Source organism: Mesoplodon bidens (genome assembly GCF_964165515.1).
Source record: "Mesoplodon bidens genome assembly, contig: HAP1_SCAFFOLD_579, whole genome shotgun sequence".
Lineage (NCBI taxonomy): Eukaryota > Metazoa > Chordata > Mammalia > Artiodactyla > Ziphiidae > Mesoplodon > Mesoplodon bidens.
In genome coordinates this window covers 147,447-219,535 of record NW_027671439.1, presented here as the reverse complement: position 1 = coordinate 219,535, position 72,089 = coordinate 147,447, and the positions used below count along the sequence as shown (strand labels likewise).

The 72,089-nt window shown below is 41.8% G+C and overlaps 2 protein-coding genes, 1 long non-coding RNA gene and 1 pseudogene across 5 annotated transcripts in view; 1 reads left to right on the top strand and 3 right to left on the bottom strand.

The window, feature by feature from the left end:
• LOC308611340 (NUT family member 2G-like) overlaps positions 1 to 512 on the bottom strand; it is a gene marked incomplete at its 5' end in the record, with an annotated part of 5,031 nt that extends 4,519 nt beyond the window's left edge. Inside the window, one exon of the mRNA XM_081260161.1 lies at positions 501 to 512. Within this exon, the coding sequence (XP_081116287.1) occupies positions 501 to 512 (12 nt within the window). The remainder of the gene's footprint in view (positions 1 to 500) is intronic.
• A 2,685-nt stretch (positions 513 to 3,197) lies between these two features.
• Positions 3,198 to 18,383, top strand: LOC308611346. Of its 2 annotated transcripts, none has more exons than XR_014014848.1 (3): positions 3,198 to 3,374; positions 14,611 to 14,712; positions 18,309 to 18,383. It is a non-coding gene; the product is annotated as an uncharacterized lncRNA (long non-coding RNA). The 2 variants fall into 2 exon arrangements; XR_014014849.1 differs by lacking the exon at positions 3,198 to 3,374 and adding an exon at positions 9,337 to 9,527 and having other exon boundaries at positions 14,574 to 14,712.
• Positions 18,384 to 50,714: 32,331 nt separating this feature from the next.
• Positions 50,715 to 57,529, bottom strand: LOC308611339 (centrosomal protein of 78 kDa-like; annotated as a pseudogene). The gene is made up of 2 exons: positions 57,523 to 57,529; positions 50,715 to 51,389 (listed from the first exon to the last, which is right to left on the bottom strand). The product of its transcript is annotated as a centrosomal protein of 78 kDa-like (transcript).
• Positions 55,085 to 67,956, bottom strand: LOC308611345 (uncharacterized protein). The gene is made up of 4 exons (XM_081260166.1): positions 67,828 to 67,956; positions 65,050 to 65,180; positions 59,886 to 60,018; positions 55,085 to 55,162 (listed from the first exon to the last, which is right to left on the bottom strand). Exons 1-3 carry the CDS (start codon positions 67,934 to 67,936, stop codon positions 59,941 to 59,943), a joined length of 318 nt encoding a protein of 105 aa, XP_081116292.1. The 5' UTR covers positions 67,937 to 67,956; the 3' UTR covers positions 55,085 to 55,162; positions 59,886 to 59,940.
• Between the last annotated feature and the right edge of the window lie 4,133 nt (positions 67,957 to 72,089).

The following is a 72,089-nucleotide window of genomic DNA, read 5'->3' as shown; positions in this document are numbered from 1 at the left end:
TTTACGAGGGACCGCAGGTTTAGGATGGAAATGCCTGCCAGGCTCACAACTCTAGTGGGAGAGAGCCCATGCCCTTAGGAGAGCTCTACCATCACCCTGTTCCTAGTGGAATTCTCCACATCAACAAAGTCGAGGCGTGCATGAAGCGCTCTCCTGGGCCCCGCGCTCCTCCCCCTTCTCCGAAGTGACCTCCCCCGGCCACGTACACTCAAGTGCTGTATGAAAGGAGACGTCAGCACAGGAGAGTGTGGCATCCACTCCTTGGCTCCTCAACTTACACCACGACCCTCTCTGACTGCAAGTCTTCAGGCCATATTACCAGGAGAATCATGGAAGAACAAGCTGGCTAGACTCACAGAGGGGTGGGGTCAGTTGAGATAAGGCACATTTCAGTCATGATGTCGTGGACTAGCAGGCTCGCCCGTATGACTGACAGTGTGCCTTTTCGTGGCGTGGACATCGCCTTCACACCTTGCTTCCAGTATCCCTAGAAACCTAACCTGCGAGTCCATCCCCAGTTCCTCTTTATCTAAGAGCTCCGATAAGCTCATGACCCCCTGAGCGTTCACTCACATGAGAAAGCAGGAAAGAGCTTCTGCATCAGGACTCTGGGGAAGGTGTCTCCGGGCCAGTGGCTTGAGGCGCTGCCACCGTCGGAAGTTACTGTACACGCTCTGGTGGTTAGAGCAGTCCTCCTGCGAGGCATAGGGCTGGTTGGTGTCCAGGCTGCCCTCCCTGGAAGTGCCACGTGGCCATGGCCCAGAGTTCACTGGGCGAATGTTAGGGGCCATCTGGGCAGCTGGTGGTGGAGCTTGAGGAGGAAAGCCTGGGGTCCAGCCTCCCTTGCCAGCCTGAGTAACTCCAACAGCTGGAGCAGTCACAATGGTCTCCATCGCAGGGGTTGCTAAGAATATGGGTGCAGGACATGCAGCACTCCCGCTGAGGGCCCCTGGAGCGCTCCAGTTGAGGGGGCCGTGAGGAACGATAAAGGTCTGAGTCTGGGGGGCCTGCACTGGCCTCCCTTGTGACCTGACTTGTACAGTGAAGTTGCAAGCCCCAGGGGCACTGGGGCCACAGCCACCATTAGCCACCAAAGGCATCCTGGGGAAAGCTGGCAGCCACAGGCTGCTGCCAGGAGGGAATGCGGGGGTGATGAGAGGTGGCAGGTGCTGCTCCCAGGGTGGCCAGTGCTGGGCGCCAGGAATGGGTGGAGGAAAGGACACTGCCATGAAAGTAGACAAGGAGGCACCGGGGTTCATGGTGACATCCGTTCCCAGCACTGCAGATGCTGTTGAGGCAAAGGAAAGGAGTGAATGGAGGAGGAGAATGGGCAAGTGGGACTGAGGCTTTCTGCGGCATCAGAGTGTAAATCTCCACAGATGAGAGACTCTTGGACAAGGGAAACTGCAGCGTGCAAATGTCTTCAAGTGATTTTCATGCCCTGACCTCCAGTTGAGAATTATTCCACTGGTGACCCCACGCCCATCCACCAAGCTCCCTGACCCCTGCCTGCCGAGAAGAAATTGCCTCAGCAAGCACTCACTTGGAGAGCCTCCCTAAGGCACACCCTGGCACCTAAGCCTCACAGGCTGTCTCCCAAGACCTGGAGCTGTGTGGACATCTGCTCTGTGAGAAATGCCCCTCAGCCGGCGTACTAGCAGGTGGGGCCTTCTGCAAGGTAAGTTCTAGGCCCCCAAAGGCCCTTTGTGGACAGGCACTGTGTAAAATATTAGGGCCCCACCTCCTCCTCAGTCCTCCTTTTCCTGATGCTCAGTATAAATCCCCTCTTTCTTTCCTAGCCTCACAAAACAAAACAAAATGCTGGAAAATATCTCTAATGGAATCCTGATACAAACCCATGACACTGGCCCAGAAAGCACCTGCATCTCCGAAGAACCCACAGCAGATACGTAACATGGGCCAGGTCCTGCCACCCCTTCCCCAGTGCCCAGAGTCACTGTCATCAGTCAGGAGTTCTGTTCCTAGGGGCTTGGCGTGGTCTGAGAAGTAGGCGCATGTCCCTTAGATTCTGTCATTTCACAGCCAGTGATGGCTGCAGAGGATTAAACAAGGGCCAGGGAATTGTCATGTTACATTGGTCGTGGGAGTATAGACTGCCTGTGGTCCTTCCCCTTCCAGCTCCCAATAACGGAGAGACAATCTGAGACGCAGGCATAAGCCAGATGCCATGGCGATCAAGTTGTCTGAAACACATCCCTGTTCAGGAGAACAAGGTACACACCACGGTGCACCTAACTCACCAGAACAGATGTCATAGGACGTTTAATAGTAACACAGAAGATCATCTTCCTGATCCTGGGCTACACTCCTTCCCCCTTTAAAAGAGGAAGCAGGCTTCATAGACATTCCACCCGAAACAACCCCACTCCACATCTGTTCCCTGTCCATGAAGGAGTGACCTGAGATAGGAACAAACTCTTCCTCTCAAGGCAGCCTGAGGGTCCACCATGAGATACTGGACAAGATGAAGTAGGTGTGAAGTACTGCCATTCCACAAAAGGAAGAACAATTCAGAGCAACTCAGGAACCTGAGCCCTCTCTTGGCTGAAGTTACTCGTAATGGTTGCCCATCCCCTGTTGAATCCAAGGCAACAGTTACCTGAACTGACAAGTGAGCTCTGGGCTGGGAGGAGTGGACGAGGTGTGGGCTGCGGCAGTTAGAGTAACCCCCTGCCTAGCTCTCGGAGAGGACACTTCACTGCAGGTGTGGCCACACACAGCCCCATTGAATAGTTTTCTCACCAAGACCATCTCTCCCCATGGCCCCCTGAGATACAGTATGCTCCTGTTCACACCCCTTTGAAAGATATGGTGAGGCAAGCTTCAGGTGCCTGAGGAACACAATACAGCTCTAGGCTTTCCTCATGACCCTCCCTGTGTCACCACCAGGATATCACACACATCCTTACACACACGTTTCAAAGTGGCTTGTCTCCCTTCTAGAAAGAATCAGACTGTCTGCTGCCATCCTTTCTCCATAGCCAGGGCAATTCCTCTGGATCCACCTCCAACGACCCCTCCTCCCCAGGGCAGTCTCAGGTTTCTTCAGGCTCCCCAGTCTCCCCAGGTGAAATGTCCTTGTGCGTCCAGTGCTCTCTTCTCCCTCTACTTCAGTCCAACTAGGTGCCCACAGTTAAGTGTAACATGTGAACCTGAAGGATGTGAGGATGGCAGGGTCTCTGAGAACACACCCCCAGCCTATAGGCTTACCTCCTATTGAAGCCATCCTGCAGGCTTGGGCACGGACTACTGCTGCCTGGTAGCCTCAATGAGAAAAGTCAAGACCAGGAGCCAGAGAGCGACCTGCTTCAGCAAACGCTCGGGATCCAAGTCAACGAGGGACACGTTTGAAAGTAAACTGGAAAATGCGGGCTGAACCGTTCTGCGGTGGGGGAGAGGCAGAGGGCACGTGGGTCGGGCTGGCGTGCGCTGGGGGGACATTCCACGAGGGCTCTGGCAGGTAGGCAAGAACCGGAAGTTCCTTCCACCTCCCACAGTGGCACACAATTGGCGTGTGCCTCTTTAGGCAGTTTATAAACTGTTGTTTTGATTCACGGCACCGAGGTTGAGCATGACAGTCCCTTCCTTTCACGTCTTTATCCATCAACCTAGGTGTTTTGTTTTTGTTTTTGTTTTTGTTTTGCGGTACGTGGGCCTCTCACTGTTGTGGCCTCTCCCGTTGCGGAGCACAGGCTCCGGGCGCGCAGGCTCAGCGGCCATGGCTCACGGTCCCAGCTGCTCCGCGGCATGGGGGATCTTCCCAGACCGGGGCACGAACCCGTGTCCCCTGCATCAGCAGGCGGACTCTCAACCACTGCGCCACCAGGGAAGCCCTGGAGCTTTTATAATGAAGGAAAACTTGTATGATTTGCAACCAATAACTTCATACTAGAGGAATGGTGAGGCAAAATATTGTACCCAGGCACTCGAGAAAGGCAGGCTTCCTTGTTGCTTCCTCCCTTTGTTCAGTCATTCAACCAATTATTTACAAGATTCTCACTCATAATTCTGATACAGTATTTGAAGGACTCTTCTCAAGGCCACTGATACAAAAATTGCACTGTGCAAAAATTAGCCAGTCCCAATACTGCAATCACTTTTGTAATACTTCAAAATCCTACACCCCACAGACAGAGATAATCAAATTAGCCCAAATGTAACTTGGGAAGACCAGTCACAGAAGGGAGTATCTAAAAGTCCTTTGGATCATGATCTCTGACTATTCCTGCACAGAAGGTGGGGGCGGGCATTGACTACTGAGAAAAAACATCTCTGGACATGGATCACAAGCCTCAGAAGACAGTTCATCTTCCACTCAATCACGAAACATTAAAGAAACGAAGAGATACCATGTTTGTGTCTTGTGGAGTTTTCAAGTCTGCACTTGGAGGCGCTTAGTGCTGTTACATGTGAGGGGTCTTCAGAGGCATCCTGTTGAGTGAGAAATGCTCTAATCTTGCATTTGACCAGAAAGCGGATCTGATGATTGAAGTTTCTTTGGGAAGTATTACAAAGTCAGGTCAGTAAGTTGATCCCGCTACTATTTTTGTTGTTGTTGTTTTACTGTCAACTGAAATTCTGCAAGATATTATAAAAAAGGAGGGAGGGAAAATAAAATTGTTCCCATACTACCTGTTGAAATTGGCCCAGATTGTCAACTCTTTCTCAAAATTATTTTTAAAAAAACCCCAAAACCGTACAAAGGAAACACCTGTGAACACGGAGAAAAAATATTCTAGTAGAGTAAATGCGTTGGAAAAACTCTAGGAACGGAGTCAGGAGACAGTATCTTAAGAGTGTTTCCCAGGTCTGAAATTCTTTGCTAGCATTGTTCTTTAACGGAAACTTCAGGTGTGCTAGGAAAAAGGACCTACTGTTTTTTGAAAGGCATTAACAAGAACCAAGGAACGGCAGTCCAAAGGGCATGAAAGTACTTGCCCCAATTTGAGGCTACTGTGCTTACAGCGGAGCTCTCCAGAACTCTTTGTAGCTAAGTGCATGGGTTTCACGAGTGCAATATAAAACTCACGAGTGCACATTTCACAAGAGCTGGTTTTAAGAAGAGACCGTCACGAAGGTTCCCAGCGAGGAGCGTCGCCAGAGAAGTTCCGCAGCTTGCCCGACCCTCCATTTCTGTCCTCTCCTGCAGAGACCTCCTAGGCCCGCGCACCCCGCGCCTGCACGCCCGCGCACGCCTGTGCACGCCCACTGGGGCGGGTCTCTCGGGCACGGCGGACCGCCGTCCTCCAACAGCTCCCGGCGTCTGCTGGGGCAGTTTGCTCCGGAAGACAGGAGCGCATGCGGGAGCGCGGAGGGTGGGGCCCCAATGGCTGTCCGGCGGGGGAGGGGCCTGCCATGGCGGCCTGTAGAGTCAATTCTAGGAATCCTGAGGTAAGGGGTACGGGGACTTTTCACCCCTCAGGTGTCACCGCTCTGCACTGTTGTTCACCCTGTGGGTTATTTGTGCCCTTGTCCATGTAAGGAGACTCCCCACAATGTGGATTCACGCCCCCATAGAGCTCGATTCCCTTGAGATGTTTACCCCAGGATTATCGGCACCACTGGGGAGCCGGCTGCATGAAGGGTTCAGTGATTGCGGGGCCTACAGTGGGGGCTAAATAGTGTGTGCGAGCTATTAAACAGGTGCCGTTCTAGTCTGCGCGTTGTGAAGAGTACAAAAGCTAGAGGGAAGTTCTTGCGAGTTGAAAACCCTCATCTGGTTCCGAAGGTGTAGCTCAGGTGATTGGAAAATGAGTGAAAATGGAAGGAACACACTCATCGTTTCACTAGTGTCTTCCTTCTTATAAAAACATCAGTCAACACTTAGGTTCAAACTGCATTCTTTTGTCGGTGATGCGAGCAACTTTGCTGAATGTGGTAATAAACATGTATTTGTAGTCTGGTGTCAAATCATGATTGATTTGCAAGCATAGATGGGGTCTGTACATACTTAATTGGTTGGTGGGAATCTGATAGGTAGTCAAATGTGTGGGTTGGTTTTGTCCGTGGATATTTGTGTTTGAAGGGAGGTCATGCCTGTGTTTTTGTGAGAGTGTGTAAGAGTGAGCGTTGTATTTGGAGGGTGTTGAGATGTGACGCAGGCATACTCAAGGAGTTGGTGGTTAGGTGTTTGTAATTTGGTGTTTGGGGAATATGTTTACATGTGTTTTTTTCACCCCTGAATTTGGGGATTTGTGTGTGTGTAATGGTGGATTTGGAAGGATTATCTGCATATGCGTAAGGGCAATGTCAGGAAAAGTAGTGGTGTATATTACTTTGGGTGTCCAGTCTGTTAATTTTGTATATTTGGGGAATGTAGGCTGATCATTTGTGTATTCAGGGCATGTTGTATGGTTATGGGGTGTTTGTGGGTGTGCATTTTCAGGAGCTGTGTATGTATATTTGGATGTGTAGAGGGCAAGTCTGTGACTATTTTATGGGGCTGGTGGATGTTGAATGTGTAGGTATGTTGTGTTTGTATGATCCTGTATTCTGCAAGATGGCAGAGTTCATTCTGTGTGAGAGGTTGGGAATATGGGGTTATGTATACGCCAGTAGCGTGGTACTGTATGTGTATTTGGAACAAAGGGCGTATAGGGTGACATTATTGTCTATTTGTAGTGTACTGGGTAATCGTGGTTCTATTTGGGACTTGTGGAGAGTTGTGTGTTAAATGAGTTTGTGTGTGTATTCAAGGGGCATGGCCACTTGGAGGAATATTTGCTGAGGCTGTGCATTTGTAATTTTCAGTAGGAGCCTCTTAGGCTTATGTATTTTGGGAAGTGAGTATATGTGTATCTGATAGAGAGGTGGGGTTCTATGTTTCTACAGGGAAGATGGACAATTGCATTTGTATGTATTAGAAATATGTGATACGGGTATTTGTTAGTACTTGCATATGTGTGAGCTGGCTCCTGATAGCTAGGGATAATTTGATATATGGAAGTTGTTTCATAAATGGTTTGCTGGAGATATTTCCATGTATCTTACTTGTGTATTCTAATCCGTGTGCGTGTCCATCATCAGGTGCATGCATTATCAGAGTTTGTTCATAAGGTATGGAGTTGTTAGGAGTATTCAAAGTGTATTTCTTTGGAGAACGCTAGGGTGTTTATACATGTGTTTGGTAGGAGTAAGAGGTGGTCTGTCTATATATTCAGGGTGAGGGTAGAAACATATATATATACACACACACACATATACAGTTTGTATGTTGGAGTAGTGGTAGCATAATGTATAGTGTTTGGGAGGGGATCCATATGTTCAGGGGTTAGGAATATTTGCATGTGTGTGTCCATAGGTGTGTGAGAATTGTGTATGTATCTTAGTAAGACTGCAGAGGTTGTCGGTGTTTTTCTGTTTTGAGTGTGTCTGAGCATTTGGGGTGTATACTCATGAGTAGTTTGTGGATGTGTGTATTTGTGATTTGTGAGTGTAGCAGGAGGCTTCGAGTCCTCTGTGTGTCTATTTCAAAATGTAATGCCTGAAGAATTTAGTGGTGTTGCTTGTATGTGTGTTCTCAGTATTAGTGAGGTGGACTTATATGGACAGTTGACCCTTGAACAACATGGGTTTGAACTACACGGGTCCACTTATACTGGATTTCTTTTTCAGTAACTACTACAGGACTACTACAGGATCCATGGATGCAGAGCCACTGCATGGAGGGTTGGCGCCCTAACCCCCAAGCTGTTCAAGGGTCAGCTGTATTTGATACGTATAGATTATTTGTGTCTGTGTGTGTGTTTGAGTTCCTGGGGCTTCTGGGGTATGTATTCTGTGGGATGTGGGAGTTTAGTTTGTGTGTTTGGAAACCAGTAGGCTGTGTGGGTTCTGTGTGTGTGCAGGAGTCCTGCAATCTATGTATTTTAGGGCTGTGGGATTGCATATGGGTCTTTTTTCGGGTTGCACATGAGACAGTTGTGTACTTGGTGACCCTGTGTGCTTAGGTACTCAGTGTGTACATCTGGATGGCATATTGGTTGCACATGTTTGTTTTCAGGCCCATGTTGTGTGTGTATATATAGTTGTGAGAGTGGAATGTGAATATTCAGGGTGAGTAAGGTTTCATCTGTAAAAATTTAGGTAGTAAGAGGTGGTCTGTTTGTGTATTTATTCAGGGTGAGGGTGTGTGTTCAGGGGATATATATATATATATATATATGTACAAACACAAATGTGTATGTGGTGTCCTTTTGGTTATATATCTGTGGTGGGAGTTGAGAGTTCTCCTTGGGGTGTAAGTGGATTCTGTGCACATATTCACAGGAAAAGTTATGGGATGTGCTGGAACTGGTTCATACTGTCTTGGGAGAGTCAATGGTGCATATCTCTTCCCAGCTGTGTGTTTAGTGATGTCAGGTGGGTAGCTTGAAATTGGTCCTGCTGGGAATATTTATACCATGTAGATACCATAAGTGAAGTCTTTCCCGCCTTTCTCGGAGAGCTTTTTATCAAGCACTTAGCAGTGTACCACTGATGTGCGTGTTTGGATTGTGTATGTGTGAAGCAAGAATATTTGGGCATCGGTGGGTACGTATGGGACCCTCATGTGAATTGTGAGTGGGGCATCTGGGGCTATGGGCCCTTGTATATGTGCATTGACCCTGGTAATTGTGAATCATTGCATTGCTCCTATCAGGTTGGTCTGTTCTTTAGGGCCAGAGAATCCCCATAAATGTTGTTGATTCCCAGTAGAAATCATGCAGATGGATACAGGGGTGTCTGTACCTTAGGCAGGTGGACACTCCTTCAGCATTTGTGTGGTCCTAGCATCTGGGTCCCTAGAAGGGGGCGCCTGGCGGACAGATGGCCATGCAGAGCAGAACCTTCACAGGTGTGTTGTTGGCATGACAGGCAGCAATCAGAAAGTCATGGGGCTTCCTGGATAGGAGGTCAGATGACCAAGGGCTCTCCCAGGAAAACCCCCTGAGAATCAGTTGGACAGCTACAGGCGTTCCTGGCTCTTCTGTGGCACAGCGGACGTGCAAGGACACCCTCCACATGGGGTCCAGAGCCATGTGTCCCTGAGCCCAACTGCCCCAGGGTGGTGGGAACTGTTGCATATCAGGCTGGTCAACTGTATCACTAGGTCTCAACCAACCTGTCTCATGGAAACCTAAGTCCTCACGGATAGGCAGGACCTCTAGGGATCACTGAGCTGACAAGGACAGAGGTAGGGAGGCTTTGTCACTGAGGGAGAGTTGGGGACTGAGACCTGGAGAGCCTGGGGAGTCCCACTCTGAGGAGATGTGGCTCTGATGTTCCCAAACCCTTTAGACATGTTCTCTGTTCTTTTCTGAAGGCTCAAGATGCTTCTAGCAGTGGGAAGCTTATCTCAGTTTCATGTTTCTCTGATAGCATGAACTGACCCTTTTATTCACTCTTCCACATCGAGCTGCAAACCCATCAGAGGGAACCATGTGATCGTTGTAGCCACCAGCTGACCCCACAGCCACCTTGTGCCTGCCTTGGACCCACCCAAGCATTTCTGAGCCTTCTTTATGGTGAGTCTTGTGGCCTTTTCTCCCTCATTGTGACTCCTCCTGCCAATAAAACATGCTGTGAATGTTAACAAAAGGAAACCTGCACTAGAATTGGAGTCTGGAAGGCCCGTAGAGGGAGCTCTCATGCCGTGCCACTCATCATCAATTACCCCAACAGGAAGAGGTCATTTACTGACCCCAAAGAGGATGTGCAACCACTTTACTACCCCAGCTGGAGGAGGGAAGACTTCCTTCCTGGCCAGCAACAAGAAATAGAAAATAGAAATAGCTAATAGAAAATTCCGCAGTTTAGCCAATGAGACGCCGTTGTCACCTGAAGTTTTACTTTCCTCCAGTGAACTTTCATTTTTTCCTTTGATGATGACTTTCTTTCCTTGTCCCACCCTCCTTACTATACAAGTCTTCTGGGACTTCCCTGGTGGTCCAGCAGCCAAGACTCCGCGCTTCCAATGCACGGGGCATGGGTTCGATCCCTGGTCGGGGAACTAAGATTTCCACATGCCACGTGGCATGGCCAAAAAAAAAGAAAGCCTTCCATGTTGTGTAACCCGTTGGAGTATCTCCCTTTCTATCAGATGAGATGCTGCCTGATTCATGAATCGTTTAATAAGGCCAATTTATTCAAAATTCAAAGTAAATCTTCCAATTTACTCCGTTAAATTTTGTTTTTTAATACATTGGGGGCATGCAGAGGTGGCCACTAACAGTTTAATATGTATCCCTCCAGAAATGTTCTGTATAAAAATATGTATGTGCACTTTTCTAAAATTCACTCTTATGATTGCTACTGCTAACAAGATGATTTTATGATTAAATGCTTATCTTTTTAAAAAGAAAAAGGTAAATATATTGGTGGCAGTGATGGGATCTGAAGCAAATTTCTGATAACATTTGGGACAAGGAGGAACAGGTGTGGTGCCCACAACTCCTTTGAGTTCACTGTCTTTCTTGCCATTCCTGAAGGTTGTTGGTAAGCTCCTCTTGGTTTGAGCTCCATTCTCTTTGCGTTTGTGCTCCCAATCTAACTGGCTTTCCTTTACAGGGCAGGTCAGTTTGGCTGGTAGAGGATTCTCCTTGAGGCCAAACCCCTAGCCTTTCAGATGGAAATTCCCAGGACACAGTAACATCTCTTGGTTATTGCCAGTATATTTTTTGAGTGGTAAACCATAGCCCCTAATTTTGTTCCCTGGATTCCACACTGGGCACTGCTGACAGTGTAGTCTGCACTTGCCCATCTGTTTGGAATCAGCCCCCAGTTTCCATGCTTGGAGCTGTTGGTGGTGGCTATAGTTCTCCATTTTGTTTGGAATCAGTTTGCAGTCCCCCTTCCTTGGGATTTGCCGTTTGGATCTTTTTCCTCAGTCCAAGGATCCCTGGGAATCGGTGGTGGTGCATACCAGGCCTTCTTTTGTCCAGGACATAGTAACATCTCTTTGTTACTGCTGATATATTAAGGCGCAGGTTTTTTGTGTGTTCTTTTGGTTTGACAAAGGCTAGCTAAGGAAATGAGATCCTTTATCGCCCAAGAGTTGAGAATGCCAGCTTCTGGCACACCTGCTTATTTTATATTTAAGAACTATGGTCCTGGAGGTTGTAGATATTTAGAAAGATGGAAAAATTATACTAATATTGATGTAGAATTACAGTGGTCATTGTGGGGCATGTTCCAGTTAGACAAGATTGTACATTTAAGGAAACCACTAGAGAGCAAGGGTTCACAGATTGCACAGGGAGAATGAGATGCCTGCTTTACTTGGTATGTAAAAGTTTACAGACGGTTTCAAGATTCCAAAATAGCTTCGTTTAGAGACTTAGAACAAAAAGCTAATGCAAAATTAAAGAGACAAAAGGTACCTGAGACAAAAGACCGCAGGACGGATGTGACTGCAGACGCACCTCCTACTGTCCCCCCCTTTCCGTTGTCACCCGAGGACTCTTGTGTTACTCATTTCCTGTCTGAAATACTTCTCTATTCCAAAAAGAATATTTAACAATTGCCATTTAAAGTAAAACTACCTGAGGTTGCAGGTGAGCCCCCTCAGGTGTCCTTTACCCCTTGGTCAAAGACTGAACTGAGAGCTGTAGTCAAAGAATTCTCTAAACCTTGGAGGAACCCCCAACATTTTTTAAAGAACTTAGAGTCACTGTCAGGGCGTATGTCCCCAAACTGCTAGATCTTTATCCACTTGTACACATGTTGGTAGGACTGGGGGAAGCCCCAGAATGGATGTGGGAAGCAAAATGACATAATCCCTAGGATGGGATTCAAGATCCTCAACCTAAAAAGGCTTGCAGAATAACAACTAACCTTTTATAAGCTATTCCTAAAATCTTCCCTGCTCACACTTGGTCTATTATTAATTGGCCTAATGATTGCTCTATTATTCACTCATACAAACAAAAGAGGGGTGAATCTGTGGAAGACTTTAGAGCCAGTTTGGAAGCTCTCTTTTTACAGCAGTTGGTGTTCCAAGGAATAAAAAGGCCACTCAGCCTGCTTTAACTGCCCTCTTTGTAAGTGGATTATCTTCTGAGATGAGTGGATTGATAAAAGGGCAGAAAACAGGGTGGGAGGCTATAGGCCTGACTGAACTCGTGACTATAGCTGAGCATTTTGAAAGGACCTTGGAGCACGACCACAAACAGAAATCCACCAAGCTCATAGCCTTACAGTTACAACAGCTCTAAGGCAAGGGACACAAAATGACACCTGGGCCTCCCCCATTACAACCTCCTAGGGGTCCATGATCAATTTGATGACCCAAAGTTGATGTTTCATTTGTAATCAGTGAGGACACTGGAAAAAGAGGTGTCCTCAAAGGTCCTATGCAAACTCTTCACAAATGCTCTGATATCTGTCTCAAAGGGAGGGCCCCCCATGACCCTCTCCCCTAGTTGGCAGAACTCCAGAGGTTCTCTGGTAAACTATTAGCAGCAATGACCTTAAACAGCCCAGAGGAAAATATAATGAAAAACGGCCAAATTTTAGTTGATACTGGAGCTATGCTTTCTACTTGAAACCCCACTTTCATATTTTACTTTGAAATCTACATTAAACTCTAACCCTAACTGTAAACATAATTACCTAACCCTTTAACACCCTACCCCTAGCCCTAACCAGAGCTGTGCTTTCTACTCTAAATCCCACCCTCAAAGAACAACAGGTGCCTCTGAGTAAAGAGGATGTTTCCATAGTGGGAGTACCTAATACAGTTCAGAGAGAATTTTTATCTCAACCAAGATTCCTTTCTGCTATGCAGTATAGCCCCAGTTCATCTATTCAGTAGAGATCTCTTTTCTAACTTCAAAGGGCCAGTACATTTTGCCTCCAGTGGAGATCTCACCTTAAAATTTCCTGATCAACGTGAACCTGATCAGTTATGTTCCTTACAATCTGTCCTGGACCTAAAAGCGGAAGTTCAACAAAAGTTCCCTAATTGGATGGAGATGCCTGCAAATTTGGGGGCTACTTCTGACAGGATGCCTGCAAATTTGGGGGCTACTTCTGACAGTGTTCACATGAGAAGAATAAAAAAATGCAAACCTATAAAGATTCAGATAGATGTAGCTAAACCTCTCCCTAGGTTTCCTCAACAGCTATTAAAGCCTGCGGTCATACAAGGTCCCATAGCTATTGTAGAAGACCTAATTGCCCAGGAGGTAATCATTCGTGTACTCGTCCCTGCAGCATGCCAATCTTGCCTGGTTGGAAACCTGGCAGGATGGCGATTTGTCCAGGACTTGGGAGCTGTTAATAAAAATAGTTTTTCCCTGTTTTCCTGTTGTTCCAAACCTAGCCACCCTTGTGTCACAAGCTTGAACTGACTTGAAATGGTTTACAGTTGGAGACCTTTGTTCACCTTTCTTCAGCATCCCGGAGACCCAACAGCCAATATCTACATGCCTTTACTTGGAACAATCAACAATATACCTGCACTTTTATGCCTCAAGGGTTCACTGGGACTCCTTCTTTTATCCTCCCAAGTACTTCACCAAGATTTAAGTACCCTCTAGTTCCCTGAGAAATCAGCCTTTTTACCATATGGAGATAACCTCGTGCTGTACTCAGCTACTGTAAAGATTCCATAAGGCATTCATAAAAGATTCCATTTATTTGCTGCAACAATTAGCTGAGAAAGAACACAAAGGAAAAATTACAATTCTCCGTAGACGCTGTTCATTACCTAGGACGTAATCTAAGCACTGAAGGAATTCAGCTATCTCCAGAGAGAATTAGGCTGATACAGGAACTTCCTAGACTCACAACTAAGTGCTAGCATTGTGGATTTCTAGGTTTAGCTGGTTATTGCAAGCTCTAGGTTCCAAATTTTTCTGTTACCTCTTCCACTCTGTGAACTTATTAAAGATTTAGTTCCTGAATCCTTTGCTTGGGAAGATAAACATAAGCAGGTTTTTATAAGGCTAAAACAAGCACTGCAAGAACTGCCTGCCTTAGGGTTACCCAAATGATCAGGTTCAGGTTGATCCAGAAACTTTTTTTTTTTTTTTTTTTTTTTTGCAGTACGCGGGCCTCTCACTGTTGTGGCCTCTCCCGTTGCGGAGCACAGGCTCCGGACACGCAGGCTCAGCGGCCATGGCTCACGGGCCCAGCCGCTCTGCGGCGTGTGGGATCTTCCCGGATCGGGGCACGAACCCGTGTCCCCTGCATCGGCAGGTGAACTGTCAACCACTGCGCCACCAGGGAAGCCCGATCCAGATACTCTAAGGTGAGATCTCCACTGGAGGCAAAGTATATTAGCCCTTTTAAGTTCGAAAAGAGATCTCTACTTAATAGATTAACTTTAGGTTATTCAAAACCTTTTACTTTATTTGTGCATGAAAGGCATAATCAGGCCGCGCAGAACTGTGTGAGCAGGGTAGTAAACACAGGCCTATTGCCTGTTATAGCATACAACTTGATTCAGTTGCTTTTGCCTGTCTCAGGTGTCTTAAGGTTATAGCCACAACTGCAAATTTAGTGGAAGCCTTGGCAGATTTGACTCTAGGAAATGAAGTTTATTTGCAAACTCCACACCTTGTCCACAGTCTTCTTAACGCTGAATTGACAACATTTCTCTGCAAGTATCACTGGATTAACTTCCTGTGAAATCCTGCTTTCACCACCTAATCTTTAAACGTCACACCGTTCTCAATCCTGCTACACTACTACCTCTGCCTCACAAAGGTGAGGGCCGTGACTGCCAGGTATCAGTGTCCCATGGGAATTCCCTGGGAGTCCATTGGTGAGGACTCCGAGCTTCCACTGCAGGGAGCGCGGGTTGGATCTCTGGTCGAGGAGCTACGATCCCACGAGCCACTTAGCGCGGCCCAAAACAAAAACAAAACAAACAGAAAACAGTGTCCCACTTTGTGACACCGTGTCCTGAGTAAAGATGTTACCAAGTCCAAGGTTGCTCTGCTTGCCGCACGACAGGCCATAAATCGGAGATGAGGTGTTGAGGCAAGGAATATGACTTTATTCAGAAAGCCAGCAGACCGAGAAGATGGCAGAGTAAAGTCTCAAAATAACCATCTTATCGGGGTTTGGGTGCCAGTTTCTTTTATAATACAGAGATGGGGAGGAGATGAGGAGGTAAAGTAAGAAGGCCATAAGTTGTGCGAATAGCCCCTGGAATGGCCAGCCTCGGGGAGGAGATGTGTTAATTTCTTCTTAATTGTAGCCATCCACAGGTGGAAGGAGTCCATATGTTTCCCTGAACAAAGGCACTTTGGTTTAACATTCAGACAGAGGGACAGGGTTCCCCGAGGCAGGCCATTATGTACAGGTACAGACAGTATCCTTGTAGTGAACAAAAGCAGCAGAAGGCAAAGGTTAAAGTAAAAGGAACAGATCCCATGTGGAGTCCGATTTGGCTCTTCCCTGTTACAATTCCCTACTGTCAATGTCCATTCCACAGTCTTGTGGATAAAAGGGGGTGACGGCCCTTCTAATTGCTTCATCAGATGGATCTTTCCGGGAGTGTCCACCATTGGTGCCGGTGTTCCAAACGTTGGGTTTTTGTTTTTTTTGTTCCTCTCTGGAAAGTGTGTCCTTTACACCTGTAGCCTTAAAAAAATATTCTCAGCCTAAAAGTTGAGAGTTACGACCTCTTTGATGGGAATTTTGAGGGCTTCAAGCCTGGGAGGCAGCATCTCAAGTTAAGGAATTCAGCACTTTTCCATGTACGGGAAGATGCAAGGGTCTGGGCTCACTGAAATCAGTCATTTGATATGTACCTCAGCTGTCTGGGGCCTGTGTCCTATATTCTCATATCCTGAGTTTCGTCAGGGCTCACCGGCTCACGTTGGGGGGCTGCAGTCGCTAATGACTGATGTGTCAGGAAATATTCCATTTCTCAGATCCTCTCCTCTTGGTCAGGATTTTGACCAATATTTGGGAGACGTTTCAGGATCAAATTTTGTCCCACGGCGCTGGGAGGCTCATCCCAGGTCAGGGGAGAATTCTTGATATGCCACTCCAGGTGCTAGTTTTTGGATTAGGCCCTATTGCTAATTAAAGATCTTCTGGATCCTCTATCTAATTATGATCCAGGAGACATTTTCCCTTGTTGCTTCCTCCTGTACCTAGAATCACACTATTACAATTATTTCATGTTATAAATGTGGTCTATTTTCTCAAGATGTTTAGCCATTGAAGTATTGTTGGAGGCCTGTTTCCATACTGGGTACTGTAAGAGACGCCAGTCTTATAAAGTAGACAGGATATAAGTAATGCAGCTAGTAACGTTAACAAAGACACAGTACAGCAGGGAGACACAAAGAGCAAACAATCTGGAAACAAAGAACAATGATCAGTATAACTACTTGTAATCCAATTGCAATAGCGAGCGACCAGAGGTACCATAACTGATTTAGTGAGCCATCCGCTGTTTCAGTGTACCAGCAGTGCGTACTTAGACGTGCATGGCTTAATCTTTGGGACAAGCATATGCTACTGGCAGGATCACCCAGGTAGAGAGAAAAAGATAAATGTTTCAATTCTGCTTACAAGGGTATAATTTAACAAATGACTGTAAATCATAATGAGTTTAAGGGGAGCGTTTTGCTTACACCTGGAAAACACAGAGTTAAAACAGTCATTTTTCAGATAGAAACCATAAAAATTATAACCTTAATTATAACCAAAATTATAACCATAAGTATAACCCTTTTACCCAGGCATGTGCAACTAATCGTTTTTGTTAACAGCTTTATGAAGCCATCAGGTTTCCCATTAGAATTCTTCAAGTTCTTACCCAGTTCACCTTTATGGTTTGAAAATCAGAAACTTGTATTTATGCAAAGGTCCTTTCTATAAATCTTCTTGAAGAGGAAGCATTTTTGCAAAGGCATCAGAGTGAAACCATGACTGTGTACAATGGTGAAAGACTTAAGAAGGCACGTTTCAATCTGATTACAGTGCAATTGAGAAAGTAACGTGGTTATTGCGGTGACATGCAACACTTTCAGACAATAAAGAGAATTCTGACTGGTAACATTTTACCAGGACATACCAGATTTTAGGAACTCCATATAATCTGTAGAATACCTGTGTCATTTGGCATACAATAGAACCTAAGAAGATTTATTGCTTATTTGACAACACTTCCTGTGTCATTCAACCTAATTAGTTAATGTCTCTCTTTGGGGTGTTTCAGGGGCCCTTTGAAGCACCCCAAAGTTAGCTAGAGGTCAAAGGAACTTCATTATAATTTGATTTGGGAAGTTTTGTCAAAAAAATAAGAAAAGGGTTTAAAACAGATAGGATCCCATGTCACTGTGAAACAATAGTTATTCACTTAGCCAAAGTAACAATAAAAGATTTCAAAGGCAAGTACAGAACAGATCTCTTAAAAGGTAGAAAAACTTAAAATCTGGTATCAAAGGCAGTCCAAAATCTTAAGAAACCTTGTCTTCTTAACAGAGAGAAAAGCGAAATTCAAGTTGTGCACCAGCTTACTTTTAAAACGTATTTACTCAATTAAACTTATTTTAAACTTAGTCCTGACCACGTACAGAACTCTTTTTTTCAGGGTCCACTTTCCATAAACCTTCTGTCACTTACTTTAGCACAATTCTGACTTTCAAGTGGTCAAATATCTGGAGAGATTAATTTTAGATAGACCTTCCTAAAAGATAAGTATTTTAAAAAGTTCACCTAAAGCTCTTACCTCATTTGCCTTTTCTTTCCTTAAAAGTTTCTTCACATCAAGTTATTTCCTTGCTGACAAATTTGCAACAGATATAACAAGATTTTATTTAGCTTATATTAAACGTAGGCACAATAAAAGTATTATACTTAATGTTGATGACTCTAACAGCATGTCTATATTAATTAGATCAACAAACGAACGTTAATACCAGGTCTTAATTAATACTGACTATTTCCCAGTTCACATGAACCTGAAGCTCATGTAGCTCAGTTTCTCTTGTATTTAGAATAGTTTGGTGTGTAAGTGCTTACTTTTCTTTAAGCCAATTAAATAGAGCTCATCCACAAATCAACCTCAGCAATGCTATCCAAAGACAAAGACACATACAAGGACACAAACATACAGAGACGTCATGGTTGTCATTTCAGAATTTCAGCACTGAGTCAGGTACAGCCATGTGAAGCCCATCAGTTTAGAAAAAGAGGTTGGATTCAAATTAGGTTTCTGGCAGATGGAACAAATCCAACTCACTTGTCTAGATGGCTGAATTTTTACAGAAAAGACACTTAGGTTTTTTATTTATCCTTGATAAGTCAGTTTCTAAATTACTTTACCCTCTTTCAAAAAGGTGCATTTTAGAAAGATGGCAGAGATGAGAGTTCCTGAGAAGACCAGAAAGGACATTTGCATCTCAAAGATACAGGCAAATTTTTCCTAGGATGACTTTGTTTCCCCTTTGTTTAATATTTACAAGCCTCTTAAGATAAACAGGGAGGGTTTGGGGAGTGGTATCTATTGGAGAGTCAATCAACTCGTTCCCCACTGTCAAAGTTCCCCGGGGCTCCTGTGGGGAAATTAGAATCGGACGCCTCAAGTCCAAGGGAGTCCCCCTGGCCTCTTATAGGATGTCCGCACAAGGGAACTTGCCCTGCTGTGGATGTGGCTCCCAGTCCAAATTGGGTGGCTTGTGGAGTCTTAGATGGTGATACTAAATCAGGCTCCTGTCCTCTGGGGGTTAACACAGAAACTTCTATTTGATCCCCGTGGGTAGGGGAAACAGGAGGTGGTGAATATGATGGCGGCATGGGGGGAGGGTGGGCAGGTGGAACAACTGCCGGTGCAGCTTGCTGTTTTGCAAAACACTTCTAACTGCGAGATCCTATAAAAATTGAGTGAGCCATTTAGGGGCTACCGCCCTTGTGATCCTATATTTTGGGTCCACACCCTATTACAATAGTATACATGTCTTTCTTAGTCATAGGCTCAGGGCTATGTTACACCCATTTATCTACTATAGGCCCCACCCAAAGGGCTCTCCTTCAGGGTTGATGGAGTATTTCCCATTTTGTACACCCAAACGCAAAAGACGCAAACAAATTCTGGCATCAGTGCACACAAAACCAAGACCAAAACCAAGGAACCAGTTCCCAAATCGGTTCTGAGGGGGTGTAGTGGTGTAGAGAGCAGCCGTCTGGTGCAGAAGCCCACAGGCAGCTAGGAAGAGCTGTGTTAGTCCAAAGGGTCCGGGACACATAGTCCATTCTCAGCCCAGAAGGAGCAGCCAGGGGGAACCAGTGGGAGGGCTTGACTAATTGAGCTTTGTGCCTGCTATAAAGCTTATTGTTTAGCTCTTGGCCAGTAAACTATGGAGGGTTTGTACGTGGCTGCATAAATGGGTCTAAGAATGATGGACAAGTGTGGTATTCGTTGCCTCCAAAGTGTGGAGAGACCTAAGTAAGATGTGTTGGGCTTGCTATAGTGTGTTTGGGGGCTGAATAGTTAACAGCTGAGGTTTAGCTGCAAAAGGAATTTTCTGGCTTTTAGAGGATCAGTTAATGCCCAGAAATTTAATAGTTGTGGACAGCCCTTGAATTTTATGTGGGGCAATAAATAGCCCACCTGTATGTTATAGATGGGTCACCAACCATGTTAGGGCCTTGTGCACCAGTCTCCTGAGGGGCTCTGGATTAGAACCTCAGTATAGTGCCAGACGGTGCAAGGGGACCCCAGGTCTTGCCAGCAAAGACTGTGGGCAATAGCTGGGCTGTTAAGATAGCCAGTAGGCAGACAGGTTAAAACATACTGGGTGCCTTCTGAAGTAAAAGTAGACTGCAGCTGGGACTCCTTAATAACTGGTACTGAATAGAACATAACAGCTAGATTGTCACAGCAAAGTAATTCCCTGGAGCCCTTTGGATATCCTTAATGAACTGGACAATGTTGGAAATGGGAGCCTTAATAGTGGGGATCAGCACTTATATTTCAGTAGTTGATTATAAGTCACCACTCATTAATAGCAGGCTTTAATAGCAGCCAAATGGGGAAATTGAAAAGGAGAAATGGTGTGTTTAATGACTTCTTCTTTTCATAAATTCTGAATTATGGGCTGCAATCCCACAGCCCCCTGTCATACATGTTATTGGGGGATATTTACTGTCTTAGGTGGCAGTCTTATGGGCTCCCAGTTTCAGCTTCCACCAGGAAGGCCAGGAATTTGGGTTTGTTCCAAATGGCGTTGCAGTACATCAAGGCATCCATAGCTGTAACGGGAAAGGGTAGGGCCAAAGGGGCTACCACCACTAAAAGATTTCTAATAAAGATTGTTTCAATAGTGACATTCAATGGAAGTTGAATGCTTTCTACTCCCCTGACTACTATGCCTTGTAATCTAAAGTGTGGCCCTTGCTTATAATTGGAGGGGTTCCCAGGAGGCACTGTAATTTGAGCTCCCATTGTCAATGAGAGCCATAAGAAAATTTGTTTATGTGTGTCCCAAGGAAAATTAGAGAAGTATATGGGCAAGTGTCCCAGAGGAAGGCCACGCTCCAGGGATCTGCCAGGTCCCTAAGGCAGAGGCGTTGGCAGAGGTCAGGGTAGAGGATTCGGAGAGGTGACGGCTACCCATCACTCCAGTCTCCGGAAGAGTCTGCAGCGCCTGAGCAAAAATTTCTAACTTGTGCTTGGGCGGTCTCAAGTTGACATCATTAGGGACCCCCATCTCCAGAGCTGCCAATACAGGGAGGTCTGTTAGTCATCTCATGAAGGATGGAGCTGTGTGATGGCACCACCCCTTGGTGGAGCTCAGTAAGGGTCCCAGAAGTCCCTATATCCCTTAAGGGTCCTCTGCTGGGTTCCTGGCCAATGGGGCAGCGGGGCCCATGTGCCTTTACTGGCAAGCGAGATTTGGGGCTTCCGAAAACTTATCTTTTTCGTATCCAGCTACAACATGGATGCAGTCCCACGCCTGTTGGACTGTATCTGCCGTTTCTTTGAATCGTAACTGCATGGCTTTAGAATTAGGGGGAACACCCTTCTCCCCCTTCCCTTGGACAAATGTTTTCTAGAAAAATTTGCCTTTCAACCATGGTATAGTTACATGTCTCTGTTTCTTGTTCATGCTGGTCATCTGATGTTTTGGTGCAATGGATGGTGACAGGGAACACCTGGAATGGAGTTTCCTCTTCCTGACTCATACGCTGCCACTTCCTGTTTAGGGTGTCCCAGTCAGCCTGGGTGGGGTCAAGGGATGACTTGCAACAGCAGCAAGAAATGCAGCAACATAGGAGGCACTTACCTCAGCGGCATTTGCCCGTTCAGGGTACCGTGATGCCCCTGGTACAGCTGCCTCTATCATCGGTTAGGGCTGTGTGGGGAACTCTTGGATGTATGTTTAGGGCATAGGATGGTTTGGGGTAATAGTAAAGCTGTGTAGAGACTGTATATGTGTGATCTGGGGAGAGATGAGGGGCACGAGTGCCTTTGTGAGTGTACGGTTGGTGTAGCATGGTGTGGCTGGGTGGTGGGCTGCTTCTGGGTGTTTTGAGGCTATGTGTGCAGGCATTTGAGAAGAGGTAGGGGTATGCATTTTAATGCTCTGTGTGTTGGATCTGTGTGTATTCAGAGTGCAGGGGTTATACACATGCTCATCCTGTAGGGTAAGAGTCCAGGGAGTGTATTTTTGATGTGGAGGAATTTGCAGAGATTGGGGTTGTCAGTGTAAATTGGGGCTGCTAGCTGTGTGTGTATAATCAGGGGGTATGACAGAGGCGGTTTATAGTATCTCAAGAGGGAGATGGGTGTATGTTTGTATTGGGGGTGTGAGGTCATGATGTGTTCTGGGGGGAGTATTAAGGAGAAGGTTGGAAACATTGTGTCTCTCTGATGGTATTTTGTGTTTGTCTCAGCTTCTGAGGCATTGTACATACGTGGATGTTGACAGCTGTGTGCGGACTGTATGTGTTCTATTTGGATTTGGGGGGTTGTGTCTTCTATTAAGAAGTCTGTGAGTTTGGTTTGAATATATTTGGCTATTGTTGAAGGGTTTGTGTGTTTGCATTGAGGGGTTATATGGGGTTGGGTGGATTTTTGTGGGGTATGAGGATTTAGGTGTTTGATTATCAGGGGCTGTTGGGGGTGTGATTTTGTATTCAAGACTGTGGCTGTGGTTTTATTGGGGTTTGTAGTGCATGTATATTGGAGCAGGAGGGTTCTGGGCACACAGTCAGGCATTTGCTCATAAGTAGGGAGTTTGTGTGTTTGAGGATGTTTGGAGCTCTGTGGGGCTCTGTGATTGTGGCACAGGTGACTGTGGGCAGGTGGAGTGTGTGTTGGGCTGGAAGGGAAACTCGAGGGCCTGTTGGGGACTGTGAGGCACCCATGTGAACTCCCACGTGGACTGACCTTTGTTCCTTCTGATCTTCTGTGGCTTGTCCGCATCCTGATCTTCTGTGGCATCTACTCCCCTGGAATGGTCAGCGATCCTCTGCTCATTCTTAGCCAGATGAGTCAGGAAATGTCACTTCCTCTGGCAGCTGGATGTGCCTCTTGCAAGTGAGTGGTCCTGGAGTCCAGGGTGCAGGACTGGTGGACAGATGCAGAGTGAAGCTGATTCCCCCATGAGCCCTCTCCTCAGTGAGGTGGCCAGGAGGTCAGGGCTGTATCTCCAGAAGGTCAGACCTGGCCAGTCCTCTCTAGAATGTGCTGGAGCGGCCAACTCGTTGAACGCACCCTGCCAGGAGATAAACAGACCCTGAGGACAATTCCTAAGGGAGAAGTCTATACCTACCCATCTTCCACTTTCTCCTTTGGATGGCCTCTACCACAAGGTAAAAGCTAAGCCCCCTCACACGGCCTTTCTTGGCCTGGTCTTACTGAGCGGCCAGTCTCTCCCCACATCCTGGCTCACTATGGGCCCTCTGGTGATACCAGCAAGAGGGCTCCCTGCATGTCAGTTTTCACCTCCTTCCTTTGGCCCATGCTGCCCTTGCTGTTTGTCCTGCTCTTACTCTCCCAAGGCTAAGTCACCCTGTCCAGGTGGGAAGGATCCACTGAAAATGCACATTTGAGTAATTACTGCATCACCTGAGTCTCTAGCATGTACCAGGCACTATGACGCTTGCCAAATCCCTAAAAACCCCACAAAGCGGATATGCTATTAGTTGAACTTTGCAGATGATGAAGCTGAGGTTCAGAGGTGAGCAACCATGACCAAGTACCCTGTATGTACCAGAATATCAATCAGACTGGTCAACGTATCCAATAAAGCCAAACATTAGTCTGATCAGTACGCCTAGATGCAAGGCTGTAAAGGCGCAAAATATGTCCCAGCACGAGAAAGAGCAGTGCCAAGTACCCCAGCAAAGAAGCAGTGTTCATATCTTGCTTTCTTAATCGAAATAACTGCACATCAACCCACAATTTCCTACTCTGTTAATAGGAGAAAAATACCAATGTGCGTTGTCCTGTAAAACTACCTTAAAAGAATATGTATGATCCCGAGTGCTTTAGTAATGACCCCAAATCACCATCATGAAGTTGGGATACTTCTTAAAACACTGCAAGTCTTACACACTGGCATATAGAATCTGTAAAGTCAGTTCTTTGGGTAATGATGGTAGATAGAAGTGGCCCAGAAGGACAGAAGACAGAAAATAGAGCAGAAACTATTTGTCCAGAGGTGACAATGGGTCATAGCCAAGGTTCAAGCATTACGAGGGAGGTGGTGAAAATAGTAATGGGCATAGAGTGTAATAAGTCAAGGATATCTAATGTAGTTTCTAATGAATGTTTGTGAAAGACATATAACTAAAAAGATAATAGGCTGGGAGGTGAAATAATACAAAACATTTGATATATTTTTTACAAGGATAAAAGAAGATAGAAATGAACATTAAGGAAGTAGGTCTTTAGAAATAGAAATAGAATATAGAAAAACTATAAGATGGTTACTAACCTCACAATATGATGAGGCAACTTAGATTTATTTTGTTTAAATAAATTGGTAGACTATATTTACAGTAGTTTTAAGTTTAAAGAGAATTTTTGAGCAGAGTATTGAGTTCCCATACACCCCCTCACATCTATTCCCCAAACCACACTTTCCCCTATTATTAACGTCTTGCATTAGTGTGGGGCATTTTTTTACAATTGATGAGCCAATGTTCATACATTATTATTAACTAATATCCATAGTTTACATTACAGTTTACTCTGTTGTATATCCTATGGGTTTTGACGAATGTATGACAAGCATTGACCATTACAGTGTCATACAGAATAGCTTAAGTGCCCTCCGTTTTCCAGGATGTCCTATAGCTGAAATCATACAGCATGTATCCATTTCAGTTTGGCATCTTTCATTTAGCAATATGCGTTTAGGGTTCTTCCATGTCTCTTCCATTTAGTACTCTTATAGCTCAAGCTGCCATAACATAATACTATAGGCTTAGTGACTTTAACAACTCACAGTTCTAGAGGCTTGGAAGTCTAAGATCACGGTGCTGGCCAATTCAGTGCCTGGTGAGGGCTCTCTTGCTGGCTTGCAGACAACTGTCTTTTCACTGTGTCCTCACATGTTGGAGAGAGACAGAAAAAATTCTCTGGTTTCTTCTTATAGGGGCACTAATAGAGCCTAATCCTCATGACATCATTTAATCTAATTACCTGCCAAAGGCCCCATCTCCAAATACCATCACTTTCTTAGAGCTTGAATATATGAATTTTGGGGGAACAGAATTCAGTTGACAGTCTCATTCTTCTAACAGTATAAAATATGACTAATAAAGAAAGCTCATCATTAAATTATCTCTTTCCTAGCAATACATAGATATTTACGTGCTGTTTTAAACCATTTATATTTTTTTTACATCTTTATTGGAATGTAATTGCTTTACAATGGTGTGTTAGTTTCTGATTTATAACAAAGCGAATCAGTCATACATACACACATGTTCCCATATCTCTTCCCTCTTGCATCTCCCTCCCTCCCACCCTCCCTATCCCACCCCTCTAGGTGGTCACAGAGCACCGAGCTGATGTCTCTGTGCCACGTGGCTGCTTCCCACTAGCTATCTATTTTACGTTTGGTAGTGTATATATGTCCATGGCACTTTCTCGCTTTGTCACAGCTTCCCCTTCCCCTTCCCCATATCCTCAAGTCCATTCTCGAGTAGGTCTGTGTCTTTATTCCTGTCTTACCCCTAGGTTCTTCATGACATTTTTTTTTACATATTAATTGGAGTATAATTGCTTTACAATGGTGTGTTAGTTTCTGTTTTATAACAAAGTGAATCAGTTATACATAAACATATGTTCCCATATCTCTTCCCTCTTGCGTCTCCCTCCCTCCCACCCTCCCTATCCCACCCCTCCAGGTGGTCACAAAGCCCCGAGCTGATCTCCCTGTGCTATGCGGCTGCTTCCCACTAGCTAGCGACCTTATATTTGGTAGTGTATCACAGCTTACCCTTCCCCCTCCCCATATCCTCAAGTCCATTCTCTAGAAGGTCTGTGTCTTTTTTTTTTTTTTTTTTTGCGGTATGCGGGACTCTCACTGTCGTGGCCTCTCGTGTTGCGGAGCACAGGCTCCGGATGCGCCGGCTCAGCCGCCATGGCTCACGGTCCCAGCCGCTCCGCGGCATGTGGGATCTTCCTAGACCTGGGCACGAACCCGTGTCCCCTGCATCGGCAGGCAGACTCTCAACCACTGCGCCACCAGGGAAGCCCCAGGTCTGTGTCTTTATTCCTGTCTTACCTCTAGGTTCTTCATCACATTTTTTTCTTAAATTCTATATATATGTGTTAGCATACGGTATTTGTCTTTCTCTTTCTGACTTACTTCACTCTGTATGACAGACTCTAGGTCCATCCACCTCACTACAAATAACTCAATTTCATTTCTTTTTATGGCTGAGTAATATTCCATTGTATATATGTGCCACATCTTCTTTTTCCATTCATCTGATGATAGACACTTAGCTTGTTTCCATCTCCGGGCTATTGTAAATAGAGCTGCAATGAACATTTTGGTACATCACTCTTTTTGAATTATGGTTTTCTCAGGGTATATACCCAGTAATGGGATTGCTGGGTCATATGGTAGTTCTATTTGTAGTTTTTTAAGGAACCTCCATACTGTTCTCCATAGTGGCTGTACCAATTCACATTCCCACCAGCAGTGCAAGAGTGTTCCCTTTTCTCCACACCCTCTCCAGCATTTATTGTTTCTAGATTTCTTTTTTTTTTTTTTTTTTTAAGTTTATTTATTTATTTTTTTAATTAGTTTCTGCTTTATAACAAAGTGAATCAGTCATACATATACATCTGTTCCCACATCCCTTCCCTCATGCATCTCCCTCCCTCCCACCCTCCCCATCCCACCCCTCCAGGCGGTCACAAAGCACCGAGCTGATCTCCCTGTGCTCTGCGGCTGCTTCCCACTATCTATCTACCTTACGTTTGGTAGTGTATACACGTCCATGCCTCTCTTTCGCCTTGTCACAGCCCACCCTTCCCCCTCCCCATATCCTCAAGTCCATTCTCAAGTAGGTCTGCGTCTTCATTCCCGTTTTGCCCCTAGGTTCTTCATGACATTTTTTTTTTAAATTCCGTATATATGTGTTAGCATACGGTATTTGTCTTTCTCTTTCTGACTAACTTCACTCTGTATGACAGACTCTAGGTCTATCCACCTCATTACAAATAGCTCAGTTTCGTTTCTTTTTATGGCTGAGTAATATTCCATTGTATATATGTGCCACATCTTCTTTATCCATTCATCCGATGATGGACACTTAGGTTGTTTCCAGCTCCGGGCTATTGTGAATAGAGCTGCAATGAACATTTTGGTACATGTCTCTTTTTGAATTATGGTTTTCTCAGGGTATATGCCCAGTAGTGGGATTGCTGGGTCATATGGTACTTCTATTTGTAGTTTTTTAAGGAACCTCCATACCGTTCTCCATAGTGGCTGTACCAATTCACATTCCCACCAGCAGTGCAAGAGTGTTCCCTTTTCTCCACACCCTCTCCAGCATTTATTGTTTCTAGATTTCTTTTTTTTTTTTTTAATTAGTTTCTGCTTTATAACAAAGTGAATCAGTCATACATATACATCTGTTCCCACATCCCTTCCCTCATGCATCTCCCTCCCTCCCACCCTCCCCATCCCACCCCTCCAGGCGGTCACAAAGCACCGAGCTGATCTCCCTGTGCTCTGCGGCTGCTTCCCACTATCTATCTACCTTACGTTTGGTAGTGTATATATGTCCATGCCTCTCTTTCGCTTTGTCACAGCTTACCCTTCCCCCTCCCCATATCCTCAAGTCCATTCTCAAGTAGGTCTGTGTCTTTATTCTCGTTTTGCCCCTAGGTTCTTCATGACATTTTTTTTAAAATTCCGTATATATGTGTTAGCATACGGTATTTGTCTTTCTCTTTCTGACTAACTTCACTCTGTATGACAGACTCTAGGTCTATCCACCTCATTACAAATAGCTCAGTTTCGTTTCTTTTTATGGCTGAGTAATATTCCATTGTATATATGTGCCACATCTTCTTTATCCATTCATCCGATGATGGACACTTAGGTTGTTTCCAGCTCCGGGCTATTGTGAATAGAGCTGCAATGAACATTTTGGTACATGTCTCTTTTTGAATTATGGTTTTCTCAGGGTATATGCCCAGTAGTGGGATTGCTGGGTCATATGGTAGTTCTATTTGTAGTTTTTTAAGGAACCTCCATACCGTTCTCCATAGTGGCTGTACCAATTCACATTCCCACCAGCAGTGCAAGAGTGTTCCCTTTTCTCCACACCCTCTCCAGCATTTATTGTTTCTAGATTCCTTGATGATGGCCATTCTGACTGGTGTGAGATGATATCTCATTGTAGTTTTGAGTTGCATTTCTCTAATGATTAATGATGTTGAGCATTCTTTCATGTGTTTGTTGGCAGTCTGTATATCTTCTGTGGAGAAATGTCTATTTAGGTCTTCTGCCCATTTTTGGATTGGGTTGTTTGTTTTTTTGTTATTGAGCTGCATGAGCTGCTTATAAATTTTGGAGATTAATCCTTTGTCCGTTGCTTCATTTGCAAATATTTTCTCCCATTCTGTGGGTTGTCTTTTGGTCTTGTTTATGGTTTCCTTTGCTGTGCAAAAGCTTTGAAGTTTCATTAGGTCCCATTTGTTTATTTTTGTTTTGATTTCCATTTCTCTAGGAGGTGGGTCAAAAAGGATCTTGCTGTGATTTATGTCATGGAGTGTTCTGCCTATGTTTTCCTCTAAGAGTTTGATAGTTTCTGGCCTTACATTTAGATCTTTAATCCATTTTGAGCTTACTATTATGTATGGTGTTAGGGAGGGATCGAATCTCATACTTTTACATGTCCCTGTCCAGTTTTCCCAGCACCACTTATTGAAGAGGCTGTCCTTTCTCCACTGTACATTCCTGCCTCCTTTATCAAAGATAAGGTGACCATATGTGTGTGGGTTTATCTCTGGGCTTTCTATCCTGTTCCATTGATCTATCTTTCTGTTTTTCTGCCAGTACCATACTGTCTTGATTACTGTAGCTTTGTAGTATAGTCTGAAGTCAGGGAGCCTGATTCCTCCAGCTCCGTTTTACGTTCTCAAGATTGCCTTGGCTATTCGGGGTCTTTTGTGTTTCCATACAAATTGTGATATTTGTTGCTCTAGTTCTGTGAAACATGCCAGTGGTAGTTTGATAGGGATTGCATTGAATCTGTAGATTGCTTTGGGTAGTAGAGTCATTTTCACAATGTTGATTCTTCCAATCCAAGAACATGGTACATCTCTCCATCTATTTGTATCATCTTTAATTTCTTTCATCAGGGTCTTATAATTTTCTGCATACAGGTCTTTTGTCTCCTTAGGTAGGTTTATTCCTAGAAATTTTATTCTTTTTGTTGCAGTGGTAAATGGGAGTGTTTTCTTGATTTCACTTTCAGATTTTTCATCATTAGTGTATAGGAATGCCAGAGATTTCTGTGCATTAATTTTGTATCCTGCTACTTTACCAAATTCATTGATTAGCTCTAGTAGTTTTCTGGTAGCATCTTTAGGATTCTCTATGTATAGTATCATGTCATCTGCAAACAGTAACAGCTTTACTTCTTCTTTTCCGATTTGGATTCCTTTTATTTCCTTTTCTTCTCTGATTACTGTGGCTAAAACTTTCAAAACTATGTTGAAGTAGATTGGTGAGAGTGGGCAACCTTGTTTTGTTCCTGATCTTATTGGAAATGCTTTCAGTTTTTCACCATTGAGGACGATGTTGGCTGTGGGTTTGTCATATATGGCCTTTATTATGTTAAGGAAAGTTCCCTCTATGCCTACTTTCTGCAGGGTTTTTATCATAAATGGTTGTTGAATTTTGTCGAAAGCTTTCTCTGCATCTATTGAGATGATCATATGGTTTTTCTCCTTCCATTTGTTAATATGGTGTATCACGTTGATTGATTTGCGTATATTGAAGAATGCTTGCATTCCTGGAATAAACCCCACTTGATCATGGTGTATGATCCTTTTAATGTGCTGTTGGATTCTGTTTGCTAGTATTTTGTTGAGGATTTTTGCATCTATGTTCATCAGTGTTATTGGCCTGTAGTTTTCTTTCTTTGTGACATCCTTGTCTGGTTTTGGTATCAGGGTGATGGTGGCCTTGTAGAATGAGTTTGGGAGTGTTCCTCCTTCTGCTATATTTTGGAAGAGTTTGAGAAGGATAGGTGTTAGCTCTTCTCTAAATGTTTGATAGAATTCACCTGTGAAGCCATCTGGTCCTGGGTTTTTGTTTGTTGGAAGATTTTTAATCACAGTTTCAATTTCAGTGCTTGTGATTGGTCTGTTCATATTTTCTATTTCTTCCTGATTCAGTCTTGGCAGGTTGTGCATTTCTAAGAATTTGTCCATTTCTTCCAGGTTGTCCATTTTATTGGCATAGAGTTGCTTGTAGTAATCTCTCCTGATCTTTTGTATTTCTGCAGTGTCAGTGGTTACTTTTCCTTTTTCATTTCTAATTCTATTGATTTGAGTCTTCTCCCTTTTTTTCTTGATGAGTCTGGCTAATGGTTTATCAATTTTGTTTATCTTCTCAAAGAACCAGCTTTTAGTTTTATTGATCTTTGCTATCGTTTCCTTCATTTCTTTTTCATTTATTTCTGATCTGATTTTTATGATTTCTTTCCTTCTGCTAACTTTGGATTTTTTTTGTTGTTCTTCTTCTTCTTTCTCTAATTGCTTTAGGTGCAAGTTTAGGTTGTTTATTCGACATGTTTCCTGTTTCTTAAGGTAGGATTGTATTGCTATAAACTTCCCTCTTAGAACTGCTTTTGCTGCCTCGCCTAGGTTTTGGGTTGTGGTGTCTCCATTGTCATTTGTTTCTAGGTATTTTTTGATTTCCTCTTTGATTTCTTCAATGATCACTTCATTATTAAGTAGTGTATTGTTTAGCCTCCATGTGTTTGTATTTTTTACAGATCTTTTCCTGTAATTGATATCTAGTCTCATAGCGTTGTGGTCAGAAAAGATACTTGATACAATTTCAATTTTCTTAAATTTACCAAGGCTTGATTTGTGACCCAAGATACGATCTATCCTGCAGAATGTTTCATGAGCACTTGAGAAAAATGTGTATTCTGTTGTTTTTGGATGGAATGTCCTATAAATATCAATTAAGTCCATCTTGTTTAATGTATCATTTAAAGCTTGTGTTTCCTTATTTATTTTCATTTTGGATGATCTGTCCATTGGTGAAAGTGGGGTGTTAAAGTCCCCTACTATGATTGTGTTACTGTCGATTTCCCCTTTTATGGCTGTTAGTGTTTGCCTTATGTATTGAGGTGCTCCTATGTTGGGTGCCTAAATATTTACAATTGTTATATCTCCTTCTTGGATCGATCCCTTGATCATTAGGTAGTGTCCTTCTTTGTGTCTTCTAATAGTCTTTATTTTAAAGTCTATTTTGACTGATATGAGAACTGCTACTCCAGCTTTCTTTTGATTTCGATTTGCATGGAATATCTTTTTCCATCCCCTTACTTTCAGTCTATATGTGTCTCTAGGTCTGAAGTGGGTCTCTTGTAGACATCATATATATGGCTCTTGTTTTTGTATCCATTCAGCCAATCTGTGTCTTTTGGTGGGAGCATTTAGTCCATTTACATTTAAGGTAATTATCGATATGTGTGTTCCTATTCCCATTTTCTTAATTGTTTTGGGTTCGTTATTGTAGTTCTTTTCCTTCTCTTGTGTTTCTTGCCTAGAGAAATTCCTTTAGCATTTGCTGTAAAGCTGGTTTGGTGGTGCTGAACCCTCTCAGCTTTTGCTTGTCTGTAAAGGTTTTAATTTCTCCATCAAATCTGAATGAGCTCCTTGCTGGGTAGAGTAATCTTGGTTGTAGGTTTTTCTCCTTCATCATTTTAAATATGTCCTGCCAGTCCCCTCTTGCTTGCAGAGTTTCTGCTGAAAGATCAGCTGTTAACGTTATGGGGATTCCCTTGTGTGTTATTTGTTGTTTTTCCCTTGCTGCTTTTAATAGGTTTTCTTTGTATTTAATTTTTGACAGTTTGATTAATATGTGTCTTGACGTGTTTCTCCTTGGATTTTTCCTGTATGGGACACTCTGTGCTTCCTGGACTTGATTAACTATTTCCTTTCCCATATTAGGGAAGTTTTCAACTATAATCTCTTCAAATATTTTCTCAGTCCCTTTCTTTTTCTCTTCTTCTTCTGGAACCCCTATAATTCGAATGTTGGTGCGTTTAGTGTTGTAGGGGTCTCTGAGACTGTCCTCAGTTCTTTTCATTCTTTTTTCTTTCTTCTGCTCTGCAGTCGTTATTTCCACTATTTTATCTTCCAGGTCACTTATCCGTTCTTCTGCCTCAGTTATTCTGCTATTGATCCAATCTAGAGTATTTTTCATTTCACTTATTGTGTTGTTCAAAAAGAGGAAAAGAGGAGAAAATCATAAATCTTGCTCTCAAAGTCCACCTCATAAATCTTGCTCTCAAAGTCCACCTCCTCAAGTTGGGATGATTCCTTGTCTATTCATGTATTCCACAGATGCAGGATACAAGTTGATTGTGGAGCTTTAATCCGCTGCTTCTGAGGCTGCTGGGAGGGATTTTCCTTTCTCTTCTTTGTTCGCACAGCTCCCGGGGCTCAGCTTTGGATTTGGCCCCGCCTCTGCATGTAGGTCGCCGGAGGGCATCTGTTCTTCGCTCAGACAGGATGGGGTTAAAGGAACAGCTGCTTCGGGGACTCTGGCTCACTCAGGCCTGGGGGAGGGAGGGGTACGGAGTGCGGGGCGAGCCTGCGGCGGCAGAGGCCGGCGTGATGTTGCACCAGCCCGAGGTGTGCCGTGCACTCTCCCGGGGAAGCTGTCCCTGGATCCCGGGACCCCGGCAGTGGCGGGCTGCACAGCCTCCCCGGAAAGGGAGTGTGGACAGTGACCTGCGCTCGCACACAGGCCTCTTGGCGGTGGCAGCAGCAGCCCCAGCATCCCACGCCTGCCTCTGGGGTCCGCGCTTTTAGCCGCGGCTCGCGCCCGTCTCTGGAGCTCCTTTAAGCAGCGCTCTTAATCCCCTCTCCTCGTGCACCAGGAAACAAAGAGGGAAGAAAAAGTCTCTTGCCTCTTCGGCAGGTCCAGACTTTTTCCCGGACTCCCTCCCGGCCAGCCGTGGTGCACTTACCCCTTCAGGCTGTGTTCAGGCTGCCAACCCCAGTCCTCTCCCTGTGCTCCCGACAGAAACCTGAAACCCGAGCCTCAGCTCACAGCCCCGCCCGCGCCGGTGGCCGAGCAGACAAGCCTCCCGGGCTGGTGAGTGCCGGTCGGCACCCATCCTCTGTGCGGGAATCTCTCCGCTTTGCCCTCCACACCCCTGTTGCTGTGCTCTCCTCCGCTACTCCCAAGCTTTCCCCCTCTGCCACCTGCAGTCTCTGCCCTTGAAGGGGCTTCCTAGTGTGTGGAAACCTTTCCTGCCTCACAGCTCCCTCCCACTGGTGCAGGTCCCATCCCTATCCTTTTGTCTCTGTTTATTCTTTTTTCTTTTGCCCTACCCAGAGTGCATGGGGAGTTTCTTGCCTTTTGGGGGGTCTGAGGTCTTCTGCCAGCGTTCAGAATGTGGTCTGTAGGAGCTGTTCCACGTGTAGATGTATTTCTGGTGTATCTGTGGGGAGGAAGGTGATCTCCGTGTCTTACTCTTCCGCCATCTTCCCCCAGGCCCCTAAGGAGTTTTATTAGCAACTAATCAAGATGTTTTTTCACAAGGCTCCCGATTAGCTGTTGGTATACTAAGAGTGAATCAGAGTTAGCGTAGTTTCTGATTTCTTTACATTGTCTATGTGGATGATCATATTTTTACTGCTGGGGGTGGCGGTGGTGGGGAGTGAGGGAATGTTGCTTTCCTGCTCCTGATGTTTCAGTCCTGTCAAGAGAGCTCGTAGGGTCCTATCAGCGCTGCTTCTTTACTGACTCTGCCCCAGGGTGATCAAGTGACTTATATAGAAAGCTTGAAAAGAATTAAGTGAGCATGCTTGCCTTGACTAATTCTGTTCTCTCCCTTGAGAGTGTGAGTGTCTTCTGTTTCTCTCATTCTGTGTATTACTAGTTAGTAAATCTGCCCAATTCTGCGGTTCAGTTATGTGATCATTTCATTCAAACTGGATTCTCAAGCCAGGGTTATCAAGAGTAACAGGAATATTCGGCCCTCCATCTTTTCTCTTTTATCTTATTTCCTAATTTATTCCAAACCAAATGGAATTAAGGCATTGTACTTGCTGAAAGGTAATTAGAAGTTCCTGACACTTGGTGCATTACCTGGGAACACTGAGAAATAAAAAGAAAGGAGCAGACATTTTGGAGAGGAAAATGTCCATGTGGAAAATCTTTTGTTACTGCCAAGGAAGGTAGTCTACTGCCTTGGTCTTTAATGTATGGTGGGATGTTGAAACCTTTGACTGTTTGAAAATATTTAGGTTTGTGCAGTAAACTGCTGAAGCTTAGAAAACGTTTAATGCATGCTGTATAAATGTGCCGTGCTTGCTGGGAGACTAATAAACTTGGAGGCTGAACACAATAGAAATTTACGATCTCACAGTTGTAGAGGCCAGAAGTGTGCTGTCAAGGTGTCAGCAAGGCTGCTCTCCCTACTGATGCTCTAGGGGAGATTCTACCCCTTGCCTCTTTCAGCTTCTGGTGGTTGCCAGCTTCCTTGGCTTGAGGCCACGTCACTCAGTTTTGGTCTGTGTCTTCACATCACCCCCTTTCTGTGTCTGTATCTTCTCTTTTGTGTGTCTCAAATATCCCTCTGCCCTTCTTGTATATTAAGGACAATTGTCATTCTATTTAGGACCCATCCAGCTAATATAGGATGGAAATCCCATCTCAAGATCCTTAATGACGTTTGCAAAAACCTTTTTTTTTCAAATGAGGTAACAGTCAAGGCTTAGGACATGGATATATCCTTTTGGGGGCCACCATCCAACCCACTACAGCAGCCATAAGATACTTTGATTTTGGCTGATGGCTGCAGCTTATGGTGTGGGAGAGTGGCTGTTTCTTTCGAGCCACTTAAGTAAAGGTCTGATATAAAGAAAAGGGGCATTAGGGAGTTGCAGGTGACTGAGCAATACCTGGAGCGGAATGAATAAGGCACCTGGAGGGTCTTTAGTATACAGAGACCTTTACCTGGCACTTGACTTGAGAGTGTGCAGGAGTTTACAGGGCAGGAAAGTCTCAGGCAGCCGTCCACCTTGCCTTACTCTTCAGGTACAGTTTTTCCCCAGCAGGCTTGACTGAGACAAAGACTCAATTATAAGGAAAACATGTTTTATAGAACTTGTCGGCACTGACACATATGGTCTACCGTAGGCTCAAGTGACGCCCTTCACATGTGGACCCAAGCTGACACTGGATTTGTCAATTATATTGGAGAAAGAAATGTTGTCCTAAAGGCAGCCGCCTTTGGTCTATGTAGTTCCATAGCAGGAGGCAGTGAAAATGGCCATGGCGGCATAGGACTGTCAAATCTACGCCTCAGACCTGGAGGTGTAATGTCACTTGACAGAACCCATAAACAGTTCAGTACTGCAGTGTAAACAACAAGGTCATCAAAGAGGAAGGATAACGCAAGAGTCCATGTGTGACAGATGCTCAGGGCTGTGCACTGCACATGGCAAATTCATAGTGACAAATCAATGTCAAGCTAAAAGTTTCCTCCTGGTTCGAAGTTCGCAGGTCAGAAATTTCAGTTAAATGGCATAGACTAATGGACATTCTAGTGAGGCTAAAACCAAAGAGACTTTATCTTTCTCTCAAATGCCATTGAGTTTCCGCTATGTTCTTTGATCAAAGTCTTTACTGGATTCCGGGAACAAAAATGTGCCTAGTTTCACTCTTCTAAGAGTGGGAGATTGGCTTGCTTTTGAGATTGTTTTTAAATTTTGGGGATAGTGCTGTAAAATCAAATTGTATCTTAGTAACTCTTTAGACTCTTTAAAAGCATGGTTCATGAGAGGGTTGATAAACTGATAAAACAGCCAAGGCCCTGAGAGACCCACACCCGTGTCAGTGACAGAAGTCCAAGCTACAGATACTGAAGGAGCCCTCAGTCCCATTCAGGCAATGAAAGCCCTGTCACTGAGAATGAACCAAATGTACATTTGGGAGGATTGTTTATGGACATTTAGGACTTTGGATTTTTAACCCACAGTAACAAGGAAACTTGATTTCAAAATTGGGATTTAATACTTTGGAACCTTAATTCATAAGAGCGTGTCATGTGTGCCCTTTTAATTTGTCTGTGAAGAATTTGATACTGGCAAAGGTGTACTTACAAATTTGCAACATTTCTATGATTTCTGAATTGTATTACTGGATGCTTTTCTGTATTTAATCTTAGTTTGTCATTTGACCTCATCAAATGTCTATGGTTAGCTATGTTGTGGATGGCTGGTAGAACAAAAAGTTGTTTCTGATCATTGGATATGAGTAGCCTTGGAGTTCATTTGAATTAATGCAATTTCTCACCCATATCAGAGACTTCTGGGATGAAACTCTAAGGCATCCACCAGCAGTTCCTGGAGGCCACTCAAACGAGTAGCCCCATAAAAGTGTGAGCAGGGCTGTCCTGATAAAGGTCTATTCTTTCCTAAAGGGAGAGCCATATTCCATTAATTATAGGCTTAAAAGCATCGTTGAGTGGGTTAAGAGATTGAAAACACCAGGGGAGCATTAGTGACAGTTTCCCTTCTCATTCTTACGGGTACCAGCATGTGAAGGGAATTTGATTAGTGTAACTTTTAACCTCCCTGCTCTTATGTTCACTGACACTGGCTAGGTGAGGTGACCTACCTGACGGGCAAAGTTGGGAAGAATAACTGGCCATGCTTTGCTAAGCTCTTCTTTCCTTCATCTTGGGAGTGAGTCTGGTGATAGAGAGACAGAAGTTCTCTGCTCCACTGTGGACATGCCCCTCTCACCTGGCTTTGCCTGGAACCAACTTGCTGCAACAAAGTGGGTAAGTCTGCATAACTCTAGAATTCAGTTGACAGACTCACTTGGCTATGTCATGAAGCCCCATTTTCCAACATGGGCTCTAACGGTAACAAGTGACATAATGTGTGGGCTCCAGTGCAAAATGAAAATATAGTGCCTCTTGTTCAAACTGCAAAGAAAAAGTCTTGTTGAAAGTATTTGCACTGGGGTGCATAGTGTCCTCCCCAAATTCATGTTCACCTGGAACCTGTGAATGTGCCCAAGTAAATTCTTCTTTCAGATAGAATTGAGATAAGATGACATCATACTAGATTAGGATGAGTTCTAAATGGGTCCTGTGGGTTGTTCTCTCTTCTCTTTTTCATACATGTCATCTTTTTCAGCAGACTGTTTGGCTAATATTGGGAAGTAACACGAGTAAGAAAGGATATGATAAGATTCCTTGGACATTCTTGTTTCTTAAAAAACAACACTTTCTTTCTGTGTTAGAAGTAAGTTCAGATTCAAATGGAAAGCATGGCCTCCACATCTGTTAACACCTTCACTTAGTCTTGGATGTGACCAGTAGCACAGAATTCTGGTGGAACACAGCAAGACTCCAAATGGGTACCAAATAAGCATGTCATGGAAAGCACACCATAAGCAGGGTGAAAACTAGATGTGAATGGGGCAGCAGGAATGGTGGCAGACACACATATTGCACACGTCTCCTCTGCTCATGCGTATATTTTATTGTCCCATAAACTTTACTTACAGAACGTAAGTTCAAAGATAAAATCATTAAGAATATTAAGACAGCAATATCAGAGCATGAAACCAAGCAAGTGTGGGGCCCTTCTGAGCATGGTTCATCTGGGACTTGATAAACTGGTAAAAACAGCCAAGGCTGTGAGATACCCACACCATGTCAGTGACAGGAGCCCAAGCTACAGATATTGAAGGGGCCCTCAATACCACTCAGGCACTGAAAGCCCTGTCACTGAGAATGAACCAAAATATAAATTTAGGAGGATAATTTATGGACACTTAGGACTGGATTTTTAACCCACAATAACAAGAAAACTTCATTTCAAAAGAAAGTGTGAGGTCTTCAAGTTTGCTTTCGTTATTGAGGGTCCTTTGTGGTTACATATCAATTTTGGAGTGGTTTCTTCTATTTCTGCAAAAACAGGGGATTTGATAGGCATTGCATTAAATCTGTAGATAGCTTTGTGTAACATGGACATTTTAACAATAGTTCATGAACATGGGATGTCTTTCCATTTATTTATGTCTTCCTTAATTTCTCTCAATACTGCTGTAGTTTTCAGTGTACAAGTGTTTCATGTCTTTGGTTAAGCTTATTGCTAAGTATTTTATCCTTTTAGATGGTATTGTAAATGGAATTGTTCTCCTAATTTCTTTTTCAGATTGTTCATTGTTAATGTACAGAAATGCAAGTGATGTGTGTATGTTGATTTCATATTCTGCAAACAAACTTTGCTAAGTTTATTCTAATACATTTTTTGTTCTAATAATTTTTTGTGAAATATTTAGCACTTTCTACATCTTTTTCAATCGTTTCCCTTTCAGCCTAAATGTATCCTTAAATCTAGGGGACATTTTGACCTCCATCTTAGGCTTTCATCTTATTTCTCAACTTATTCAGTCTTAGTTATTGAGTGTTCTCCTTATTGTTTGCCACTTTGGAGAATCCAACAAAATGTTCTACTCAAGGTGAGACGTCTTTTCTCTTCCGCCTCTGAACCTGAATATCACTTATTACTTACTTCATTCTCTTAGCACTTAGCATTCGAAGTTTAACGGGTGATCTTTCTTAAAGGAGGCCAATATGCTCACCGAATTCAAGACCTCTGGTGAGTTGTGTCAAGTGTATAGGAATCATATTAACTTGTTGGCTGTTAGCACCCCTGGAAACATTTCTAAAGTGGCCTTTGACATTGATATTCAGGTATATTGAGCACCACATTAAAGAGTTTAACAGAATAAGAGTAGGCTGGTCTTTCCTAAAGCAGAGTTTATTCAAGGGTGACCTTTTCGTAACCTGCATCAGGCTCATCCGCATTGAGTCATTGAGTGCCCTCAACCCCCCTAAACTGTAAACTTTTTTTTTTCTTTTTCTTTTTTGTGGTACGCGGGCCTCTCACTGTTGTGGCCTCTCCTGTTGCGGAGCACAGGCTCCAGACGCGCAGCACAGGTTCCAGACATGCAGGCTCAGCGGCCATGGCTCGCGGGCCCAGCCGCTCCGCGGCATGTGGGATCCTCCCGGACCGGGGCACAAACCCGTGTCCCCTGCATCAGCAGGCGGACTCTCAACCACTGTGCCACCAGGGAAGCCCCTGTAAACTTCTTATACACAAGAATTATGTTTTATAGCTCTTGTTCCCCTTCCCTATACCTAAACATACCTGGAATAGAAGGTGCCTCTACGAACAGGTGTTGCTTTAGTTTAAACTACATTAAGTACATGTATATGTTCATTTCCCTCTGGGAAAGGAGGCTACTTTCCACAGGATTCAAATATCAAGCCTTTAAACTTCCTTGAACCCATAGATATATAAATAGTTGCATAACTGTCCTCCCTCTATACAACTCTAAGATGATCATATCAAAGTATGGTCATTAATTGTTTTTAATTGCAAACAGATAATAAGCAAAGTGTAAGGAATTTCTTCCACCAAAGTAAAGGCCAAAGTTCCAAAAGTCAAATTAATATGGGATTTGTTACTATTCTAAATAGTAAAGAACACTGACAAGAAATAGCACAGTGCTGGTTGCTATTATCATCTTTTCATTTTCCATGACTGTTGTTTATATTATCTTCATGGGATTTCACTGAAATTATCAAGGTTTTTTAATAGTCACTAAAAAACAAAATGCCTTGAAATGCCAATACAAAGAAAAATGAGTCAGAACATGAAAAAGTGTTTTAGACAAGTTGACGACATATATTCTTTGCTCATTTCTCTTTTTGAGACAACTTCCATCTTCTTCACACCCACATGTACAATACACTGAATAAAATACAACCCATCACTCGATGGTGATAAGAAAAGGAAAGATAAGCCGGTTCCAGAAAATCCCTCTATTCCTAGTATCTTGTTGCATCTGGCAAAAAAGAGCATTTTGAAATATTCTCTAAAGTTTTGTATTTTATTTTATAATAATTTACTTATTTATCTCAATGTAAATATTAAAAACGCATGAGAAATATGTTAACATTCGGCATTTGACTATTCTTATCTACTTCCTTAATGTTTCCTTTGCCTCCTATGATGATCTTTTGGGATAGACAGCACATACCACTCTCATACTCCCCAGACTCTACAGCCCCATACACATGCAAAATAGCTTGTGTGGGGATGTGTTAACATACACTTGGTTGAGGCAGGAAGGCTGTAGAGTACATCGTTTTTACACCTCAACATTTTAAGAGTTTTTGGAAAGTAACCCTAGTTTGAGTGCAAGTTCCATCGATTTATCAAATGCATTTCAGGTATATCTAGGTATGTCCAGTCATATGGTAAGGCTATATCACTGGGAGACTATTTACATGAGCAAGTGAAAAGAAATCAGTGAAAGAATATATTATAACCAAGAGTCAGATATAATAGGTCAATCAAATAGAATGTAGATCCCAGGAACATATCCACACATATAAGGACAATTGATTTTTCAACAGAGGTGCAAAGCCAATTTTGAGGAGAAAGGATAGTCTTCTTGACAAATGGTGCTGGAAGCATGTAGTACATGGATATAGTGCCTAGTTCACCATATGCAAAAGTATGACCTTTGATCCCTACTTCACACCATATAAAGAATTAACTAAATGTAGATCAAAACATAAATCTCTAAAACTTGGACACAATCTTTTTGACCTTGGGTTAAGCAAAGATTTCCTAGAGATGACACCAAAAACAAGATCCATAAAAGAAAAAAAGTAATAAATTGGGTTTCATCTTTGGAAGCCATTATTAATAAAAGAAAAGCCACAGGTTGGAAGAAAATATTTACAAATTATACACCTGAAAAGACTTGTGCCTCTAACACGTAGAGAACTCTCAAAACTCAGTAATTAGAAAAAAATTTTTAAATTAACAATATGGGTAAGAATATTTAAAAAGAGATCCTGCCAAGGAGGTGTACGGACGCAAATAAGCACATGACGTTGCTCAATGTAATCCATTATTAGCTCTATGGAAATGAACGCCCCAGGAGATACCACTACACACCTACTGAATGGCTAAACTTAGAAAAGTCCAACCACACCAAGTACTGGTGAGGCAGTGTAGGAACTGCGCGGCTTTTACATGCTAGTGGGAGGGCAAGAGTGCAGTCACTCCAGTCCGCAGTTCGGCCGTTTCTTCATAAGTTGAACGTACACCTACCGTATGACCCAGCCTTTCTGCACCCGGATATTTACGCAAGAAAAATGAAAGCATATGTGCACACAAAGACTTGTACATGGATCATCATAGCATCTTTATTTCTAATAGACAGAATTGAAACAACCTCGAGCACCCATCAACAAGAGAATGAATAAATACACTGTGGTATACCCATACAGTGAAACACTATTCAGCAAAACAAAGTGATAAACTATTGACACCCACCAAAACATGAATTACTCTCCAAATAATTACATTGAGTGAAAGAAGCCAGATAAAAGAGTCCTCAGTGTGTGAATCCCTTTATCTAAATTTGTAGAAAAATGCAAACACGTCTCTAATGAAAGAAAGCATATGAGTGCTCACTTGGGGATGTGGAGGGCTGGAATGTGAGGGGAAAAAAGGGGCTTTATGAATGAGGCATAAACACTTGCAAGTGATGGATATGTTCCTTTTCTTGATTGTGTTGGCAGTTCCATGGGTATATGCATATTTCAGAATTTAAATTGTGTTTTTAAGTATGTGCAGTGTACTGTGTCCATTCTATTTAACAGAGCCATTAAAAAAAGACTAAGAACAGACGTTTGTCTCAACGAATAAATGTAACAAAGAACAGAAAAGTCAACTACAGTATGATCTCTGTCAGTTGAATTTTCCTGTAGTTTATTTCCTCAAAAAATATATCCCAGTTCTTAAAAGAGATGGGACTCTTAATAAATGGTTAAAAAAACCCAGCAAAGCCATCAGCAGGGTGAGCTCCGGCTACTTTTCAATTGTGAGACAGTAGGTGCACAGTGCAGACATGCTAGGGTGTTTGTTCTTCCTGCCCAATATTTTAGAGAGGATATGAAACACCCCCGTTAAATGCCTGCAAGTGATGCCCAGAGTGGAGTTTGGAGAATGATGGCTGTGATCTTTAATATGGTTGTGCCTTTGTAAAGAATCTCACTCAGAATTTCCAGGGTAATTTTGGAGTCCATTTTTTTTGTGTTTTTTGGATGATATATATGTAACTCACCTGAAGAATATACCCACGTAGACTTGAAGTTAGGGACCAGCTGGTGTAAATCTGTGTGGTTATCTCCTGACCTAACCTTTTAGCTTCTTTTTGCTCCTTGATTGTAGTTAAGCTTCATCTTGCCTCAGGGACTTTGTAGTCGCTGTTCCCATGTTTTGGAAATATTATTTCCAGAAAAATTTTCCATAACTGATTCCTTTCTATTCTTTGGCACTCATCTCTTAAAGATATTTTTTCCTTGATTGTCCTACTAGCCTAACTCAGTCCCAATTTAACAGATTACCTTACTTCTTTCACAGAATAATAATCAAACCAAATATTATCTTTGGTGTCTCTTTGTATTTAGATGAACTTCTTCCCAAAGAACTCAAGCCCCCCAGTGACAGAGGTTGTTACCTTTCTTATCCCTTATTCTGGGTCTTAGAACTGTGTCTGGCATGTAGTAATCACTCGAGGTCTGTTGACTGTGTAAAGAATATGTGAGTAGATGAACAGATTTGGAGTTATTTGAGGTCGCTCTTAATGATGGCTGGTGTTGGTGATTAAAGTTGTAGGTTTTAGAGTTGGAAGTGATCTTGCTGAGTCTCACAGTTATGGCAAATCTCTCCCTACTGTAGCATCCCTGACAGATGATCAAGTCTGAGCTTGAATAACTGTATATGAAAGACCCTAACCAGGGCACCCTCCTAGCTCTGCCAGGTCAGATAGAATTTTGGACTATTCTCTTTCTCTCTCTTGTAGACAGCCACTGTCATTTGGTAAGCCATAAGCCTTCCTTTGCTTTGACTGTGGTTAGTGTGTTTGCTGGATTTCTAAAATATATTTTTAGTGTTTACTTGTTTAGATTGAAAAGATTGGGCTATATTTTTAAAAGTTGATCCCTCCATTTTGGAAGGCCTTTTAAGTTGAGATATTGCATGCAAGAGAGCTAAGGGAATTCTGGACTCCATATTTTCGTTTTTACCTTTTTTTTTTTTCTCAGACTTTGAACTAACAATGGCTAAGAATGAGAGGCACTCAGACCCGAATATTTTTTCCCTTGTCAAGCACAGAGAATATGGGAAAGAATGAAATTGGGAAATTGTTTTGCTCCTCTTCCTTTCCTCCTTTTTGGTCAGTTACCTTAGTCGTCCACCTCACTTTGTATTTCTAGCCTGGCTTCAGAAGACCTGAATTTGATGAACTACACACTGATGGAGTAGTAGATTGCTAGAAGGAATGGCGGCTTCACAGAATTATTTTCAAGAAGGATGGTCCAGCCAATTTCCTCACTTCCACTGTGAAAGGAGTTCCCTATTCCTAAGAAAATGGACCTATGTCCGACTGACACAGAAGATGGAGATTTATCCCAGTGCATGTATATATGTATATCTATTAAATTTATGTATATATATATAATGCCTAATGGAAACATCTCAGATGTTCTCTTTGGTATTTTTCTTTAATTTTACTTATAAAATTGTGACCATTTTTTAATTCAAAAGAGGAGAACCTTAAAAATTAATTAAGAAGACATCCTCAGTAGTCTAAGGTTCAGAGTGACTTGGCAGAGAAAATTGCTGAATGGTTAGATAATAGTGCTGGTATGCTTGGCTATTGTAACACTTTACATTTGAGTTTCTCTTCCTTGAAATTACAAGAACTATATGACTCAAGAGAAAGATTGATAATTAGGAATATTCTGCTTGCTTTATTTTATTTATTTTGTTGTTGTCGTTGTTGCGGTACGCGGGCCTCTCACTGCTGCGGCCTCTCCCGTTGCGGAGCACAGGCTGCGGACGCGCAGGCCTAGCGGCCATGGCTCACGGGCCCAGCCGCTCCGCGGCATGTGGGATCCTCCTGGGCACGAACCCGTCTCCCCTGCATCGGCAGGCAGACTCCCAACCACTGTGCCACCAGGGAAGCCCCTCTGCTTGCTTTTTATATAGCGTATTGAAGAACATTTTAATTATTTGGAGGTCATAGGAAGGAACCTTCATGATCTAAGTTTTGAACAAGTAGTGTTGCAACACAAAGCTATGACTTAAAAAGGAAATTTGAAATGACCTATTTCTTTTGGCATCTCAATCCAGATATCTGTCAGTAAAATGAGTCACTTTTCAGTCAAATGGGTGGTCAGCAATATAATTTTTTATTGGGAAGCTGAAAGACACCATTGCCAAGCAGAGCACCTGCAGTGTTCACATCTATATTTGAGCATCTTTCGTTTTCCCAAGGGGTGCAAGTGAAGAGAAGGCAGGCAGAGAAATGGCACTTGAATAAAGTTTTTCAAGATGGATAGAACAGAGAGCACTCCCAGAGGCAGGTCAAGTCCAACCCAAGAACAACTCTCTCAGTGCTTTCACAACTAGGTAAAATACAAGACCAGTAGTAACTCAGCTCTCAAATCAGTGCTGAAATCCAGTGGAAGGTTGTTAATATTGATACGGTTAACATACATCAAATAGGATTACTGAATTTTCTGAATCCAACTGAACTCCCAGGATTGTTTGGTTTCATAGGCTGTTGGGCTCAAGACGCATTTGGTTTTAAATAATCCTTCCTAAAATGTTCAGCTTTCAGTCTAATATGATTGAAACCCAGCTTGAGTGTGTCTTATAATACACTGGACAGGAAAGACTATGGGCATTGAATTATTCAAAACATGGCAGGCGAAGGAGTGATATGTGGGGAGGATGTGATCATAGAAATGAGTGAGACTTGATATGTCTTGTTATCCCATTTGATTTACCTGTTAGAACTCTTCCAAATATTAGAGGAAAGAAATCAATATCAATTTTCACCTGTCACGTTCCACACTTCAATGATGAATGAATGTCAAATTTGACCACAGTTTTCTGTACCACCTGCTCTGAAATAATATTTCTGGGCCTTTATTAAAAATGTAAAATTTTCATTGAATTTCCAAATATGATTCTGCAGTGGCTAATTCAGCTTGTTTTATTAGTAAGCAAGTTCTGATGAGTAATACTAATTTAATAAGCCTGCATGTGAGGTTAAAGTGTCAACTATTCCTGCCGAAGGTGATGAGATATGACTGTGATGAGGTGGTAGGACACTCACCTTCCTGAACGAACCCTGCGAGCACACAGTTCTTGGGAGAAACCAGTACTGCATATAGTAGCAAATCTGATATCATTTTGCATGTCTCCTGTAGCAGTGGAATGCGCACACATACAAACATGATCATGGGTGAAAAAACACACATGCGCACCTTAGAGGCTTACATTAATTTCTGAATATAGTTCTCCGGAAAGAAAAAGCTTTACTGATGATTTGTATTTTTATAGTTTATTGTTTTATCCATACTAAAACACTTCATGAAATCACTTCCTGTTTTGTTGTCCATGGAATCCTTTCCATTTTGAGATGCTAAATATAAATCGAAATAATGATTATAGTCCTTGGCCATGAAAGACTAAGTTACAGAGAACCCGGTGACTGGAGGTCAGAGCTGCCACGGAATTATTCTCTGCTCCAGAGACCATCAGAATATCACTGTGTACCCACTTAAGGATAGAATGCTGCTATTGAGAAACGAGCTCTCTTTTATTTCTACTAAAAGGAGAGAACAGTAGGGGACCTTGGCTGCGCGAGTGTATGAGACTTTCTCTGTTTTGTACAATAAGCCAGAAACAATACATGAAATAGCCTCAAGCCTTTTGTCTTTTGTACCCAGCTCCTTCCTGTATTGCTCCTGATCCATTACACTTAAATCAACAAGAGTTGCTTGAACATTTTGACAGTTATGTTCCCCATACCCTGAAGCCTTTTTAAAGGGTTACTGAGATAAAGCTATTTCAAAAATACTCCCTCCAAATTTTTTCAGGGTGGCATCAATGAAAGTAACTTAGAGGAAAAAAACTTGAGTTCCTGGCCTACCACTCTAAGGCCAGGCAAGCATAAACCTTCATAGCAAAACCTAAGTTTGCTCTCAGTTGAGAATTTGGTTTCCACGGTCTTATATAAAAAGTATATGGAGACTTTAATTCCCTATAAGCCCTTTCCAAAGAGTGAATACAGTTCATCATTCGTAAGAGATGATGAAAGTTACAATTTTGTTGAATAGGTGGAATATATATTACATATAATATACATATTTATTTTTAATATATATATATATAATATATATAAAGTTACTATTCAGAGTCCTAAAACGTGGATTTTTCTTACTTACCAAGAATGAACAGTAACTTGATCTCTAAACAATAAAGCACCTGGTCATAACAGAATCATAACAAATATTTGATATCAGAATGAATTCACTGTTCAGGTGTAAAGAGGGAATAGCTTCAGTTTTCCTCTTTCGTGCACCCCATTATTGCATCCTGGACAGAGGGGATTTTCTTGATTTTAATCTAAAGGAGAAATGGTCACTTTTGTTGAGATGGAAATTGACCACCTCAGTAGGCAGAGGCACTGTTTTTATTTGGCTGAATTCATGTTTCTAGTGATAATTCAAGGTGTAATAGGGTTTTCTCAGCCACTCCAAAATCTGAAAATGATAAGCATCTCACCAGAGTTTCAGGATGGCCCATTACCTATTCTGTGGAAAGGATATTCAAAATACCATGCTTCATCAATGTCTTCTTTGACTTGTTAATGAATGGACAACTACTGAGTTAAGACAGTGTCTTATCCTTGCTTCAAAAAAATAAAAACAAAAAACCCCCACAAACACAAAAAAACTGTTAACAATGAAAACTTATTATGCCAGGCCTTAGTATGGCCTGACTTGGAAATTTAGTTTCAGAGGCTTTTGTGAATATACCAAGGAAAGAGGACCTAGGTGTATCTTATTCCCACAGGCCGCCAATAAATATTTGCTTAACGGACAAAATATGAATATATAGTGTAGGAGAGAACCTGACAGATGCTTAACATTATTGAGTGATAGCAATGCCCAAACTCATCTGTGATCAAACAGTATGAAAGTATCCTCCTAAGGATAAACTTATTACAAATAAGAAGTGAAAATTCAATTATGCAGATACTTTCAGTGTCAGCTCTGATATGCAAAAAGCATGGAAGTTGTCACTGTATCTTGTCCTTACAAGATAATGCTGTACAAAATGAAAATCAGTGACTTTTCTCAGACATGATTAATAAAACATGTAACTATGAAAGAATTTTCAAACAGTAATTATGTATGTGTATATATGTGTCTCTGAAAAATCTGTGTCAAAGAACACTGAGGCTATCAGTATAAACTTCTTTAACTTCTATCTCTTCTTACCTTTATTTCCTCCCAAACTTACCAGTATCCATCCAGCTCGAAGGATACAAGTGATTTTTATATACTGTGCAAGGTGTTTTTCTTATTCATATGTCCGTGTTTCCCCAATTCTCTAAATTATTATCTACATCTTCAGGATCTCCTTTATTGGTTCCTTCATTTCAACATGTAAAATAGAAGTCCTTCTCATTCTAAAAAATTCTTTTTTGCTAATTATTTTCTCTTTTCATCCAAACTCCTTGAGAGCAGCCTCTTCCCGCTGTCCTCACTAGCCCCGCCTGGCCCCGACAGGCAGCCCTACACCCTCAGTTTATTGCCATCTGGCTTTCTGTCCACCACTTCCCTGCACTGCTCTAAGGTCACTGGGGACCTAACTGCCCGAATCCAATGGACACTCACAGTCTCTGAAGGACGACGCTGGCATCTCCTTCCTCCTTCTTGAATCTCTATCACCTCCCTCCTTCCCAGAATTCTTTCTCTGCTTATCACTTAAACGTTGTCAGGACTCACAATTCTCTGACATCTCATCCATTTTCATGATTTTAATGACTGCTGATATGTGCTGAGGACATTCAAATTTTTATCTTTCCATGTCTTCACGTGCATGTCCAGTTATCTACCAGTTTGTCTTCTGAATTCTACAGGTGCTTCAAAATTCTACATGTCCAGAGCGAAAGTCTTTTCCCCACTTCAGTTCTTTATCCCCTATTTCCAAACTCAACGATACCACCACCCAACCTTAGTCACACAGATGGGGGTTCAGCCTCCGCCTCCTACTTCTTCCTTACTTCCCAAGGTCAAGTCTTGCTGGTAATTTCCTAAATACAATTAGAACTTATTTCCTCCCTTCATTTATACCTTATTTCAGACCCCTTTCTTCTTGCTATTACCTGGTCTAGAAGTTACGAAATTGCTCTTCGGTGGAACCAGTTGTTAGACATTCTATTAAAAAAGGACTCTAGGGTCAAATAGCTTTGAGGATGGCTGTGTACCATACGCCTGCTGTGACGATCCAGAATGAACATTAGCCTACAGCAGCCCCGAGAAGCTGTACAGTAAAGGAACCTGATTAACTTTACTTAAGCCAGGTTCTCCCTTCTGCCGGCCTATAAACCTTTCAGTAGGGACAGGAGAGGAGGTGGCAGCGTGAAAATCCCACTTGAAAATATAAAGCACTGCTCCTCAGAAGAGTGGGGCATAATTATCTCCAGGCTTCTTCAGATTCCTCATCCATACTGACGTCAGTGGTCTAAAATGCCACCCGAACTTGTCCTTTCCATTCTTAGCTATTTTCTGAGGAAACCAGCTCCACGCACATGGTTGGTTAAGACATGCTCTCCTCCTCCTCGCTGCCTCCTTTAGGGGCACTTGCCGCTGCCTGGGGACACTGCACTGATCCTCCAGAGCCTGTGCCTGTGGCTCTGTAACACACCCCTCGCACACTCACGGCTCTGGACTTCCGCTGTCCACTCTGCCTTGAGTATCCTTGCCTTTCACCGGCTGACTCACCAGTTTCTCACGAGTCCTTTAAGACTTAGCTTAGGGACTGCCCCTTTTGATGACTTTTCTTTGCCTCACGGCTCCCCCTCTTCTTCCACAAACACTGACTAAACGCCCTGAATATGCCCGTCACAGCAGGTCACGTGCAGGATGAGACATCTGCTGTGCGTCTTCCCCTCTGACTCCACTGCTAAAGGGCCAACACTACATCTTGCTCATTGTTTCACTCCTCTAACACTCAACCCATGACTAATGAACTAACTAGTACTGTAGTAGCCCTCTTAGTATCAATCAGGCAGGACCTTCTACAAGAAATCTGACACTCCAGCTTTTCTCTGATCTCACCTTTCACTCTGATTGAACTAAAGACTTATCTGTACATGTTTTACCAGGGAGACATAATTTAATCCAGAGATGTGTCATCACATACTCTTACATACTCTGCCGTTTAAAAATTCTGCTCACAATGGGGGAAGGAGACAGGTGTGCTTTCTGACAGCCCCACTGTTTTTGCACTTCTAGTGGTCACTGGCTTCTCTCTGTGCCTTCCTTAAACCCTTCTTAACAAGGGAACAGGATAACAAAGTAATTAAGAGCCTGGTTACAGCCTATGTGTGAACAGAAACATAAACAGGGACATAGAGAATAGACTAGCGGTTGCCAAGGAGGAGGGGGTGGGAGAGGGTTGGATTGGGAGTTTGGGATTAGCAGATGCAAACTGGTGTATATACAGGATGGATAAACATAAAGGTCCTACATGGGACTTCCCTGGTGGCGCAGTGGTTAAGAATATGCCTGCCAATGCAGGGGACATGGGTTCAAGCCCTGGTCCGGGAAGATCCCACATGCCAGAGAGCAACTAAGCCGGATGTCACAACTACTGAAGTCCAGGCACCTAGAGCCCGTGCTCTGCAACAAGAGAAGCCACCACAATGAGAAGCATGTGCACCTCAACTAGAGGAAGCCCGAGTGCAGCAACAAAGGCCAAACACAGCCAAAAATAATACATACATGCATTTATTTTTAAAAAGTGCATGTATTTAAAAAAAACCCAAAAAGTTCCTACTGCAGAGCACAGGGAACTATATTCTATATCCTGTGATAAACCGTAATGGAAAAGAATATGAAAAAGAATGTACATAAATGTGTAACTGAGTCACTTTCCTGTACAGCAGTAATTAACACAACACTGTAATTCAAGTGTATGTCAATAAAAAATAAAATTTAAAAAAATTGCCAGAAAAATAGTCACATAAGGGGAACTTCCCTGGTGGTCCAGTGGTTAAGACTTTGCCTTCCAATGGAGGGGGTGAGGGTTCAATCCCTGGTCGGGGAGCTAAGATCCCACATGCCTTGAGGCCAAAAAACCAAAATATAAAACAGAAGCAATACTGTAACAAATGCAATAAACACTTTAAAAATGGTTGACAGCATAAAAAATCTTTAAAGAAAAAATTCACATAAATCAGAAACAAATGAAAGATAATAAAGTCCATACATTAAAAAAAAAAAAAAGAGCATGGGTTCGGGTCACATTGCAACTTCCCACTTACTTATAGCTGTGTAATTCTGGGCAACTCACATAATGTCTCCTCAGACTGTTCATCTATAAAATGGGGATGGTAAGAGTTCCCTACCTCAGAGCGTTGCTGTAATCCATAAACACGGTTAAGTGCCTTGGTAAATGTTTGAGGCTCTCTGGTTATTATGAATTAAAATATGTCAATGGCTTCTGGCCGTGTGATTTATAATAGTTTGATGTTTAACCAAATGGTAAAACTATTCCATTTATTATTCCCATCTCTTTTTAACCCTTAGCCTGCTTTGTTGTTTATGTTTTCTGCCACCACAGAGTGCTAGTTCCAGGAGAGTAAAGGCTTTATTTTGTTCACTGCTGAAAGCAACAGCACCCAGAAAAGTACTGTACATATGAAGCCCTCAGTAAACACTAGCTGAATGAATGGTGCAAAGTGTTACAAGGAAAAGTACACCCAAACTTTCATTATAATAAAAAAGTAAAGATAAAAAAATCTTTCTCTAATGGCTTCCAGTCAAGTAACTGAAAACACCATATGCTATAATAAAAACATAAGTAATTTATGAAAATTTGAAGGCAAAAACATAATTTTAAAAGATTTAGACCTACGTTAGGTGTGATAGAGTATGGATGCTTTCTTGAAATTCACAATCAGATCCAAGAGTATCACTTTCAGACTGTTCTAGTACACTGAGTTTACTTTTAGTTGTCTTTGATGACACAGTCACTATTCTACTCTCTTTCTTAACAGAAATGTGTTTTCTCGAAGACTCACTTTTAATTGGTTTATTAACCAAAGAATTATTTTGCCCAATTCCTTTGCTTTTCTGCTTTACAGGTGAGTCAGAGCAGGAATGCAGGTCCTTCCCAGGTTGTTTCTTAGCAGAGTAGTTTTTGGTCTATTCACCTGCTTTGCTCATTTTCTCTGAAGAAGACCTGCTATTTCTAGATAATTCCTCTTCTTTTCTTTGACTTCCAGTTCCAGAAATGACGTCTGCTGAAGGAGAATATGTTCTAGCAATGAAATCTTCAAAAGACTCCTGCCGCTGCTCTGTGACTGGGACCCCCAGGTTGTCTTTGGAAGTTTCTAAGGCCTCCTGAGTAGACGCTGGGACACGGAAGGAGTCGAGAGGCAAAGGAATCCTAGCATCACCTGTAATTTTCGGAAAGTGGAGGGGAAGACAAAAGACAAGACAAAAATTCAGTGATGAACAAAGCCAACCATTAAAAAGTAGAGCTCAAAACTTCAATGTTACTCTGTAATCTTATTATTAACACAGTCAATTGATTAATCAGAAGATTTCAGAGCCAGTTTTTTTTGTAATTATATCTTGCCAAGTGATTCTCAGCTTAACCTAGCTATATCCAAGGCTATGTCCGCTACGTTTTCAGACTTTGGTGATTGGGGTAGTTATTACCCATTTCCTTTCCCTCACTAAAAATGAAACCCTATTCTGTAGGATAATTAATGTCTTTTCTATCCTCCAGGCACATGTAAACCGTATATAGTTTGTGACCAGACTGTGTTCTCAAGCTGTCAGTTCCCAAGACCGCTCTGAGATGGGCTGATGGGGGCTCCAAGTGAGGCTAGAGGAAAAGCTGACAGGTGTTCCCCTCCCATTCCCATAACCAGGTGATTCACTCTAATATGTTACCTATTAGCTATGTCTGGACTACTTATTTTAAAAATTGTATCAGTATGTGTACCTTCATTAGTGTTCCTTCATTGTAAGCTGACTGCATACAAATAGAAACCTAGATAAAATATGAATAGAACAGACATTTATACAATTTAAAATCTGGAATATTTTCTCTAATGTCTTCTTTCTTCATTAAGGATAGTTTGCTTTAACTCATAAATTTTCTCAAGAACTTCCAGTCTCCTTATTTACAAAAGTACAGTATCATGAAATGGGCCCACATTTACTAATCTCAGATTTGGAAAGGACTCCAGAGTCTTCTAGCTCCCGAGCATGTGAATTATTAGAGACTGATCGTTATTGTTTTCTCCCTGACTTGGTCATTTCCTTTTTGCTAATCACTCTTAGAATCATTAAGTGCTATTCTGTCCATTTACTTGGCTATTTTGCATTTGTTATGGGGCACCCTGTTTTGATTCTGATTTTCCTTCTTCAAGTGCCTTCTTTTCTTCTTTAGGTGGACTACTAACAGTATAATTCATCTGGGGACGACCTAGTAAATGAAAATCTGACTGATCTATACCAGCCATTGTGGCCAACTGCCCAAGCCTAGACGAGAGGAGGAAAGGAGAAAAGACAAAGGTTATTATAATCACAGAAGAGCAGTTTAGATTTCCCCAGACTTACAATCATGAAATACTTCTAAAATCTTTTTTTTTTTTTTTTTGCGGTACACGGGCCTTTCACTCCTGTGGCCTCTCCCATTGCGGAGCACAGGCTCCGGACGCGCAGGCTCAGCGGCCATGGCTCACGGGCCCAGCCGCTCCGCGCCATGCGGGATCCTCCCAGACCTGGGCACGAACCCGTAGCCCCTGCATCGGCAGGCGGACTCTCAACCACCCCGCCACCAGGGAAGCCCTACTTGTAAAATCTTAAAAGCTAACATCCTACTCCAGACTACAAGCCTCTATCTCCCCCAAATCCTCAGCCCTTTCCAGATTCATCCTCTAGGAGACATCCCACTGTCTCACTAGAAGCTTCAATATGTTCCATGCACCCTGTCCACTGCCTGTCACACCTCCATTCCTACACTTCTTTACCACCTTTCCTCCAGTTTCCAAGAATGTGTTTGTTCCTTCCTTCCCAACACCAACACCAATTCATTCACTGACAAAACACCACTCCATCAACTATCAATCTCCACTTCCCTCTTTCAGCAAAATTGCTCCCGGTTGAGAACCACTGACCTTTATCTCCCCTGCAGATTAATAATCATTTTTATGTCTAAGGCAAAGATAACTTTAATTCAAACTTATCAAACAAGCAAAAGAAGTGAAAGATAGGAAAATAATTATGCATTCCCGACTATTTTCAATGAAAACTGCCTTTAATTTAGTCTTTACAAAACAACTATACCTACTAATTACTCTGTCTACAGGTTACTCTTTTATAATGGGCTCCCCACTCTACCAAAGCAGGCTTCCCTATATGCATTTCTTAAAAAATTTAATTCCTCATTTTAAAATGTCAACTATATTACCTATAATTACACTAAATTTGGCTAAATATAGCCACGTAAGTGATGAAAATTGCTCCAGTTCCTCAGCAAACTACCATTAGAGTCGCAAAGAGAAGAATGCCATGAAGAGAAATGAACTAACCCAGCATCTTTAAGGAGAACCAGGAAAGCATGGAACTTCTGAAAAGAATTCTCAGTGCTGCCCCAAACACCTTCATCATCCAGGATCATGCTTGTCAATGAGTGGGCATGAAGGGCTTCAGACAAAGAGAAAGTTGTGTTTCTTAACTGGGCATTTTCATGTTCCAGCTATACAAGAAGACTGAAAACGTCTGACATGATTTTTTCTCATTGTCATCAAAAGTAGTCTTGCCTTGGGCTTCCCTGGTGGCGCAGTGGTTGCGAGTCCGCCTGCCGATGCAGGGGACACGGGTTCGTGCCCCACTCTGGGAAGATCCCACATGCTGCGTAGCGGCTGGGCCCGTGAGCCATGGCCGCTGAGCCTGTGTGTCTGGAGCCTGCGCTCCGCAACGGGAGAGGCCACAACAGTGAGATGCTAACATACCGCAAAAAACCCCCCAAAAAACAAAAAACAAACAAAAAGTAGTCTTGCCTAGTTTCAAGGTACAAAACTAAAACACTCAAAATGGAATTAATTTATAATTAATGTAACCCTCCGCCAGTAAAGACAGAGACCATATCACATAATAACCAAAACCCACAGGCACCCAACAAAGTTTCCTATATAACACTTAGGTGGTATATAAATAAACCAAAGTTACCGTTTTATTAATGATCTTTCACAAAAGATCACATTTCTAACTGGTTCAATTCATAATGGAGCCTTATTCCACATTAGAAAATGACCTGCTTTAAGTTTCCCTTAAATTAGAAAGTGAATTATAGAATCTGATTTGAACAAAACATATTTCAACTCTGCTGAATGTTAAGAATTAACTTTAGTGAATAAAATATCTAATGCTTACGTTTAAAAGTCCTAAATCATACCCAACCCAATTTATTAAATGTACGATCACCAATATTTTCTTTGGCTTCTTGAACATATTCACCCCCGTGCACTCTTCCCCTTCCGCTCAGCATCTACGCACTTAAAACCCCCTGTAAGCTCAACTCTCGTATTTCTCAGAAAGGCCGTTAATGTTCATGATGCCCCTTTTGCCTTACATGAGCAGGTGCTCAACATTTATTGAATGAGTGTCTGCCAATCCAATGGATGCACTTTCAAAAATTCCTCCCTACACTCACCCTGTGATAAATTATATGTAGATAGAACTTTTTAGATTATGCCCTGCTTTCATGCACATTACCTAATGTAATTCTCATAGTATATATTTTTATCTTTCATTGCATTCTTAGAAGTTTTCCAATATCTTAAATTTATTTAAATGATTCACTTTCCTAATTCATTGCCAGGAGAGTCTCATCATGTCTTTTATGTTACTGTATATACAATACATGCACAGAAAGTGCCTTCTTGCATCAAAGAATCATGAACAGGAAATAAGCTAATGTCATATAAAAGCACACACACACACACACACATACACAAAACCAGATTTTCACATCTTTAAAAACATGCTTTCTGGAATATAGATCATATGATCACTAAATACCAGTAAACGCAAAAGTCCATATGATACCACCAATTTGCAACATATTACAGTTTTAAAGCTTACAAAATATGTGTATATGGCTTAAAATCAAATCAAAATAAAACCAAAACACTCTCAAAAGCAGATGAAACGTGTTTACCTCACTGACTCGTCTATCAGCCTTCAGTCTTATTACTCTTTCCTCCTTTAACTGCTTTAGGCACTCCTCCAGGGTTTCCTAAGCAAACAGAGTCAATATTATAACTAATTCATAGTATAATAACCAAAAGCCTTTCCAGCTATTGGTCTCATCAGGATTTATGGGCAGAGCCAGAAGTGAACTCAGATTTTAGTCTGCTACTGGTCATATCATACCATGCCAGTGAAATGAATGATCAAAATCTATCAAATTTGCAAAGATTTATTTAAATTCCACTCTTTCCAACATAAATTTGTGGCAGGCCACCATAAAAGGCATATGCATATAACATAGTAAGTCAGAAATAAGAAGTTACGACCAAGAAAGAAAAATTCTATTTTTATTTGTGGGTCTCTTTATAGCAGGAAGTCCTATTAACGAACCTGCTTAGCATACCTGAATTGCATAATTGCAGATTCAAAAGCATGTTTTAAAAAAGTAATCACTGGGGCTTTCCTGGTGGCACAGTGGTTCGGAATCTGCCTGCCAATGCAGGGGACACGGGTTCGAGCCCTGGTCTGGGAGGATCCCACATGCCACGGAGCAACTAAGCCCGTGTGCCACAACTACTGAGCCTGCGTGTCTGGAACCTGTGCTCCACAACAAGAGAGGCCGCGATAGTGAGAGGCCCGCGCACCGTGATGAAGAGTGGCCCCCGCTTGCTGCAACTAGAGAAAGCCCTAGTACAGAAACGAAGACCCAACACAGCCATAAATAAATAAATAAATAAATAAATAAATAAAAATAAATTGCCCCCCCAAAAAAACTTTAAAAAAATAATAAAATAAAAAATAATAAAAAAGTAATCACTTTTAAAGCAATTTACAGTCAAGCACTGTTCCTGGAGTTCCCTGGGTATTAAATAATCGAATCATCAAAACCCTAAGAGGGGGCTTCCCTACTGGCACAGTGGTTAAGAATCCGCTTGCCAGTGCAGGGGACACGGGTTCGAGCCCTAGTCCAGGAAGAACCCACATGCCTCAGAACAACTAAGCCTGTGCGTCACGACTACTGAGCCTACGCTCTAGAACCCACGTGCCACAACTACTGAGCCCGCGTGCCACAACTACTGAAGCCTGCGCGCCTAGAGCCCGTGCTCTGCAAAAAGAGAAACCACCGCAATGAGAAGCCCGCACACCACTACGAAGTGTAGCCGCTGCTCGACGTAAGCAGAGAAAGCCCGTGAGCAATATCAAACACCCAGCGCAGCCAAAAATAGATAAATAAAATAAATTTATTAAAAAAATCGTACGAGGAAAGAACGATCACTAACTCCATGTTATTTTACAGATGAGGGAAACAGAGGCAGAGAAGTAGAGTAAGTAGAGCAGCACAGCCAAGGTCACACCACTAAGTAGCAGAGCCACACTGTGGACTCAGGAAGCTGGCTGCCATTCCTGCTCACGGAAGTGGTAGTCTTCCCTTCACCAAGGTCACTGAAATAAAATGAACACTGATAAACTATCTTAGGAGTTTTAGGAACTAAGACACTTCGGTCCTTGAAGTGGGGACACTGCTTGCAATAGGCAGAATTCTGACAGAGCCCCCAAGATGACCACTTACTGAAGTACACAAACCTTCCACTTATCCAATCAAACTCTAAATGTAGGTGCTGTAGTGAAGGGATTTTGCACATGGAATTAAGGTTCAAAATCAGTTGATCTTTTAAGATAGGGAGATTATTTTAGGTGGATGTGGCCTACTCAGGCACCCCATGAAAAGGACCTGAACTCTTCCTGAATTGAAGTACAAAAGGGACAAGAGGGAGACTCTCCATTGCTGGCTCTGAAGAAGTCCAATGCTGTGGCAGAGAAGGCAAGCGAGAGGCCTCTAGGAGCTGAAACTCTCCCCCGACTGACAGCCAGCAAGGAAATGGGGACCTCTGTCCTGCAACTGCAGAATCTGAATTATGCCAACAAGCCGGAAGAAGCCTGTAGGCATTCTTTCCCAGAGCCTCTGGACGCTAACACAGCCAGACTGACATCTTGATTTCAGCTCTGTGGCCCACACAAACTATGGTGAACATCCAATGTTTGGGGCTCAATATCTTACACTTAAATTTCACGTGCTTTAACACTCTCAGGAGGGAACCCACATGTTCCCGTGTATATCTGAGCAGGAAGCCCAGTCACGCTGTGCCTGGACTTCTGACCTACAGAACTCTGAGCTAGTCAAACAGGTATTGTTTTCAGTCAGTAAGAGTGTAGTAAAAGAATTAATATTCTACTCAACCTCCAGGTTCGTGAACAAAATAAATGATTGTCATTGTTTTAGGCCACTGTTTTGGGCTGGTTTCTTATGCAGTGATAAACAATCATAATACCTATACTTATGAAAACAGTAAGGTATATTTATACATGTTAACTGCTTTGAACAAAAAGAGTGAGGAACTCTATTACCTGCCATCATTGGGAGAGGAGCTGGTATCACTTTCTGGAGAGTAGCTTTTGGTACCTAACAACAATCCTACATCAGGAGTTTACCCTAAGGAAATCAAAGATGTGGGCAAAGATTTATCTACCAACATGATGTCATAAGATTGGTTATAACCAAACCCTAGAAGAAAGCTAAGAGCCTCTGAATTGGGACTGGTTTAAATAAAAACAGCTCATCGTCTGAAGGAATGCGTTATGAAGCCACTAAGAATGACAAGAGGTCTCAACCAGAGTTCATGAATGGGCTTCAGGAGTGCTACATTCAAAATATATCTGTGCGTTTTTCCTGGGAGATGATGCATAAGCTTAATCAAATTCTCTGATGTAGAAGAGTAGTTAGTGACATGGCAAAATATTTCGGATACTTTTTTAAGACAAAAGAGCAGATTAGGTGTGTGTACATGCAGAGGTGGCTTTTATTTCCTTCAAGAAGTTGTTCATTGTTTTCAAACATTTGCTCAATGAACATATATTTTTATATTCAGAACATGTTTAAAAAATTGAGAGCTCCCCTGGTGGCCGCAGTGGTTGAGAGTCCGCCTGCCGATGCAGGGGACACGGGTTCGTGCCCCGGTCCGGGAAGATCCCACGTGCCGCGGAGTGGCTGGGCCGGGGGGCCATGGCCGCTGAGCCTGAGCGTCCGGAGCCTGTGCTCCGCAACGGGACAGGCCACAACAGTGAGAGGCCTGCATACCACAAAAAAAAAAAAAAAAAAAAAAAAAAAAATTGAGAGTCTAAGAACTTCAAATTCTTTAATGTTTCATTACCAAACCCAGTCAAGTTTTCAATGAGGAAAAAGGGAAAAAAATTGCAAAATTCCTCTACTTTTAATATAATGGTTTAATCAATCTTCTAAAACTGATTTCAAAGAAATTCTAAACAAATAAACAAAAAAACAAAAAACCCTCAGCACGGTCAGAGGAAGGTAGACTAAAATTCCTGACTGGTTCTAGATAGCACATCAAAGTGCAATTACATGCAACAGTTTCTCCCTCTAATGGAGGGAATTAGAACACAGTGTTCAATTTTTGTGAAAAAGTGTACCCTCCTCCTACAAAGTATTCAGAATTCATGTCCCTTACATGGAAATATGGAACCAAAAAAGTTAGAAAGTAAAATTGCTTGATATTCTATTACTTAAATAAAACTAATGATAAGGCTTTGGAATAATTTTCCTTCCTGCCATCTGCTCTCCATTCCACCCTTCTGTACACCGGCTAGGGTGATTTTTCTGGGACAAAGCTCCCATCATATTGGATATCAAATTTTATGTTCAACTTTTCTCCATTTAACATTGAAATCAATCATTTCTCCTATAATCAGGGGATTCATAACCTTGATTTTTTTGTGTGGGCTACAAAATATTCCACTGAGTGGGTTTACTGGTTAACCATTTTACACATTTAAATTCTTTCCAACTTTTCAATATTATCAGACAAAATAACCGTTTTTATGCATGAAGGCTTTTTTCCATATTGAGAATAACATTCTTACAATAAATCCATAAAAATGAGTTTGAGATCAAAGCAAATGAACATTTTTAAGGCTCTGAGGTACCTATCTCCAGACTTCTTTCCAAACGATTTCTGAGATTTTACACTGCCATCAGCGATGTATCACTTGGTATATAACCTCTACTATAACTGTTGGCTTACTTCCTCACTGAGAGTGCAAGTTATTTGAAGATAGGGGGTGTATTTTATTAAGGTTTATCCCCAGCACCTGTGCCTAGCACAACGTAGACGGTCAATAAATAATTGCTTAATAAGGAGAATCCCTGCCACACACATACATATAAGATGTACGTGTGTGAAAGACAGACTGTGTGTTTTTCTCTAACTGGATAGATGAAAACTTGTCATCTTCTTTAATGTGCAATTTTTTTGCTTATAATTAGTCATTAAATTTCTCTTTTAGATTATATTGTAAATATTCAGATTCTCTGAGGCAAATGGGCCTGGCACTACCCATTAGCTACATAACCTTGGACAAGTTGTATAACTCTAGGCCTCAACTTCCTCATCTATAAAATGGAGATAAGCTCCCATATTACAGAGCTCTTGTGAGAATTACATGAGTTAAAACACATATAAAATTAGAAGAGGGCTTGGTACATAGAATATGTGCAATTAATGCTGAATGAATGAACATGCGAATGCAAACAGTAGTGAAGGACTTAAAATGAAACGGTCTCATCCCACTCCCACATCCAGCACTCAAGAATCGACCGATTCTTTACGCAGTTTTTAATTGTAAAATACGATATGTGTACTGAGAAGTGCACAGAACAAAACTGTCAATGTGACAAATAAAAAGAGAATACTTACATAAGCACTACTAGAATCTGTCAGCATCGCAAAAACCCCCCATATCCTTTTCTCATCACAAGCTCCTTCCTTCTTCCCGGTTAAACACCAACCTCACTTCTTGACAGTCATTTCCTTTAACCTGCATGCATCCCTAACAAAAGAGTTTAGTTGTGTCAACATCTAACTTTATGTACAGGATCATAGTATATGAAGTCTTTTCTATCTTATTTCTTTCTCTCAACATTGGTTTAAAAAATTCATCCACATTGCTGCCTGTAGCTCTAGTTCATTCAATTTTATTGCTGGAGAGTTTTCCCACTGTACAAATACACATCATTTATTTAATTTTTGACTCTTAATGGACATTTGGTTTGCTTTCAGTTTGTGCTAATGCAAATCATGGACAGGAATCCTGCTGTACCCGTTATTCTGGTGCATTTACACAGGGCGGGGGTGAGGGCTGCTGGCTCACAGGCTATTTATATACCTTCAGGTGATGGAGAGGGCTAAATGCTTTCCAAAGTAGTTGTGTCGATTTATACTCCAGTATAAACAGGGTAGAAGATTCCCATAGTACTTCAGGTCTACAATACCTGATACTACCAGACTTTTTATTTATGTATTTGTCAATCTGATTGACATGTAGTTTCCTTGGTTTTGACTCACTTTTCACTTGTTACTTAATGAAGTCGTACACTTTTCTGTGTTTACTGGCTGTATGGATTTCCTTTTTTATGAGGTTTACGTCAACTATTGTTATTTTTTATTATTTTATTATTATTATTTACTTTTGGCTGTATTGGGTCTTCGTTGCTGCGTGCAGTGCAGGTTTTCTCTAGTTGCGGCGAGCGGGGGCTACTCTTCATTGCGGTGGCTTCTCTTGTTATGAAGCACAGGATCTAGGCGCGCAGGCTTCAGTAGTTGTGGCACATGGGCTCAGTAGTTGTGGTTCACGGGCTCTAGAGCACAGGTTCCGTAGTTCTGGTGCACGGGCTTCGCTGCTCCGTGGCATGTGGGATCTTCCCGGACCAGGGCTCGAACCCGTGTCCCCTGCCTTGGCAGGCAGTTTCTTAACCACTGCACCATCAGGGAGGTCCAACTATTGTTATTTTGAATTCTTCTCCATTTCCAAGTAATACTCTTCCATGACTATTTTCTCACTAAATTGGAGGCATTATCTGTTCACTTTCTAACTTACTAATAAGCGTTTAGTTCCTCTACACTCTTTCCTACGTCCACACTGCTCAGTAAAGTTATGTCATCATGAGTTATTCCACTGCTCATGATCTCTTTCACTTGTAGTGATATACTTAAAAACCTACATTGTTGATCAACTAGAAACTCTCTCAACGTCACGCTTTGTAAAATGAGGACATTCATAGCATCTTCCCTTTTTTCTACCTTCTGTCTACCTTCCAAACCTAGCTGTTATGTTGTCAAAGTTGAAATTTATATTCTGTTCTATGTGCAGTTAAGTCTTCTGTTATTTGAGAGTCAGTACGGAGTAAGGTTTAAGAGAACAGGCAGAGAGCCTAAACTCAAAGCCTCGATCCAACCTTATATTAGGTACAGCCTGGGCAAGTTCCTTCCCTGTCTTAGCTTCCTGTTCTCAAAAGTGGGAATGATATTAGCACCAACCTCATAAGGCTATTCAGAGGATTAAATGAGTTAATATATGCAAAAACACTTAGAGCCTAATATATACTAAGTACATACTAGTACACAATACATTTCAGTACATACCAAGTTAATACTAATACATACTAAGTATAGTTTACTTTAGTTATTTGTGATTACATGCACGTTGACAATAAAAGCTGCAAACCAAGACAGTATTGCCATTATTACAATGAAATTAATATTGCCCACTGCAGATGTACTGTGTCTCTGTGTATAGACTACACCTCGTTCCATACTGTGCCAGTGTCACTGCCCTTGTGCAGGGTGACCACATACCCCAAGCCGCCTTGGGCTGTTCCAGTTTATACCTGTTGTCCTGATGTTACAGCATTAGAGCGCCTCCTTACACTATTGAAGTGTAAGGAGTTTGGACAAGTTCTGGTTTGGACAACAAATTAGATACGTGGTCATTACCCCTGTGTGTCACTGAAAAGGGGGACATCTATAGTGTCAAGTTGAAGTGGATTCTTCCCTTCCTCACCAATACTAGGTTAAAAATCAACCATAGTTCAGTGTGCTTCAGGTTTATGTCCGTATAGCCTTTTCTCCTCTGGAGTTCAAGTTCCTTCTCCTCTTCCTCTCCCTCCTCCCTTCCAACAGTGCCTAACACCTAGTAAGTACAATATGCCTCAAGGTGTTTCTAAGCTCTCAATCACACAATCAATAGAAGCCTCTCCACTCTAGACTAGCTGCAATCTGCACTGAATCCCCTATTACCTTCCTTCTTGGTTTATTGCCTCATTTTGCTGGATTATGTCTATAAATAGCTTAAGGTGTAGCACAGGAGGTCAATTTTTCAAATTTCTTTGGGTACAAAATATCTTCTTCAGCTTCCACGTATGACTGATAGTTTGGCTGGATACAAACCCCTAGGGTGAAAATTATGTGCCTGAAAAACTTTGGAGGTATCTTTCTAGTGCCTTCCAGGATCCATGGTGCTCATGACAAGTATGATAAAGTCAGATTTTAACCTTTTTTTTTAGGTGACCAGTATTTTTCTCTCTGGAATGGATGTATCCTCTCAGTATTTTATTCTATTTTAATTTATTTTTTCAGTATTTGAAAGTTTCACAATGAAGGGTGCCTAGGTATGAGTCTATTCTTGCTCATCTTGCGTAACTATTTTCAATCTGAGGCCTGATGTCTACTTTCAGCTGTGGGGAATTTTGTTGCCCTTTGACAGCTTCCCTCCATTGTTTTTCTGGGTCTGGAGTTTCTAATAGTAACATGTGGGATCTCCCAGATGCAGCCTCTCTAACATATTTCTATCACATTTTCCATTGTGTCTTTCTTTCTTATATACTGAGAAATTTTTTAAATTCCTACTGAATTTATTTCAGCACCCATATTTTCATTTCCAGGAGAACTCTCTTGCTTTCTGACCATTCTCCTTTTCATTAATACCCTTGTCTTATTTTATAGTTGCTAGCTCTTTCTAAACCTCTCTCAGGATACTAATTAGGGTTTTTTCTTAAATTATTCTGTTCCCTAAATTGTCCCTGGTCCTACTAGGATATGTTTGCACTCTTTCCCCCTCTCTCATGTTGTAAGCTTTACTCAACAGGCAAATGACACTTATTTTCTATTTAAGAATGAGCGCAGGAAGCTCCCTGAAGTCAACGATTGATTGGCTTCTTATGAAGGAAGAAGCGGGCAGTAACTGTAACAGGATCTCCCCCAAACACAGTTTTCTAGGGTGTAAAAACTCATACTAGCTGCCCCAGTTCTCGCCAGTTTCACTGTTTTCAAAATGAAATCATCTCATTTCAGGAGGGTGAGGGCGGGGCTGGGAGTCCACTCCTCCAAACACAACCCTTCAATGAGCTCCCCTATCTCAGTCACACTTTTAACTAACTCCACCCTTTCTCCTACCTGCGCACCTGAGCATGGGGCTACTTTTTCAGGTGGGGTCAGAATCCTCCTCAGTTGCACGTGGTCCCTGTGCATATTCTAGGTGATGCTTTTCCTCTGTTCTACTGCTTCAGTTTCACACTCTTCCACCTGTCTTCTGTCTTTCAAAACTATGTTGAAATCTCTTGATTGTTGTGGGCATATATACTTAAACACTTTGATACCATCACTGTAGTGTCTTGTCAAAACAGAGAAGAGGACTTCCCTGGTGGCGCAGTGGTTGGGAGTCCGCCTGCCGATGCAGGGGACACGGGTTTGTGTCCCGGTCTGGGAGGATCCCACATGCCGCGGAGCGGCTGGGCCCATGAGCCATGGCCGTTGAGCCTGCGCGTCCGGAGCCTGTGCTCCTCGACGGGAGAGGCCACAACAGTGAGAGGCCCACATACCGCAAAAAAAAAAAAAACAACAAAACAGAGAAGAGCTAAAAGATCTCAGTGCATTCTGAATCTGCTATTCTGTGGTCCCAGTGTTTAAACTTCTTGGACTTCCCCAGTGTCTATTACTGCTTTTACAAATACAATCTTGTGGTCTATTCGTGAAGGAAATGAATACACCACATCTAAAATAACAAGGAATGCAGGTTGGATGCTCTAGGGTCTTGTCATACTCTGCCATTTACTAATAAACCACTTACGTTCTACAAATTGTAGGTGCTCATTTATAAAACGAAAGGGAGTAACTCTACAGGAACTATAGATTTCTCCTACTCTAACATTTCATAATTTTCTAAGTTCTTTTCTTAAAATTTCTCTATATTATCATTAATTTTAATTAAAAAATAAAAATCTAACTTTCTCTTTTGAAAATCAAAGAGTAATTCCCGTAGTCGTACAATAATGGGATAAATAGTTCTGAAACCTGTCAAGTGTCATGTTTCATATGAAGAGAAAATCATACTAAATAATTTTAAAAAATTAAACATGGACTTTGTAGCACAAAAACAAGGTCCCCCACAAATGGTGTTCCTTTATTTACTAGAAATGTTCAGCTCTGCATTAAAGTTGAAATAAAATAAATATATTAATTTTGAGGTGTAAAAATTTCTTATAAAAATCAATTTTTCTTTTCTGTCCATACAAACAAAAGTAAGGAATGACATTAGAGGTCAGGATGATTTGGTAATAGAATGTAGCTTCTTGATATTTTTGATTTTAGGAAAGGAGACTATCAACATCAAAACTTTTTTCAACTTTACTTTTATTTAAAATGAGGCCATATTTTCCTCTTATAAAAAGAGAGTTCAACTAGAACTGTCCATTTTCTCATCTGTAAAACAAGAGCACTGAATCAGCTGACTGTATTCATTCAGAACTCAATTTCCTTATCTTATGATCACTAAGGTTCTCCCTAAATCTAATATACTAAGGTTCTAAGGAAAGGAAAATATATTACTAACTACATGTTTTGATTTTAATTTCTTAGAGTTCAAATGTCCACCATTCACCTTGGTCTAAGCTTAAGGAATCATTCAAGGGGATACAATGCAGATGGCATGAGAAAACAGAACCCTCACACAAGCTGTGCTACGTTGCAATCAGCCTTCCGTTTGAAAAATAATCTTCTCTATAGCTTTAAAGTGATAACTTTGTACCTGCAATACTTCTTGTTTCAAATGGATTTTCTCTGGCTCCTCCTGAACACGTTCTGAGGAATCATCGACCTCTTCGATTTCTGAGGAGGAAGGACTCCCTACTGTCACCGTCACAGGAAATTCTGATGGACCTGAGTGTCACAGGAAGATAGGAAACCATAGAGTTGTTAAACTAAAGTGCAAAGAAAGAAGACAAGATTGCATAAAAGACAACACAAGCCAGATACCAAATATCCAAATATTAGAGGACATTTAACAAAAGTGATCTGAGGTATCATTATTTATAAATGTCTCTCACTGCTCTTTAGTGTAAAACAGGCAATGACTAAGTAAAAGTACAGTAACTTATTTTTGCTATGTTACTGTACAGACCTCTGTTGTACGTGGTTAGGATTAGTAATGGGAATTGCCCATATTATTTTATTAAGTTTCTTTCACAGAAGCCAAGTGAACATCCAAGGTAAACATTTTTTCTCAAATCAATTTTATACTGCAAATGAAAAATTTATTCTTCACCATCAGACAAAAACAGTCTGGAAGAAAATGTAGTTTTTCAGAGGAAAATACATCAGTAAAGGGACTGATGAATAATCAGGAAGTCAACATATCTAAGCTGTGAATAATAGACATTAGAATTTAAAAAAATAAATCACATACACATACACAACTAAAACTGACCCATCAAAAATTTCATCTTCTCACCACCCTTAAGCCAAAACTAGGGCAACAATTCTCCCAGCAAGCTTCACTGCCACTGCAATGTTGTTCAATAGGACATTTCCAAACATTTAAAAACTGACCTGGCCACAACCCCATAAAAGTCTACAGATCATAAAGAACTGTGCTGGGATTATATAACCACGAAGAAGACAAGTCACTAGGACATCATTTTGACAACAAGCAGCAAACCCTGCAGCATAGGAAAACCCTAACAAGAGAACGTGGTGCACACCCCTCTCTCTGGGAATGCAAGGCCAGGACTGACACCCAAGATGCTCTTCTCTCAACCTCAGCAGTGGTCCCTTTCACAGAGCCACTATGCAGTCTCCCAAGACCACTGGGAAGGAGAATCTGATACTGACAGTATTCGCTTGCCACGAGGCCATAAGCGAGGGAATGTGTGTGGCCTTGGTGAGAGAGCAGAGGTTTGGGAGATGTTGCTGTATATTGGCTTTCAGATCAGGAATTTGTACATATAGCCCGCAAACAACGTTTCTTGAAAACGTGAACATTCTTGAGTATGACAGCTCCATGTGAGGGGTCAGAAATGGCAGTCAAGTTCGTTTCACTGGGTAACAGCTGATTTGTGGACTGGAAAACAGGCTTCCTTGTTTACAGACATAACCACAAGGCTGCCAGGTGTGTGCTAAATCCACACAAATACACAGTTGCATTGGGAGAGCGACCAAACATGTTTTACATGGATTTATTTCAGAGAGGGAAATGCTTCTTGTAAGGCTCTGTCAGTTTAAAAAGCAAGAAGAATGACCATCCACCTTTCCCAATTCAAGCCCTATATATCATAAATATGATAGCTACACACCACCAACTGATTACATACATCACGAGCTTTGATGAATAGAAAGCCCCTAAAAAGATAGCAACAAAACGAAGTTAGATCTTCATGTAAATACATCACCAGTTAAACCCAGTTAATACAACTATTTAGTAGTATGAACAGTATCCATACAGAATTGTGTATAAAAATAAATAAGCTCAAAACAAGGACCTGGAGGGCTCTGCTACGGAGAAAACACAACAGAATTCAGCCTACTGGCTTGCTAATAACTCTCTGAACTGCTGAGAGGCCCCTTCAGCTCCTATGTTCAGGACGGTTGAGATTTCAGCCTCTCTTCTTTAAATGGTGATATTAATCGTTCTCTAATTTACCACCCTGTGTGACGAGGATGGACCTGCAATTAAGTGTCTCAGGAAGAAGACAGGAAACCACAGAGCTGTGAAACTCAAGTGCAAACACTGGGGATTCAACACTATAGTTTATGCAACAGCAATTCACATTACCATTTGCAAAAAAGTAGTCGGTTGTCCAGTGGGGATTAGAAACATCCATTTAACATGAGCAACTGAACAGATATTTTACACAGTAACTACTTCAAGTACTATTTAAAATCAATTCTCTTTGTTTTCTTAAGCAATTGTTAATCCCCAATTTCCTGATTACTACCAAGTAAGTCACCTGAAGATCATCTAGAGCCATCTATTTCACTTAGCAAGCCTAAAGCTATAATTCAACCATTTTATTTACTGTTCTGTGACAAATATTACTATGAACAGCTATCCCCTGGATAAGAAATCAGCTAATGCTAGTTTGACTCACTAAATCTGATTTACTGAGTTAATAAGCCAGTTGATTTAGAAGAGGTCTAATGCATATTTTTCATCCATTCTGCATTAAACTATTTCCCATGCCTAAAATGTCTTTTTTCCCATTCGTACGTATCCAAATTCCTACTTCTGTGCTGTAGGGCTTCGCTCAACTACATCTGCCTTTAATGAAACTTTTCTCACATGCACAATTGGTGATCATTTTAGTCTCCTCAAGACTCCCACGGAGTTACCTCTGTTGTGACACTTGAGAAACAACTTGAAACTCCCAATTACTTTTAATTTTTCTTCCTTAGAAGGCTCATTAGGCAGAAGCCATGTGTGAGTTACCTTTTTTCCCTACACAAAGCACCAGAGACCACCCACATAATACAAGTTCCAAAATAAAGAACTCTAAATGACTGAAAAAGACAGGGAATGCAAACAGGTTACCTGTTGCTTTTTGCACTTTCTGCAGGACACAATGGCCGGAAACCAGACACTCCAGGTGGTAGCGCTTCAGGAGGGTAACATTCTTGACCAGCAGAGTGTTTCCTTCCATTACTTACAGGCTTCTTTGTGGCCAAGATACGTTTGACAAAGCATGAAAACAAGGAATCAAGATGCACCAAAGGTCTACAGAGCAACTGTCACACGTGCACACGTCGAAAGGAATCAAAAAGGCACTTGACAATGATGCCAAGCCCATTAAAAAGAGGATCGGTTTTGTACAAAGGTTTTACATAAGCCAGCATTTTAAAAAAATATAAGTTCTCTACAGTAACAAGTTATTTTAACTAAAACAAAAGTATTGAGATGTGCAGAAATGCAAAAATAAAAGTTTTAAAAAAATCCCAAAGTATGATACATTTTATCTATCATGTAGAAACACTCAAGTTTCCTGAATCGTAGAACACCTTTGGCATTTCTGAATCTCAAGGACACAGAAACACAGATACACCCATGACTTCTGCCAAACAGAATCTTCAGAAGTAGACCAAAAGTTAAATTTAAGATGAATTTTTCTATGTAAAAACAATACAAGTTATAAGGCTGCAAGTTGCTGGGGGGTAGGTGAGTCAATTTTACCCTCCTATAAGCCTGTCAACCTTCACTGCTCCTTTGATTTCATATAGAAAACACACAAAAAAACAAATGAAACCCACTGGATGAAAGAGTGAAATGTGGAGACTTACCCTATATTTCAGTAGTAAAGAGGCATTTGGTTGCAAAAACTAGACCTACGTGTTAATATTTTACTTAGAACAAGCCATATATTAAAATTCACATTTAAATATTTAATTTGAATTTACTGAAAACAAACATCATAGGTTAAAATGGTTATATTTATCCTTCAAAGCTACTGTATTTTATGTTATTTTATTTATTTATTTTAATAGATCTTGATTGGAGTATAATTGCTTCACAATTCTGTGTTAGTTTCTGTTACACAACAAAGCGAATCAGCCATATGCATACACATGTCCCCATATCCCAACCTCTTGAGCCTCCGTCCCACCCTCCCTATCCCACCCCTCTAGGTCATCGCAAAGCACCAAGCTGATCTCCCTGTGCTATGCTGCTGCTTTCTACTATATTTTAGCAGCATTAGGATGCAGGGTAAAATGGAGTGTATGCGGTAATATAGGACAAATATTTCATAGAGTGTAGCTTATTGATAATCAACACACGATCCTGTGTGATTTACATGCCTCTTAAAAATATATAGGAGCTCAGTTCATTTTGTGCTATTTTATTGTGTTTTAACTTAATTGCCATCAAAAAAAATGTTTGTATGCATATGGTATGTATGTGTATACCCTTCCTTTACTTTCAGAAACTAATGCAAATACATTTGTATTAAAATTTTTTTAATTACACTTTTCTTGTTAGGAGATTAAAAAATTTCTAATAAAAGTTCCCATCTTTTATTAGGCATACATAAGTACAATATAAATGTGACACAATTCACACCATTATTTCACCCCTATACTCACCTGGATCTAGGTATATACCCAGATACTGATTTGGCTTACTTCTATGTCTCCAAATAACTGAGGCAAACACAAAAAAAAGCCCAAGAAATAAAATTACTCTTAAAAGAGCTCAATGAGTTTGTATACTTCAGTTACATTTCCACTTTGTTTAATCATGCTAACTAAAAAAAAATGTTTAACTGTTCTCATTCCATGATGCCCTATTATTCTGTACTAGTTTTACAGAATTCCTAATATGTTTTACATATACATGTTTTATTTATATAGATTTCCATTTCTAATATCATAGCAAAAGTCAAGGTAGCTATTTTAAGAATGCTTTACATATGATATAAATTTTTAATAATAATATCTAATTAGTGTGATATCACAAATCTTAACTTCTTTGAATGTACTATTTGATTATTAAAATATCACTCTCTTGAAATAACAATTGGCAGACGATCATAAGCTTTTTTTTGACTTCATAAACACTCTTAACAACTTATTTAATACACTGTTGTCCAAGCAAGTTGATGAATAGAGAATCAAAAACATACAACTTTAAGTAGAAAAAAAAAAGCTGTATTTATGAAGATGTTTACAATAGTTTATTTTAGGTTATTTCCAATTTTTCACCAATTTAAAAACTTGACCAACTCAATGAAACCTTGTGAATGCAATGTTAAAAAGTATAACTATGAATTACAGAATTGAAATTTAGTATGAAAAGATAAGAATGGCAAATTATAATGAAGCTATGTGGAACTATGTTTATAGACAGCAGGAAGAGAAAATTAAAATGTAAATATTGCTTGATAGGATAATGGGATTAGAGGTGGTCTCTTAAATTTTTCTTTTTTATGCTAATACAATACCTTTATAAACCCCAAAAATCTTCAAACAACACATTTTTTAAAAATTGTGGTAAACGACACAAAACAGAAAATTTATAATTTTAACCATTTTAAAGTGGACCGTTCAGTGATATGAAGTCAACAAAGTTTTAAAACTTTCAGAGGGCACCTGAATAAAAGATGTGTTGTCCACTGGTGATTTTAATGTATCTGGTATATAACTAAAGTCACCACAAAACTCTTTCTGGGAAATTGGCAGATCATAAACATAAACAATTTATTTTGCTTTTTATTAAACCTTATTGTTTTGCTGTTTCAAAATTCAAATTTACTCACAAGAAAGAGTCAGTTTCATATTAGATTTGGTTTCACAAATGCTGCTCCTGCTATTCATTCTTATCTCCAAAAAAAAAAGACTATTGTGACTAACGATAATATGTTACAGAAAATAAAAAGTTAAAAGGTTTTCAATCTGCATATCTGGGAACCTAAATTAAAGCATCACACAACATTTTCAAAAACAGAAAAGCCATTTGATTTGACTCAAATCTTAGTTTTAAGATGGCAGAAAGTACCTTGATAATTTTCTTTTAAGAAAGAAAGAAAACCAAGCCATTAAAGAGGAATTCTTCCGAGAGAACTGAAACATGTTATATACCTCTGACTTGGCACTCCTTCCATCTGGAGAACTTGTTTGGTAACTGTTTTCATCACAGAATGATCTAAAGTAAAATGAATTGAAATTAGAGTAATTATTTTCCAATGAGTGGCTATTTCCATTTAAAACCAAAAGCCAACTAATTATTGCTTTTCCCAGACATTTAAATATGAAATCTACATTATATAATTATACACTTATTTCCCCCTTTGTGTATTCTAATTTCTTCCTCAGAAACCTAAGATGCCATCTTGCAGACTGCCCACAGTGGCTACTATTTTGGCAGCAGCAAAGGTCAACTTGAAACATTTTGCATCTGAAGTGGCTTTGGATACCTTTGGATACAAAGTACAGTCTGAGCACCGTCCAGACGCTTAGATACCTAAAGAGCATCTAAGATATCAAACCAGGGCATCCAAGATAACAAACCAAGTCCTGATATTCCCTCAAAAGCTGCTCCTCCCATCAGCCCCCTTCTTCTAAGGGATACTACCCAGTTGCACACATAATCATCAACGACTTGTCTCCTTGTTACTATTTCCTTCATACCTCACATCTATCTGCAGGTCTTGAGAGCTACACCCTCAAAACACAACCTGAATTCAACCACTTTTCACTTGCTGCAAACTTCCAACCTAACCTAGGCCATAAACATCTCTTATTTGGAGCACTGTGATAGTCTCCTAACTGGTCTCCCTATTCCTCTTTATTTATTTATTTATTTTGCGGTACGCGGGCCTCTCACAGTTGTGGCCTCTCCCGTTGCAGAGCACAGGCTCCAGACGTGCAGGCTCAGCGGCCATGGCTCACGGGCCCAGTCGCTCCGCGGCATGTGGGATCTTCCCGGACCGGGGCACGAACCCGCGTCCGCTGCATTGGCAGGTGGATTCTCAATCAGTGCGCCACCAGGGAAGACCCCTGTACCTCTTCTTTATCCTCCCAAGTCCCTTCTCTATACCAGGTCACCTTATTCAGATACGATTTGGATCATGCCTTTTTCCAGTTCAAACCCCTCTACTCATTTAGAATAATCCACATCTTTACTCTGGCCTTCAAGACTTTACAAGAGCAGACCCCTGGCTAGCTCCTTGACCTCATGTCCTACCACACTCTTCTTCACTCAGTACTCTGCCCAGATTGGCCTCCTTGCTTTTCCTTAAATACTCCACCCACCTACATGCCTACATACTCATTGCCTCCTTGTCCTGGAATGTGCTTACTCCA

Coding starts and splice junctions, on each gene's coding strand:
- LOC308611345 (XM_081260166.1), bottom strand. CDS start 67,936: ATGGAAGGAAACACTCTGCTGGTCAAGAATGTTACCCTCCTGAAGCGC. Junction 65,181..67,827: donor GAAAGTGCAAAAAGCAACAG/GTAACCTGTTTG, acceptor TGTGACACTCAG/GTCCATCAGAATTTCCTGTG. Junction 60,019..65,049: donor TGAAACAAGAAGTATTGCAG/GTACAAAGTTAT, acceptor CTCTTTTGTTAG/GGATGCATGCAGGTTAAAGG.